General features: G+C 34.0%; 3 protein-coding genes across 5 annotated transcripts; all 3 read left to right on the top strand.

The window, feature by feature from the left end:
* Positions 1–24,525: 24,525 nt before the first annotated feature.
* LOC127558048 (olfactory receptor 150-like) lies at positions 24,526–28,646 on the top strand. 2 transcript variants are annotated; one of them, XM_051991280.1, is made up of 2 exons: positions 24,526–24,535; positions 27,727–28,646. In XM_051991280.1, the coding sequence occupies exons 1-2, from the start codon at positions 24,526–24,528 to the stop codon at positions 28,644–28,646; spliced, it is 930 nt and encodes a 309-aa protein (XP_051847240.1). The 2 variants fall into 2 exon arrangements, with proteins under 2 accessions (XP_051847240.1, XP_051847239.1); XM_051991279.1 differs by lacking the exon at positions 24,526–24,535 and having other exon boundaries at positions 27,717–28,646.
* A 14,403-nt stretch (positions 28,647–43,049) lies between these two features.
* On the top strand, positions 43,050–46,285 carry LOC127558047 (olfactory receptor 150-like). 2 transcript variants are annotated; one of them, XM_051991277.1, is made up of 2 exons: positions 43,050–43,059; positions 45,366–46,285. In XM_051991277.1, exons 1-2 carry the CDS (start codon positions 43,050–43,052, stop codon positions 46,283–46,285), a joined length of 930 nt encoding a protein of 309 aa, XP_051847237.1. The 2 variants fall into 2 exon arrangements, with proteins under 2 accessions (XP_051847237.1, XP_051847238.1); XM_051991278.1 differs by lacking the exon at positions 43,050–43,059 and having other exon boundaries at positions 45,341–46,285.
* Positions 46,286–68,590: 22,305 nt separating this feature from the next.
* LOC127558046 (olfactory receptor 150-like) lies at positions 68,591–69,544 on the top strand. Its single transcript, XM_051991276.1, has one exon. The coding sequence runs from the start codon at positions 68,615–68,617 to the stop codon at positions 69,542–69,544; it is 930 nt and encodes a 309-aa protein (XP_051847236.1). The 5' UTR covers positions 68,591–68,614.
* The last annotated feature ends 2,545 nt before the right edge of the window (positions 69,545–72,089 follow it).

Genomic DNA, 72,089 nt, shown 5'->3' with positions numbered 1-72,089 from the left:
GTTTTTGTTTTTTAGCTAAATAAACTATATCTAAAGGAAGACAAATGGCTTGCTCATAATCACAGAACGACTTAAGAGCAAAACCAAATCGTAAATATGAGTCTCCTGATCCTTATTCCTTTTATCTCTTCTTCAAAACGTTATATAGTCATCTATACAGAAAAATCTAAACAAAGAAATCATAATTACAGCTTTAACTGTGAATGGAAAGGATTCATCTTCTAACATAATACATAAAGAAATTCTTTAATCTTGTAACCATTTTTCTAAGATGGCTACATATAGGCAGGGAAAAGTGTCAGTGGGAAATTTTATTTCAACTGCATTTTTCTGCTTGAGCTATTAAAGGTACATTCTTAAACTTGAAACCATAGGAGCACAAGCCACATTGGGTGTTTTAAAGCTGACCATGCCACACAGGTATGGAATAATGCAGATATTTTCAGAATTTTTTCAGTATATTGATTGGTTTTATTGATTTTTCCCTCTCTTCTTTATTGTCTTTAAAAATATTGTTTGTTATATGGTAAAATTCTATGAAAAAGGAAGCTAGCCCTGGTAACAAACAGTTTGGCTCCAGAAAGGTTGTCTGAGCCCTGAAGTTTAGAAGTTGTAAATGACCTTTGATACATGTTTTCCATATAAATACATCTCACTGACATGTACCTTGTTGCCCCTTCTTTCCATGGATATTGTGTATTTATATGTAACAGTTAACTCAAGGTTCAATTATGAAGAGACCAATATTTTATTCCTTATATGACATCTTAAATGATAAGGACTATGAAAAGATGAAAAGGGGGAGATTCAATCCCAGGAAGCTGAATGTTGATATTCACACAGCCTCTGGAACCACTTCCTGAGTCACTGTCTCTACTATCAAGGGCCAGCTGACTTCCCATTAAAAAGAATAAAGAATAAATGATAAACTCTAGATCATGGTCTCTTCTTTCCCCATTTTTTTCTGGCTGAAAAGAGCAGATAACCTTATTTAATTTTAGAATTGTTTTTTCCCTAATTTTTTTGTCAAAAACTGGAAAATTTTAACTGACTAGATATATTCTTTCATTGTATGTATAGAAGTATATGTAGTCTAATTTGCCAATGTGAAGAGTATTTGAACAAATTATGATATATAAACTACAAGGTCATATACTCTAAAATATTGATATGTTAATATGTGAAATTATGGAAATATTATGAAACATAAAGTTCATATCTCAAAGATTGTTTTCATTTAAATTAAATAAATTACTAATCCTAAGGAAGCTAGATCACAAATTCTAGATTAAAGTTCATTATATATTTGCTTACAGAAAGATAGAGAAAGCAATAAGGATTTCTTTAAGAGTTGTGCATTCTGGGAATATAGCAGGTTATCATATCTGTTTAATATATTTTATTTATATTTATATAATTTGTTCATATGTGTGTAAATATGTCTGTATGTCTATGTATGTGTGTGTGTATATAGTACATTGTAAATAGTATACATATATACATATATGTATGTATACTATTTACAATGTTTATTTTACTATGTTTGGGTCTCATCTTAGAGTCTTGAAACTCTATGTTCTGTCAATCTTACAGTAAAAATGCATCTTTCAATTACTTCTTAATTTCTTTGAGAAACAAAAATTTGTCCTGATTTACAACTTTGCATGTCAGTAGATATTTATTCAAAAATTATTTCTTAATCTTTAAAATATATAGAATTTTTAGTTTATTTCAGTTCCTTTAAACTCCCTTTTGATTCCTACTGTAATCTTGCTATAACACTCTTCTTGAAGTTACCTATTACATAAAACAGTATATATATATATATATACATATATACACATATAAATTAAGAATAGACATATATTTGCGTGTGAAGAAGGAGGTATTATGAAAGTGAACGTATAAAATATACATTATGAATAATAGAGACACAACCAGACAAATAGATAGAATAAACTTTTGATTCTAACTGATTTTACTCTAAACATAATCCAGAAAATTTTTTCAGCTTTCTGGTGCTTTACTTTGCATTAATGACTCTCAGGGGGATCCCTGGAAGGTCTCCAAGACCCTTGCATGGATCCTTGAGGTCAAAACTATTTTAATAATTATAGTAAAATATTTTAGTTTCTAATATGTAATTATAGATGAATACAACTTACATAAATGAAAGTGTTTTGAAGTACTTTTTTTTAATAGTTACAAAAGAATCTAGAACTCAAAAAAGTTTGAAGTTCAGAATTCTAGATATCTATTTCCTAATGCAAGCTTTCAAAGGGAACAAACAGTTACCCTACAGTAGCTGTTCCACACAAAATCTGAAACCATCACTAGAAATGAAATGACTTTTCATTGGTGAAAATTCCATGTTATTATTATAATTATGTGTGCAACACTGTATTGCTGTGAAGGTAAATTTCTTGAAGTCAAGAATTTTTTTTGCCTCTCTGATTATCCATCTTCCTAATACATGTTTTGGCCACTTTTTACTGCTTAGTCACATTCAGATCTATCCTTTCATTTCCTATTCTGGGGTCCTAGACTTCTGTGTGGTGAGAACTTATTATATAGAACCCTTTACAGACCCATCTCAATGCAATCTAACCATCTTCCTGCCATGCAATAATTCTGCGCATAAACATAGACATTTTCATCTCTACCTGTGAAAAAATAATCAGGACTATAATTATTCCTAGATAGAATTGTCAATCAATTGTCCTATAAATTCACCTTATAGGAATCCTTATAATTTTCTAGATCAAATGATCTTGCCCTGACCACCTCTCCTACTTAAATGTCATCTTCTCCTTTAGAATATAAATTTCTCCATATTGCTGACAGCCTTGATTTATGCATTTGTGGCCTCTGCACTTAGCATAGTTGTTGGCACATACTATACACTTAAAAATAATTTATTCAACAAAGTACCTTACACAGTATACATACTTAATATTTTCTAGAATTATATGTGAATTCTGAAAAGTAGAAAGATAAAATTTAATAAGCAGGGACTCAAGTTTCCTTATCTGGCTACTTAATGCTTAACTACATTACCAATATCAGGAATTTTCCCCCTCAGCAAAGTGAGGTCTGGGACTCTCTTTCGGTTGAAGTCAAATATCTCACTTCTATTGGCAAAGCTCATTCACTCTGAGTATTGTCTAATATATTCTTATTGTTATGGCTTCTCTGAAATCTGCTTGCTATCAGCTTGGATAAAGGATTTATTTGCATTTCAGTATAGGTAATGTGTGTGTGGCTAGTATTTGCTGGAAAAGGAATTAGGCCTTGGATACACGGTTTGGGCACCCCTTCTCAAAAAGAGATATTGATCAGGAGTACAGCTTGACATTAAAAATTATTTTCACTAAAATAATATCATTTAGGAGAGCTTTGAGATGTAATTCTATTCTGGTTCACTCTTTGAAAAGAAGAAATTGTCCAGCTTCATGGCTGTTGAGCCAAGTGAAACAATTCAGTAAATTTTCCTAGTCCAGTTGGAAAGTTGGATTAAAGAGTTGGCCAGAAATTGGGAGATGTATTGCTAAGAATCACAGTCATCCACACTTGATCATATCACAATATTGCTATTCCTTTGTACATCGTACATAGTACATTTCACTTTGCTAGAGCTCTTGGACATTTCCAGGTTTTTCTGAGAGCATTTTGCTCATCATTTCTCATAAAATAATATTCCATGATAATCACATACTAATTTATTCAGCCACTCCCCAGTTGATGGACATTTCCTCAATCTCCAATTCTTTGCCCTGAGAAGAGAACTTCTATAAATATTTTTGTAAATATAAGTGCTTTTCCTTTTTTTAATCTCTTTTGGGATTCATGCCTAAAAGTTGTATTTCTAATCCAAAGGGTATACATGACTTTATAGCCCTTTAAATCCCCATATCATTTTGACAAATGATATATTTCAAGGATCTAATCTTATACATGAATATATGACTACTAGCAATTAAATGGTAAATCCAAGAGCTCATTTTTAAGTTATTTAGGATATGGAACTGACAACAAATTCAATTGAAAGCAGTAAGATATTTCACACTTGCATCCTATTGTACCAGCTCAAACATATTTTAGTACTAATCTATTAATAGATTTCGTATTTCAACAAGAAAACTTCCATTATTCAACTGCCTAATTGCTATGAAGGGTAAAAGAGGGACACAACTATAATACTATCATATTAATTTCCAGTTATCCCAGCACAACTATAATACTATCAAGACTTTCTCCTTAAAGACACAGACTAAGTATCACAAGGGAAAAATTCTCTTAGCTCTGTTTTATTCCAGGAACAAATGATATCTGACAGCCAATCATGTAGCAAAGTTCCACTTTATTCAAGGGGTATTTAGAAGAGCAAGACTTAGAATTAACCAGTTGTGAAAAATTTCCTGTTCAGAAAAGACATAACATAATAGGGAAATTGAGTCAAGAGAATCCTATTTTAGCCTATGCCAGAATTGTATTCTCAGATTTCCCCAGGGATAGATGTCCACCTATAGTAGTTCTCAATCTGCACTCCCTTTGGAAAGCTCATGGAATTTCTTTTGAATGGTGCATTACTGGCTACTCAGATAATCACACCTGAAATCAGAACTTAGAACAATATCAAATTACAGTTCCATGAAGTTTAACCACCAAAAGGAAAATTTCATTAATTGTAATTAGTTTTATTAATTGTAATTAACCAAAACTGTAGTTTTGAGGTAGGATATTATTTTTTCATGTCATAACAACAGTTAACAATGAGCAACATTTACCCTTCATTTGTATGGTTTAGAATAACCATATTCTGGAACTTTTACAAATACAGTGAATACCTGCTTGATGATTCAAACCCCAGAAAAATTGTGACTTTAGTAAGTATCCAATCTGTTTTTCCTATTCACCTCTAAGGCAGATTGATTTTTTTTAATCTAAGGACACATTATTAAATTGGTTCAAAGATTAACAGGTACAGATTCATAATTTTTCATGAATGATAGCCAAAGAATCTCAAATGAAACTCATTCTGTAAGCAAACTTGTAAATTTCCTCACTTTGACTGGGAGAGAGGTCCTAAGTTTCTCAAATTTCAGTACTCTAAGAATTTTATTATATCTCTCAGCAGATCTGGTAAGTAGAAAATCCGAAGGAATTGGACAGATAAGAATTAGTTAAGGTGTATATACTGCTCTTGTTCTGACAGTATTTATTATTATTAATTATTATACATTGTTGAGGATCACACATAGTGTGAAACCAGAAAGCCTGTTAAGGGTTAACAGGAAATTACACAAAAAGGCAAATTGCTTCTCACAAGTCTCTGCAGCTATGTTATAGAGTTAAGTCTCTACTGTTATCTTACTTCTAAGTCGAGCCAGCAGACACTGCTGGAATTCCCATGACCCTAACAATCAAAGATAACTGTCTGGAGGTCATAAAACACAATTACAGATGCAGGTGTTGCTTGCAAAGGATGTATGTTTTTTTTTTTTTTTTGTTTTGTTTTGTTTTCTTTTGTTTTTTTACCTTGCTGTGCTTTGAAAACATTTATATTCTATATAAGGATGGAATAAATTAGAAGTTTTCACTGACAAACAGTTGCTTCTTGTCTCCTTGTATTATTCACATCCTCTCACATGACACAATCTATTTTACTGGTTAGAATTAGATCCCCAGCCACTACTAACAAGTGGCCCTAACAAGTAGCTCTCAGCTGAGGCATGAGAAACAAAGAAACCACAGTGCTCAAGAGCCATTTATGATAAAGAATCCCTCAGGGGAGTCCTTTCAGTAACCCTGCATGGGGAAGGAGAACAAACAAAACCTGGTAAAACTTTTTTAAATGGGCCAGATTTACATTAAAGTGCTGAGTCAGGAAACTTATAAAAAATGCTTAGTAAAATTGATAAAGGAACAAGGTCATATAATCATACAACAAATTAAATAGTTCTAGATATGGTGGGGAAAACTTTATGATGGCCGTCAGCAGGTGGCATAATATGTCAAGAATTTGTTGCAAAAGTACTAGCACCTGTAAGGACAAGATATCAAGGTTTAATTGTTACATTATATGAATGATTTATTGGGTGCCCATAAGGATGCTTTTATCTTAGAGCAAGCTTTACAAGAAGTAATAAGACAATTTGAATTGCATGATTCGGAAATAACCCCAGAGAAAGTACAAAAATACTGTCCTTTTCAGTACTTAGGCTTTCATGTAACAATAGATGTTATAAGACCACAAAAGTTGCAGATCAGAAAAGATAAAGAACTTTAAAAGATTTTCCCCTATCTTACCCTTTTCCCTCCCAGTTTCCGTATTCCCTTCCTCTTAGCTTATTCCTTCCCTTTTCACTTTTCCCTTCTCACTTTTCAATGAGGTGGGAGAAGTTTCACCATAGATTGAATATGTCTTAAGATTTTTCACTTAAAGCCAATTCTGAAGGCTGTAAGATACCCACTATATTCATCCCCCTCCATTCTTTCTCTCAGATATAATAGGTTTCCTATGCCTCTTCGTGAGATGTACTACCCCCACTTTACCCTTTTTCTGGTACAATGTCCTTTCCACATCAATTTCTAGAACAAGGTATACATGTATTCTTTATACGTCTATATAGTCAAAATATAGTTCCCAAGATTAATCTTTACCTTTTTAGATTTCTCTTGAGTTCTATATTTGTAGATCAAACTTTTTGTTAAGTTCTGGCTTTTTCATCAGAAATAGATGAAATTCGCTTACTTCATTGAATGTCCATCTTCTTCCCTGGAAAAAGATGCTCATACTCGCTGGGTAAGTTATTTTTGGTTGCATACCAAGTTCCTTAGCCTTTCGGAATATCATATTCCAGGCCCTTCGATCTTTTAATGTGGATGCTGCCAGATCCTGGGTGATCCTTATTGTGGCTCCTTGGTACTTGAATTGGGTTTTTCTAGCCGCTTGCAATATGTTTTCCTTCAACTGAGGGTTCTGGCATTTGGCCACTATATTCCTTGGTGTTTTGATTTTAGGATCCCTTTCAGTGGGTGATCGATGAATCCTTTCAATGTTTATTTTTTCCTCTGTTCCTATGACTTCTGGGCAGTTCTCTTTGATAATTTCCTGGAAAATAGTGTCCAGGCTCTTTTTTTCATCATGTTTTTCTGGAAGTCCAATGATTCTCAGATTGTCTCTCCTGGATCTGTTTTCCAGGTCTGTTGTCTTCCCCAGAAGGTATTTCACATTCTTTTCCATTGTTTGATTTTTTTGGATTTGCTTGACTGATTCTTCTTGTCTCCTTGAGTCATTCAATTCCAATTGTTCAATTCTGATTTTCAGTGAAGTATTTTCTTCACTCACTTTTTTAAAATCTTTTTCTACTTGTCCCATTGAGTTCTTTTGTTCTGTGGAATTTTTTTCCATTTTGCCAATTTTGTTTTCTAGTTCACCAATCCTATTTTTCAAGGATTTTACTTCTTTATCCACTCTGTCTTTAACTGACTTCTCCAGGCTCTTTTGCCAAGCCTCCCTCTCCTTTTCCCAAGCTTCCCTCTCCTTTTGCCAAGCCTCACTCTGCTTTTCCCATTTTTCTTCTAGCTCCCTTGTGAGAGCCTTTTTAATTACTTCTATGAGGTTCATCTGTGCTGAGGAACAGATGATCTCCTCCTTTGGGGATTCACCTGGGGACTGTTTTTAGTCTCCTCAGGATTTAGAGTCTGCTCTCTATCTGTATAGAAGCTGTCAAGGGTTAAAGTCCTCTTCAGTTTCTTGCTCATTCTGTCTAATAATCAAAGACAAACTAGCAAAGAAAAACAGAAAAAACTGGAGTCTTTCTTTGGGGGAGGGGCTGGGTGTGTTAGTGAGCTTCCTCTACAGACTGTGGGGGGCAGCAGTGAGGCACTAGCAGGACTGTGCTGCGCCTGCGCTCTGAGATCCCAGAGCGTGCTGAGTCACTGTGGAGGGGGAAAGGGGGGGCGGCCAGTCCCGAGAGACTCTAGCTGTTTGGGGTTGTATTCTTCAGCCCCGGTGTTTTTAGTTTATCTGCTGGGCTGCTGACTTGCTGCTGGAGCAAAGTATCCAGTCCTGTAGCGAAGCTCTCCCCGCAGAGACGGCTGCGATCACTCCCCACCCCCTCTCCAGTCTGCTCCTGTGCTCTCACTGCTGCTGCCCGCCGCCTGCGCCCGATCTAAAACCGTCCCAGCCCTCCAGTAAAGACAGACCTTTCTTGGCGAATCTCAAGGATGGCTTCTCTTGGTAACTATTTGTGGGTTTTTTTCAGTCAAGCATTAATTCAGAGGCTTGTAATGAAATGGATAGTGAGAGAAAGCGTGGAGCTTACACAGCTATGTGTCTCCTCTCCGCCATCTTAACCAGAAGTCCACTTTAAAAGATTTTCAAAATCTTTTGGGTGGCATACAATGACTTCAACCAAAACTGAGATAGTCTAATTATGATTGGCTCCTTTATATGATATTTTGAGAGGAAATTCAAATTTAAATTCTCCATGTCAGCTTACTCAGTCAGCTATGACTGCAAACAGTTGAACAAAACATTTAAAAGACTCAGTTCATATAGACCTAGAAAAAGGATTAAACATAACATCATTAGATACTCCTGAATATCCTCCTTTGATATTTCATCAAGAAAAAGTTATAGAATGAATGACATTTCTGATGCAATTTAACTCTTCATTAACCCTTGGATCATTATTTTCACTGGATGTCCTGTACTTTCAATGTATATTCCTTTTCCTACAAGATTCCTCAATGACTTATTTCAGACATTGTTAGAATGGCAGTTATTGTTACAATTTCCCTTCTCTTAATTACATGGCTCTCCTTCACCTAATGCCAAATTGTATTTTACATGGCCTTGATAATACCTAGAATAATTACTGACAAGCCGATTTCCCAGGATCTCATTGTTTTTACCAATGCTACTAAACATAATAAAGCAGCTTGTTTTTTAACTTCTTTCAACCAAATATATGTTTATGATACTCCTTTTGAGTCTTCACAACAGAATGAATTATTTGCTATTTTACAATCTTTAAAGATTTGGTCTACGGACATTAATTTACTTTCTAACAGGGCTCATGCTATTTTTGCTCTAAAGCATTTAGAGATAGCTCATATTAAACTTCAACTAACTTCTGTATTTAAGTTATTTATTCATGTGAAGACATAGTTTAGAGCACAATATGGCAAAGTATTTCCTTACCATATATAGTCACGTACTGATCTCTCAGGACTCTTATTCACTACTAATGAGATACTAGACACATATTCTGGTTTTACTTATGCTAACACTTAGCAAATCTGAGGGAGTTCAGGCCATCATAAATTATCTTTATGCTGCTGCATAATTCATGGCCTTTCCAGTAATATTAAAAGTTGACAAAGCTCCTATCTATACTTCAACCCCAATCAAAGCTTTTTGCACAAAGATGCATATTTCACATGTTAAAGGAATCCCTTAGAACTTACAAAGTCAAGGGATTGTGGAACATAGTCATAGAGACATTAAGACACTATTTCAAAAATAAAAAATGAGGAATACAGGATGGGGCTCACCAACATGATAGCTACCTTATGTTGCCTTCACCATTAATTTTCTGATGTTGATGATAATGGCTTAAGTACCGCAGACAAGTTTTATCCCCTCCTGTCAAGGTCATCTCAGGCACCATCCTCATTATGTCACATGACCCAAAATATTAGGGTCATGTGGCAAGACCCCTGCATCAATATATAGTATGGACTATCACGTATACCGACATTGAGATGAGGATATGTTGTTTCCACAGATGATGGAGAAGAAAAATGCATTCCAACCAGACACATCTATATCATCAGAGAGAAAGCAAACATCCCTCAAGTTCTAGCAGCTATTACAGTATCTCCACCCTTCAAATTCATCAGCATTTTTCCTGGCAGTCACCATCCAGAAGAAGACAGAAAAGAAAAGGCTAAAGTTCGGGTGGGACTCTAACAATGCTGTTTACACTCCTAAGCATGCCAACTCCAACAACAGCTGCTGCACAATATTGGACTTACTTTCCTTTACCACCACAGGAATGAACTTGGAAGAACAAACTTACTGATATAACTACAAATAATACCATGCTGTTAGGGGGAATATGAAACCTATGGGAACCTTAGACCCAATAGTTTTTAACTTTACAGGCAAAGCTAATCGTGTTCCTATATGCTTTGGTTAAAATGTAATTGAAACCTGGTGTCTCAAGTTAGCACAACAAGGAAAATAAGCAAAAGAACATGCTAAAGGATTTGGAAAATATTAGGGAATATGGAAAATATATACTGCTTCAATAGTCATTAATAAAAAACAATAGTTTCATTAGGTACCCAAAATATCACGGTGTAAGACCATTTCCACAACATGGATCCGTAACCCATAATGGGAGGAATATTATAATTTATATCCCACTGTCACTGCGGATAGCCCTTTAACAAAAACATTATTTCAATGGGAAGGAGATCATATAAAGCCTGATTTATCACAAACAAAAACACCAGAGGAGGATCTCATACAAACTAGAGATGGAAAAGAGTTGCTCAGCTTATGGAGGACTTTTTCCAGTCTTGAATGGGTGAATCATATAAAATTTGAAGGTGGCATTTTTATAGGAGGAAAAAGATCCTCTATACAAACTTGCATAAATTATCCTCAAGTATTCATTGCTACCAGAAGATAAGCAAGGAGACTTGTCTATACAACACAATAATGTATTGGGAATATTTAACATCCTCTGCATAAATCACTTTTTAACATCCTCTATAGATTGTAGCATACAAGTTATAATTATAGAACAGCCCTCTTTTGCTATTTTCCCTACTTCATTGAATCATTCCTGGTATCAATCAGCAGATCATTCATTACCAATGATATCTGATACCTTAGAGAAAAGGACAAAACAATTTGTTGGACTTCTACTTGTAGGCATAAGCCTACTTGTTACATTAATTACTTATGCTACCATTTACAAAATTGTGTGAAATCTGCTGCCTTTGCTGAAGAATTAGCCAAAAAATGTTTCCATTGCATTTCATGAACAACAGAAAATAAATTTAGGATTAGAAAACAAAATAGATTTATTGGAAAAATTAGTATTGTGTCTGGGAGATTAAATAGAAGTGATTAAACAGCAGTTATCCCTCAGATGTGATTACAGATATACATATGTATGTCACAGCCAGTAGATATGATAATATTACTTCTAACATCACTTGGGATAAAATTAGAATGCACCTTGAAGGTATCTGGCATTCTTCTAATCTCACATTGGATATAAGGGATTTAAATGCATAATTAACAGTATTGAACAAAATTGACTCTGGGAATGTTGAATATATTATGTCACACAACAACTGAATCCTTTTAGCCGTATAACATCTGTTTTGTTACACTTTGGACCAGCTCTTATTATGCTTGTTTTATTAGTACTCTGCTTGACTGGGTTATTGAGAGTGCTCCCTTCAATCTGTTAGCCAAAAAAGCACTGAACTCCACTTAGATACTCTAAAACAAACTTGGAATTTGTTGAGGACCACACATAGTATGAAACCCAGAAAGCCTGGAAAAGGTTAACAGGGAATTGCACAAAAAGGCAGATTGGTTCTCATAAGCCTTTGCAGCTGTTTGTCAGCATACTCAGTTCCCTGAATGACATGAAAAGTGGAGCTGGCTGGAGGCTGAAGAAAGCAGAGGCAGAGGTTGAAGGACAAAATCTTTGGATTTGGCGACATTCGGGAGGGAGCTCTTGGAACCAAGCAGAGAGATAGACCTCTAAGCTAACCGGGCTATATTGGAGATAATAAAAGATCTGAACTTTTATCACCTGGCTGAATTTTGAGAAGAAAAAGCTCACCACATTTTGGCGCCCGAACAGGGACTTGAACCCTGGACCTTGAAAAACTAGCAAGAATCATTGGATTCCCTGAGATGAAAAATTGTTGATGAGACTTTTTGCAGTACTTCAGAGTTTACAGGAATTATTGGATTCCTGGCACATGAACTAATGGACAATGGAATCCTACTGGACTGTTTCTAGGACTTATGGACATGTGTAAATTTTCAGGATGATTCATGTTATTTGTTACATTACTACTAGCCTGTGTTATATTGCTATGTGCTTATGTAAATTATGTATAATGGCTCCCATATTGATGGATTTATGTATACCATGTATATCTGTTACAAAGTTCTGGCCCATATTGATGGATTTATATGTACCCCTTCAGAAACCCACTAATCTGATTTGATTTCCTATTTCCTTTGGTGTTTTCATCTCCCTTCCTGAGATGTCAGGGAAGGCGTGATCACCTTTTTTGGGGGTTCTCACCTCCTTGAGAAATCAGGGAGGTTATGACCACCCTATGTTCCAAAACAAAAGAAAGGGGGAGATGTTGGAATCTTTACAAACTGCTAACTAATTAGAGTTGATCTAATCTTACAAGAAGATGTTTTGGGCAGAACCTGAAACAAGGTACTAAGTGGAACTAATTAGTACAATGCTTGTGTTTGCACCTTTACTCATTGGAGTTCACAAGTATGCCAGCTTCACAAAGTAAACTTTGTAACTTTGGGAATTCACACCTCCCTTGAAGGGGAGTGGCTGGCTGATTCTCACAAGCTTCTGCAGGGGAGTTACAGAGTTAAGTCTCTACTATTATCTTATTTCTAAATCAAGCTAGCAGATACTGCTGGAAATCCCATGACCCTAACAATCAGAGATAACTGTCTTGAGGTCATAAAACATAGTTACAGATGTAGGTGTTGCTTTCAAAGGAATGTATGGTTTTTTAAAAATCTTTCTGTGCTTTGAAAACATTTATATTCTGTATAGGGATGGAATAAATCAGAGGTTTTCACTGACAAACAGTTGCTTCCTCACTCTTGGTATCATTTGCATTCTTTCACATGACATGATCTTTTCTGCAGGTCAGAAATAGATCCCCAGTCACCATTAACAAGTGGCCCCTAACAATGCATCATTAAATATTTAATAACTTTCAAACATTTTTGCCACATTCTTTTAACAGCTCAATTCATAATCTAATAGCATTCAGATTAAAAAAGAAGTTATTCTGTATGGACATGTATTCATATATTATATTTAACATATACTTTAACATAGTTAACATGTATTTGTCTACCTGCCATCTGGAGGAGGGGGTGGAGAGGAAGGAGGGGAAAAATTGGAACAAAAGGTTTTGCAACTGTCAATGCTGAAAAATTACCCATGCATATATCTTGTAAATAAAAAGCTATAATAAAAAAAGAGAAGTTATTGTTCTAACAGCATTTCAGATACATTCGTTTCCCAAATTTCACTAATTAAGAAAAAAAATTAAAAACACAATAATAACACATACAATATCAGACATTTAAGACATGACACAAAATGTGTTGGCAGTCAAGTAATATAAATTCAGTCAAATATATTTCCAAATTTTTTTATATAAAAGTTTTATTGTTTGCAATATTGTTGTTTTTGAAGCTCTTAAAAACGTACAAATTCATGGTCTGTTCTAAGTATGTCTTAATGATTTTGCTACTAGTTTACATAAACAATTAGATTCTGATGGGAAAAAAATTCAAGAGTAATGCAAAATAGCCTTTCATATTAAATTTTACTTATTTTAAAGTTGTTTACTGATTTAAATGTCTCTTATTTTATGTTCAAGAAAGATTTAACAAAAGCAGTTCTTAAGTACCAGATAAATTTAAACTGTAAACTTATTTTATCCTCCTTTCTCCAATCAGAAATCACATTCCTTCTTTGCCATAAAAGAATAAATAAATATATCACCATACAGAGAAAGAATGATAAGGATTCTTCATGTGACTTCCACAGTTTTCTTTTTCCCCTTAAAATGAATTCTATAGAGTGGTATCCCAAACTCACTAAAGCATTCTAGAATTTATACAGAATTCAAATCATAATTTCAGCCACAAATTTAGTTTCTAATTAGTTTGTAATATGATTAATTTCTGAAGACTAAGAATAAAGATTACCTTCCTTATCTATGTCTCTTGTCTGCCTCTCCAATTTAATCAGAATTGGAAAGAGAGAGAGAGAGAGAGAGAGAGAGAGAGAGAGAGAGAGAGAGAGAGAGCTTCAGAATAGTTTTCTTTTTTATTAAGCCATTTTTCCTTTGATTGACAAGATCACAAGAAGAAATTGGATTGATTTACCTAGACATAAATAGCAGATAATAAAAAGCAGAAACATTGATGTACCTCCTATCAAAGTTCTTCCTTCTAATATCCCACTAAGTTTAATTTTAAAAAGTCAATTTTTCTTATTTTTTAAAAGCAATCTCAAAAACTGTTTATTTCAGCAATTGAATATTCCATCTTCGGGCCAACAATTCTTTATACAATTTTATATATCTATTTTTAATCATCCCTTTCTGAATGGTAAATTTCTTGTGTTACTAAACCAAAAAGAATTTCTATAAGGAGGTATCTATTGGCTTACTAGAATTATCCCTCAGGGATATCACCAAGAAACACTGACCTCTAAGAAAGTCCTTCTGAAAAAAACAAAATCCTTCTGGACATGGTTCAGAAGAATGTGGCAATCCAAGTATTAAAGATCTTTGGGAAAGGAAGCCAATTAGTAGAAAGCTTATTAGTGCATTATAGGGTTTATGAGTAGTCACCCAGAGACTTACAGTCTCAATCCCTTCATTGATCATCATACTTGCTACAGTGGAATTTAGAATTAGTTATATTCAAATAACAATTTATTTAGCAATACATGTAGAACAGAAATAAATCTTGATAGCCAAGAACACTGACCAGTGTCTTCCACCCAATTAGTTTACAGTTTGGGGGGACTGAAAAACAGGGGAAATGGCTTGAAAGGGATTGAAACACCTAGTTTCTCTTTGATGAAGAGGACTGAAAGACACTAGGATGAAAGGGAGGGGAGTAGTTTTGTGATATTCCTAAAGTTGCATGATCTTTAGCACAGGGAATAATCTTCTTCAAAAGCTGGTGAATTACTACCCCAAAATTTAGCTTCACAAAATAGTAAATAAAGGCCAAATGGAGTAACTAATGATTTTTTTTAAAATTCATCTGTACTCACATAGATTCCCTAGAAGAGGAAAAGGAATCTGGAGTTAGGGACGATCTATGAGTCCTGTGAAGATAAACTCCATTACTGCAGAATGATTTCCCTTAGAAATTTTCCAGTAAATAAAAATTGTGGAGATGGAATTTAACATTTTATGCAACTCTCCCTCCCCAGAAAAAAATCTCACATTCTTACTCATGCTTATAGTTGCCTTAGGATGTTTTGAGGGCATCATCAATGGGTATTAAAGCACAGGCTAAATAAATACCTGTTAAGAATTTTGTATATTGTATTTTTATTAGAGTCCAGAAGTTAAAATAGATCAAGGCTTCTTAAACTTTTACCACTTGAGATCACTTTTTACCATGGAAATTTTTATGTCACCCTGGATATTATACAAAGCAAACATTTACTAATAATAAATCATAATTTCATGACCCATACATTCATTAACACAAATCCACATGGGATCATGACTCATGGTTTAATAAGCTTTGAAATAGATGACTTCTAAGTACAAATTAAACTCCAAAGTTCCATGATTTTTATCCATATTGTCTACTTCTGAATACTCTATCCCTAGAACTCTAGGAAGTCCTTGTATTTGTTCCAGAGGCTTTGTTGCACTAGATGTTACAATCTACCTGGTTTAGGTATTGTGTCATAAAAGGAATTTGGTAGGACTCCTTCAGTCCCTATTTTTTTCAAATAATTTATATAGCATTAGAGTTAATTGTTCTTTAAATGTTTGGTAGAATTCACATATAAATCCATCTGGTCCTGGGGATTTTTTCTTAGGATGTTGATTAATATCTTGTTCAATTTCTTTTTCTAAAGTGAGACTATTTAAATAATTTATTTCCTCCTCTGTTAATCTGAACAATCTATAGTTTTGTAAGTATTCATCCATTTCATTTAGCTTATCAGATTTAGCCATACTGTTGGGCAAAGTATTTCCAAATTATTGCTCTAATTTCCTTTTCATTCCTCATACTAACAATTTGATCTTTTTTCTTATTTTTAATTAAACTAACTAAAGGTTTATGCATTTTGTTGATTTTTTCATAAAACTAGCTCTTAGTTTTATTTATTAGTTCAATAGTTTTCTTATTTTCAATTTTATTAATCTCTTATTTTCCAAAATTCAAATTTGGTATTTAAATGAGGGTTTTTAATTAGTTATTTTTCTAGGGTTTTTTTTTGTTTTGTTTTGTTTTGTTTTTAAGTTGCATGTTCAATTCACTGATCTTCTCTTTCTCTATATTATGGAAGTAAACATCTAGAGATATATAACTTCTCCAATGAATTGTTTTGACTACATCCGATAAATTTTGCTATGTTGTCTCATTATTATCATTCTCTGGATGAAGCTATAGATTGTTTCTATAATCTGTTGTTTCACCCTATAAAGGGCTGAAACTTTGAATAGGTGCACTTGAATCAGACAACCATGCACTTATGGCTAATTACCTATTTGACAATATCTATTAGCATATGTTTGGAATTACTCTTCTCTCAGTTAATGCTGGCTCAATATTTGGGGTGAAGAGAATTGTAGGCAAGGATTAGAGGGTGGGGTGAGAGAGGCAAGAGAACTGCACTTTTGTGGCAGGATAAGAAGGGAAGTTGGTGGCAAGCCTTCTGGCGGTTTGTCTGTCTTATTTAAAAACTCATTTGGGGATTTCCAGCCAAGAAGGTGGAGAGGACACACACATCTATTTAAGCTCTGTCTTTTCTCTCAGAATAATTTATTTCATGACAAGCCTTAGAATTAGTGCTTGACTGAAAAAAAAACCCATAAATAATTACCAACAGAAGAGATCCTTGAAATTCGCCAAAAAAGGTCTGTTTTTGCTCACAAGTGGGGATGGTTAGATCCAGCCCAGACTGAAGGCAGGTAGTGGCAGCACAGCAGACAGTGAGAGTAAGGCAGGCAGCTCACACTGAGCAGACCAAAGGGGAGTGGGGTGTGATCTCAGCCATTTCTGTGAGGAGAATTTTACCACACTGTGGCTACTTTGCCCTGGCAGCAAACCAGTAAATCAGCAGAGAAGTAATAAACACAGGGGGTAAAGACTATAACCCCAAAAAGTTAGGGTCTCCCGGGAACTGGCCACATCTACCCAGAGTGTCTCAGCATGCTCTCAGAGTCTCAGAGCGTAGACGCAGAACAACGATTGCTGTCCTGCTAGTGTCTCACTGCTGCCCCTGCAGTCTGGAGAGGAAACTCAGTAATACCATCCAACTCCCCCTTCCCCCCCCCCCAAAAAAAAAAGCAGACTGCATTTGTTTTTTTTGTTTGTTTTTTTTTTGTTAGTTTGTTTTCTTTGATTCTTCTTTGACAAAATGAGCAAAAAATTAAAACAGACTCTTAACTATTGATAGCTTCTATATGCATAGAGAGCAGACTTTAAACCCTGAGGAGACTAAAAACAGACTAAAATCCCCAAAGGGAGATATGATCTGGTCCTCAGCACAGATGAATCTCATAGAAGAAATTAAAAAGGCTCTCACAAGAGAGCTAAAAAAAAAAATGGGAAAAGGAAAGGGAAGCTTGGCAAGAGAGTCTGGATAAGTCATCCCACTCATTTAAAGATAGAGTGGATAAAAAAAATCAAATCCTTGAAAAACAAACTTAGTGAATTGAAAAAAGAAAATAGGTCTCTAAAAAATAAAATTGGCGAAATGGAAAAAAAATCCATAGAACAAAACAACTGACTTAAAAACACAACTGGACAATTAGAAAAAGATATTTAAAAAGTAAGTGAAGAAAATAATTCCTGAAAAATCAGAATCAAACAAATGGACATGAATGACTTGAGAAGACACCAAGAATCAGTCAAACAAAAAATGAAACAATGAAAAAAAAAAGTCAAATACCTTCTTGGGAAAACAACAGACTTGGAAAATAGAAGAGAATTATTTGACTTCCTGAAAAAATGATGAAAAAAAAAAAAAAACCTGGACACTATTTTCCAGGAAATTATCAAAGAGAACTGCCCAGATGTTATAGAAACAGAGGGTAAACTAGAAATTGAAAGAATTCATTGAACACCTACTGAAAGGGACCCTAAAATCAATAGTCCAAGAATTATATTGGCCAAATTCCAGAACTATCAGATGTTGGAATCCTTACTAACTGCTAAGTAATTAGAGTTGATCTAATCTTACAAGAAGATGTTTTGGGCAGAACCTGAAACAAGGTACTAAGTAGAACTACCCATAATCCCTCTCTCTGGAAGGAGCATAAATAGGCCAATGGGCCAGTCGGAGAGTTCTTCAGAGAGGAAGACGCTACAAGTCGAGATTTTCACCGGAATGGCATGAAGACTGGAGCTGGCTGGAGGCTGAAGAAAGTAGAGGCAGAGGCTGAAGGACCAGACCTTTGGATTTAAAGACATTTGGAGAGAGCTCTTGGAACCAAGCAGAGAGATAGGCCTCTAAGCTAACCGGGCTATATTGGGATAATAAAAGATCTGAACTTTCATCACCTGGCTGTGTTTTGAGAAGAAAAAGCTCACCACATTTTGGCGCCCTGAACGTGGGACAAACAGACCCCTCAGTGGATTTCAGTGGAAAAGCTCCGATCCGGATTCAAGTGGAAAAGCTCCGATCCGGATTCAAGTGGAAAAGCTCCGATCCTGATTCAAGTGGAAAAGCCTCTGATCCTGATCCAGTGGAAAAAACTTCAACCCAGAAATTAGGGTGAGTGCAACAAAGAAATTTTGTTAGAAGAGTTAAAGTAGAATTTCAGCTAAGATGGGACAGATATTTAGAAAACAGTCTGTTTCTGTTCAAGGAAAATGTTTAGAGAGCATTGTCAAAATTATGGAAAGCCAAGGTTTAATTATAAGTTTACAGCAAATCACTGAACTTTTACAAACTGTAAAGGACATATGTCCTTGTTTCTCTCTTGATAAGGAATTAGATCTAAATGAATGGAAATTGGTTGGAGAGGATCTTTGTCAATTCTATGATAAAAATGGGCCTAGGAAAATGTTTAGACAGCATTGTCAAAATTATGGAAAGCCAAGGTTTAATTATAAGTTTACAGCAAATCACTGAATTTTTACAAACTGTAAAGGACATATGTCCTTGTTTCTCTCTTGATAAGGAATTAGATCTAAATGAATGGAAATTGGTTGGAGAGGATCTTTGTCAATTCTATGATAAAAATGGGCCTAACTCAATAATTAATACATATAATGTAATACAATTGGCTATAAGAAGTTATTTAAGTGATAGAATGATGAAAAGGAAAGTACAGGAGGAAGAATTGCCAACTTTACTAGGTGAAAAGGAGGACGAATCAGATGAGAATGGAGTTAATTACAATTCTGAGTATGATACTTCACAGCAGGAGGAATTAGGTGATTCTACATCTCATGACCCTCCCCCCGCAATTAACCCTTCATGGGTGGAACAAGGGGGAGGGAGAGAGACAGAAACACAGTCAGCTTCTCCTGTAAAGCAGAATTTGACGAGATTAGAAAAAGCATTAATTAAAGCAAAAAATGAAGGAGAAGATATATCTGATTTTATAAATGCATATCCTGTGATTGAAGAGCTCAACTCCTCAGGTCAGAAAGGGAGAAGATACACTCCTTTTAATTTGGAAAAAATTAAAGATTTGAAAAAGGGTTGCACTCTTTATGGGGCTACATCATCTTATGTGAAGATGTTACTGGATAATTTGTCTTATGAAATCCTAACCCCAAATGACTGGAAATCCATAACGAAAACTTGTCTAGAACCGGGACAAAATTTATTGTGGCTTTCGGAGTTTCATGAATTATGTAGGATTCAAGCCCAACGCAATAGGCAAACAGGAGCTATTGTACAAGTTGCTTTTGACCAACTAGCTGGTGAAGGTCAGTATGCAGAGAGTTCAGAACAGATTTATTATCCCATAACAGTGTATGAGCAAATTTCTAAGGCTGCAATAAAAGCTTGGAATTCTCTCCCTGGACAGAAAGATGGAAATAATGTTTTCACAAAAATAGAGCAAGGTCCCAATGAACCTTTTGCAGATTTTGTGGGACGTTTACAAACAGCTGTAATAAGAACCATTGGAGACAATGCAGCAACAGAAATAATGACTAGACATTTGGCTAAGGAAAATGCCAATGATATTTGCAAGAGAATTATATGGGGGCTAGACAAAAATGCTCCTTTAGAAGAAATCATAAGATGCTGTGCCACAGTGGGCACAAATGCTTATTATGCCCAGACTATGATGAACATGGAAAGACAAGGTCCTTCTTGGCAGAGGAATTCTAGAGAAACTCGTCGATGTTTTCAGTGCGGAAAAGTTGGACATTTGAGAGCTCATTGTAGATATGGAGATAGAGTGAGAAGACAGGGTGAGAGAAAACCCAAAACCCCATGTCCAAAATGTAACTGAGGCTTTCACTGGGCCTCTAAATGTATATTGACCCAGAGGAATGAGAGGCAGGGCCCAGCTCTAAAGTATCAATCAAAGAACAGGTGGGGCATGATAGCAGCTGAGGTCACACCCAGAGAGACTTTAGAAATTCAGGATTCTGATGTCATCAACCAACAGAAAAGCAATCAGGATTACAGTTGGGAAGAATACAGGCCTTTTAAGACAACAAGACAATATCCAATGCAAACGACTCCAATGTAATTACCAGATGATGAGGAGAAATCCCAAATTTGGTAAATAGAAGGGAATTAGATTAACTGCTTGGGGAAGAGGATCTGCTTATATTTCCACAGATGGAGAAAGAATCAGATGGCTGACTATGAAACTGTTAAAAAGACTTTTAAAAGCTTCAGGAATCATTGGATTTCCTAACACAAGATGAAACTGTTTTACTTCTTGAAAAACCAGCAAGAATCATTGGGTTCCCTGAGATGAAAAATTGTTGATGAGACTTTTGCAGTACTTCAGGGCTTACAGGAACTATTGGATTCCTGGCACATGAACTAATGGACAATGGAATCCTATTGGACTGTTTCTAGGACTTATGGACATGTGTAAATTTTTAGGTTGATTCATGTTGTTACATTACTACTAGCCTGTGTTATATTGCTATGTACTTATGTAAATTATGTATAATGCCTCCCATATTGATGGATTTATGTATACCATGTATATCTGTTACAAAGTTCTGGCCCATATTGATGGATTTATGTGTACCCCCTCAGAAACCCCCTATGTTTTAAAACAAAAGAAAGGGGGAGATGTTGGAATCCTTACTAACTGCTAAGTAATTAGAGTTGATCTAATCTTACAAGAAGATGTTTTGGGCAGAACCTGAAACAAGGTACTAAGTAGAACTACCCATAATCCCTCTCTCTGGAAGGAGCATAAATAGGCCAATGGGCCAGTCGGAGAGTTCTTCAGAGAGGAAGACGCTACAAGTCGAGATTTTCACCGGAATGGCATGAAGACTGGAGCTGGCTGGAGGCTGAAGAAAGTAGAGGCAGAGGCTGAAGGACCAGACCTTTGGATTTAAAGACATTTGGAGAGAGCTCTTGGAACCAAGCAGAGAGATAGGCCTCTAAGCTAACCGGGCTATATTGGGATAATAAAAGATCTGAACTTTCATCACCTGGCTGTGTTTTGAGAAGAAAAAGCTCACCACAATCAGACAAAGGAAAAAATACTACAAGTTGCTAGAAAAAAAATCAATACAAATATAGAGTATCCACAATAAGGATTATGCAGGATCTAGCAGCATCCACATTAAAGGATTGAAGGGCCTGGAATCTGATATTCTGAAAGGCTAAGGAACTTGATATGCAGCCAAAAATAACTTACCCAGTCAAAATAAGCATTTTTTCCAGGGAAGAAGATGGACATCCAATGAAATAAGTGAATTTCATCTATTTCAATGAAAAAACTGGAACAAAACAAAAAGTTTGATCTACAAATATAGAACTCAAGAGAAACCTAAAAAGGTAAACAGAAATCTTGGGAACTATATTTCTGCTATAAAGATATATAAAGAACACAGATATACTTTGTCCTAGAAACTAGAGGTGGAAAGGAAATTGTACCAGGAAAAGAGTAAAGTGGGGGTACTACATCTCATGAAGAGGCAAAGGAAACCTATTATATCTGAGAGAAAGAATGGAAGGGGTGAACATAATGTGTATCTTACTGCCATCAGAATTGGCTTAAAGAGAAAAGTATTAGACATATTCGATTTATGGTGAAACTTCTCTCACCTCATTGAAAAGTGGGAGGGGAAAAGTGAAAAGGGAAGGAGTAAGCTAAGCAAAAGGGAATACAGAAACTGTGAGTAAAAGGATAAGATAGACGGAGGAACTCTAAGGTGAGGGGAGGGATACTAAAAAGGGAGGGCTGTTGAGGCAAGTGGTGACCCTAAGTTAAATACTGGGGAGGGGGATAAGGGAAAAAGGAAAGAGAAAAGTATAATCTGGGAATAATAAAATGGCAGGAAATACAGATTTAGGAGTTTTAACCATAAATGTAAATGGAGTGAACTCTTCCATAAAGCGGAGATGGATAGCAGACTAGATTAAAAGCCAGAATCTACAATATGCTGTTTAAAAGAAACATTTAAAGCAGGATGATATATGAAGAGTAAAGGTAAAAGGCTGAAGCAGAATCTATTATGTTTCAGATGAAGTAAAAAAAGTAGGGGTACCCATCCTACTCTCATATCAAGCAAAAGCAAAAATTGTTCTAATTAAAAGAAGAAAGGAAACTATATCTTTGAAGGGTACCATAGGTAATGAAGCAATATCAATATTAAACATACATGCGCCAAGTGGCATAGCATCTAAATTCCTAAACAAGAGAGCTACAAGAAGAAATAGACAGAAAAACTATAATAGCGGGAGATCTCAACATTGCACTCTCAGAATTAGATAAATCAAACCACAAAATAAATTAGAAAGAAGTTAAGGAGGTAAATAGAATACTAGAAAAGTTAGGTATGATAGATCTTTGGAGAAAACTGAATGGAGACTGAAAGGAGTACACTTTCTTCTCAGCAGTTCATGGAACCTAAACAAAAATTGACCATATATTAGGACATAAGAACCTCAAAATCAAATGCAGAAAGGCAGGATTAATAAATGCATTCTTTTCAAATCACAATCCAATAAAAAAACTTCATTCAATAAAAAGCCAGGGGAAAATAGACCAAAAAGTAATTAGAAATTAAACAATCTCATCCTAAAGAATGAATGGGTGAAACAGCAAATCATAGACACAATTAATAATTTCACCCAAAAGAATGACAATAATGAGACAACCTACCAAAATTTGTGGTATGCAGCCAAAGCAGTAATAAGGGAAAAATTTATATCTCTTGAGGATTACTTGCATAAAATAGAGAAAGAGAAAATCCATGAATTGGGCTTGCAATTTAAAAAGCTAGAAATAGAGCAAATTAAAAAACTCTAATCAAATACCAAAATTGAAAATTTAAAAATAAAAGGAGAGATTAATAAAATTGAAAGTTAAAAAACTATTGAATTAATAAAACTAAAGGTTGGTTCTTTGAAAAAACAACAAAATAGATAAACCTTCAGTAAATTTGATTAGAAAAAGAAAGAGGAAAATCAAATTGTTTGTCTTAAAAATCTAAAGGGAAAACTATCTACTAATGAAGAGGAGATCAAACCATTAATTAGGAGTTACTTTGCCCAACTTTATGCCAATAAATTTGATAACCTAAGTGAAATGGATAAATACCTACAAAAATAAGGTTGCCCAGATTAACAGAGGAGGCAGTAAATTGCTTAAGTAGTCCCATTTTAGGAAAAGAAATAGAAAAGACTCTTAAACATCTCCCTAAGAAAAAATCCCCAGTACCAGATGGATTTACATGTGAATTCTGCCAAACATTTAAAGAACAATTAACCCAATACTATATAAATTATTTGAAAAAATAGGGAATGAAGGAGTCCTATTGAATTCCTTTTATGACAAGAGACATGGTACTGATACCTAAACCCGGTAGGATGAAAACAAAACAAAACAAAAAAATAATAGACCAATATCTCTAATGAATATTGATGCAAAAATCTTAAATAAAATATTAGCAAAGAGATTACAGAAAATCATGCCCAGGATAATACACCATGAGCAAGTAGAATTTATAGCAAGAATGCAGGGCTGGTTCAATATTAGGAAAACTATTAGCATAATTGACTATATCAATGACCAAATTAACAAAAACCATATAATTCATCAGTAATCACATAATTTCCCCAGAACAGTAGAAAAAGAAATCTGGAATTCTGGAGAATCTGTGAGCCCTGTGAAAATAAACTTTTGGTGCTGTGATTAGAAGAATGTTTTCATAACATAATCTCTATGACATTCTTACAAGAAATTTCGGTTGTAAGAAATTTTCTCTAATGCTTTGGGTCTATATGTCTAACAATCTTTTATCTAGTTAGAGATAACAAGATTACTGAGATGTATACTAGTCCAAGAATATCAGAGCTTTGTCTCAGATACTGATATTCAAGAGGCATATTTTTGGTTGAAAAATTTGCCATTCATGGCACTTGCTCTTTTTCTTACAAAAAAACTGATTTATACCCCAGGGTATACCAAAGTACTTTAACAACCACACTTATCTACTGTGGCACATCTGAGGGAACAAGGTTATCCAAACACACTGTTTAGACAGCAGACCCATGCATTACCTACAGAAGATCAGTAAATATATTTACAGCTAATGAAGTAGTGCTGTTAATCTAACTCCAAGTTATTACAGTTTATACTTTTCCCTTGTACACTATAGAATTCTTCTCTCTTATTAATCAACTGTATTTATCCTAAATTATTCTTTTCATATTTCACCGGTGGTCTAGTGTTTTCTAAAATCAAGCATTCACTGACAACATGAGCATTTTTGGCATGCTTTTCAAAGTTCTAAATGCTTTCTCACACATCCTCTAATATACAGGATCAGGAGAAGTTGATATATTTCTAATTGAGATCTTACTGCTGTCAATTATGGACTTCCAAATCAATTTATTTCTTCTCTAGTAATTTCAGCAACTGATTTTCACACCTCTTCTACCTTTACTTCTCCTTCCCAGGAACAATTAAGATTTTCAATTGTCAAATTTCCTCAACTACCATCACCCATGAGTTCAGGCTTCCTCAACCAAGTCGAGTGTTTATATCTCAAATTTGACACTGAGATTTTCAAATCCCAACTCAAATAAATTTATTCCAAGTACCAGAAATACCAGAATTTCTATACATTATACAGAAATCATATTTTATTGTGTACATTAAAAATAAATAAAAGTGAAAGAATTAAGAGCTAGAGGAAAATATTAATGACTTCTTTCCAGAAAAGAGGAATCCCTTATGAGCTGAATCTCTGTGGAAACCTTTGTCTATGTTTTACTAATGAGGTCCCAGGAATCTTATAAAGGCCTTATAATAGTCATAAAAGCCTTAATATACAACATCAAGAGCTCTTTTGACTCTGTTGAACAGTGTTTCTTTCCCTTTACAAAAGAGGATACTCTGAATAAAGTTGAAACTAGAAATGATTATATTCAAATCAAATAAATTCTCAGAGCATATGAAAAACTGAGTTCTGCGTCCTTACCTTCATCATTACTAAAGGATTGGAAGCCTCTATGACAGGCCAATATTAACCTTCATAGAAAACATTTCTCTGCCAGAGCTCTATGAATAAAGAGGCTCTATGATCCATTGCTATAGGGTGAGTATTTTTTTAATTTGAAATTATTCTTCCTTCTAAATAGAGATGAATGGAAGCTCAGGACTTTGAAAAAAGAAAAGTCATCTCCATATTCTGTTCTATGCATCATTGAACAAAGGCATAGGGTTGAAGAGTGGGTATAAATGCTTTTTAAAATAGTAAGAAATTTTGAAGATATGAAAAATTCCAGCTCAGAATTATAGAATTACAGCATTTTAGAGTTAAAATGGATCTTCTGACTATCTGCTCTGAGGGGAAATCTTTTACTGTCCAGGAATTTGTTAGAGATTCACTCTTCCCTTAATCCTAAATTTATTTCTTTGCAGTTCTCCTTTATTTTTTTTTTGTTCTGTTATTTGAGGATAAACGTTGAGGATAAGAGCCCTTAACATACTTGGAAAAAATTATCATGTCCCCATGATATGCTTTCCCACTGCAGTCTAAAATTTTACAAGTCATTCAAATTATCCTTTTATGGCATGTCTTCAAGATAATTCATGATCTTTTTCTGAAAGTTCTCCAACTTGTCAATGTCCTTCTTAAACTATTGTAAATAGAACTGGTTAAAATACCTCAAATGTAGTTTTACCAAAGTAGAATATGATAGAACTACCACCTCCTTATTATTGTCTGTTATCCTGAGATTAAATCCTTTATTTTACTACCACATTATATTTCTTAGATATATTGAGTCTGCAGTATAGTAAAAATTATAGATCTTTGTCAAAGAAATTGACTTTTAAAACATATCTCTGTATGCATTGAACTTTTGAAACTTATTTCTTGTTACTATTTTGCATCCATATTAATTTTCACCATATAAGATTTTTAACCTGTCATATTATTGAATCATGTTTTAGTCAAACTGTTAAGTTATTCACCTCTCCGAATTTTGTGTCATCTTCTGATTTGGTAAGCATACCATATATGTTTTATCCACAGTTGTTAATAGCACTAGACCTAAAAAGAATTTCTGATGCACTCAACTAGAGACCTCATTTCAAGATAACATTCAATTCTTAATAACTTTTCTTTGTGACTCCCACCAAATGCAATTGTGTCCAATCTACATCACTTCATTATGTTCCTATTATATTTCAATTAAATAATTTGCCAACATTTAAATACATTATTTTACAGCAACTTCCTGGTTGGCCATCATGGTAATATGCTGTTCTAGCAAAAACATTCTCAAGCCCCTTAGAACTCTTCTCATGGTGATTTCCTTCTCAGCTAATAGCTTTTTAATTGTTTGCCTTTAGTAACAACTTGCTTCTCTGAGACCCTTTTTGTTATCATGAAAAAATAGAAAGAGAATATAATTTATGACTTGACAAGCTCCAACAGGAGTTTTTGAAAAGTTCAAAAGTCAGGGCTTGGATGGTATCATCGTTGTCTTTCTCACCACTAAAGCAGTTTTAACAATTGTTTAAAGGCATTACTTAAAACTCAATAGAAAAACTTCTGGAATTAGCATCAAGTGAGAATTAATTTCAGGTTCTATCTCTTATATGCTTACTAGTTGTGAGAAGTTAGAGCCTAAATATTCTCTAAGATTTTTAAACTTTTCATATCTAATTCAAAACTTTTTACATACATTACAGATGTGAACAAAGGACTTTGAAAGTATGAATGGCTGAAAGAATAAAAATAATTATTATTGAGAGAAAGTCATGAAGAGGTCTTTACAACATTTTCTTTTACAGGAATTATGTGACTGTGAAGCTGATGATCAGTAGCTCTATAAGAAAACAGAGACAAAAAGATTAAATTAATAATACTAAAAATGTACTCTTTTTGTCTGTACTCCTTGATGAAATTGGTAACAATTATAATACTCCCTTTGTGGTTGGATTGTTTTTTTTTTTCTTTCCATATTTACAGAATCTTGCTTCCTGGTACTCTACAATCAAAAGGAATGGAGAAAGGAAATTATTCACTAGTGACTGAATTCATCCTTATAGGGCTGACAGATGACCCAGAGCTCCAGTTGCCCCTGTTATTCCTATTCCTGAATATCTATTTGGTCACTGTGATGGGGAACCTGGGCATGATCATATTGATTACACTAAGTTCTCATCTTCACACTCCCATGTACTATTTTCTCTGTAGTTTGTCCTTCATTGATCTCTGTCAGTCAACTGTCATCACTCCCAAAATGATGCTAAACTTTTTATCAGAGAAGAATATCATATCCTATCCTGAATGCATGACTCAATTCTATTTTTTTGCCTTTTTTGGAATTGCTGAATGTCACATGTTGGTTGTCATGGCATATGACCGCTATGTGGCTATATGTCATCCTCTTCATTATAGTCTTATGATGACTTATCAAGTGTGCTCCTGGTTGGTGAGTGGGGTGTATGTTTTAGGCCTTATTGGGGCCACTTCTCACACAGGCTGCTTGCTTAGACTGCTCTTCTGTAAGGAAAATAAGGTTAATCATTATTTCTGTGATCTCCTTCCAGTCTGGAAGCTGTCTTGTTCTAGTACTTATGTCAATGAAATGATTGCTCTGGCCTTCAGTATGTTAAATATTATTTTTCCAGCCATGACTATTATTTGCTCTTATGTTTTCATCATTGCTAGCATTTTAAAAATTCAATCCATTAGAGGAAGATTAAAAGCTTTCAACACCTGTAGCTCCCATATTGCAGCAGTTGGTATTTTCTTTGGTTCCCTTGCATTCATGTATCTGCAGCCATCTTCAGTCAGCTCCATGGACCAAGGAAAAGTGTCCTCTATCTTTTATACTATCATTGTTCCCATGCTAAATCCCCTCATTTACAGTTTGAGAAATAAAGATGTCAAAATTGCTCTAAAGAAATTGATAGAAAGAATAATCTAGGCAATGAAGAAAAAAACAGAATAATGGGTTAATGGATTTAGTGGATGCTGGGACATGAAGCATGAAGGGGACAGTGCAAGAACAAGTGATATCTTTGTACAAACCAGGATATCTGTCCCACACATAGAATTAATTAAAAACCTAACTCAGAGATGCTTTGGTGACTTATCTCAAACCTGCGTAGGCTGGATTTCTCTTCCTACATCTGATCCACTATTACCTCTCTGTTTTGAAATTCAGATCAGTAGAGTAGCTGTGCAACTAATCCATAGATAGACCAGCTCCTATACTGAAAGAAATGGCTCTTCTACTTTAAAAAGATGTATTGAAATGTGGTTTTCCTGGATAGTTTTCTGGGAGCAATGATTGCTACAACCAACAAAAAATCTACAAGTTTTGCATCTATGATATAGAACATATTGGGATCAGAAAAGGATTTAAAGGTTGGCAATTCCCACCTGCTTGTTTTTCAATTCAAAAAAAAAAAAAAAACATATACAAAATATAATAAATTATTTCCTCAAAGTCAAACATGTCAATAGCAAAATCACAACTTAAACCAAAATCTCTTAACTGCTGGTCTTTTATCTTCTCCAAAACATTATGTTTTTATCAAGGCAAAGAAACTGAAAGAAGGAAAACACAATTACAACCTTAAACATTAAAAAAGAAGATATTAAGAATATAAGAATATGTCCTCTCCACCCCATAGCAATGTGATCCTACGTTATATTATTAGCTTCTAAGATGATTTCATAGGTAGGGAGAAATATTTCTGACAAATATTGTTCCAGTCATACAATATTTTTCTTTCTGTTTTGGGAAGAATGGAGACCATCTCAGATTCAAAGACAATAGCAGACATAGGATGATGCACTGTGGACAAATTGTCTCACTGGCAGTTTTAAAGCTGATAGTATAACAGGTCTGGAAAAATTGCAGATATTTTCAAACTTTTTCCTATGTATTCATTGGTTTTACTGATTATCTTCTTACTTTTTTCTTTATTTAAAAAAAAAATTAAATAGCATTTGTTAAATGGGAGAATTCTGGAAAGGAAGGAATATTTACAGAAATTTTGGTGAAATAAAAACAAAGTGTATCAATAAAATTTTATTTTTAAAAATAACTATATAGAGATCAGAATGTACTTGAGGTTGCAGCTGAGAATCATTGTGTGTGACAGTGATGATGAGGGGAAATAAGTAGGTGAGAGAAGAGCAGAACATTTCTTGAGGACTTGAGATGGAAAGAAATTTGTGACAGGAGATAACATACTAGATAGAGGAACATTGAGGTACAGAAGCCTTTGGACAGACAATGTGGGTTTTGTATGCAAATAGTCTGTGGGCGTGCTTTTGCACCCTCATGTTTTTCAATTTCCTTTCCTTTCACCAGCTAGTAGAGGAATAGCAGAGGAATAACTTTCCACTCAGAATAAGTACTAGAGTATGAAATAAAGTCTCCATATTTATCCTTTTTATCTCTATCTAAGTAAGTGAAAAGTTGGTTCCAATGTTTATTCTGTCTTATAAAATAAAATTTCTATTTTCTTTTTTAAAACTCTGGATTTCTTTGGCTATGTCCATTATTTGAATTGCTTTAACTGCTCTTGATTTGTGTGTTGTATGATCCATTAGTAGAGAAGGATTACAACTCCAGAAAAGGAATCATGTATGGGGTGAAGGAAAAAGGTTTGTTTTTATTTTTTTTGGTTGTTTTTTTTTGCTGAGGCAATAGGGGTTAAGTGACTTGCCCAAGGTCACACAACTAGGAAGTGTTAAATGTTAAGTGACTGAGGTCAGATTTGAACTCAGGTCGTCTTGACTTCAGGGCTGGTATTATATCCAAAGTGCCATTTAGCTGCTTAAAAAAAAAAAAAAAAAAAAAAAAAAAAGATTTTTATTTCCTACTCTCAATCAGCCATGTGATTTTGAAATAAAGTTACTAGACCAATAAGAAATACATTTTTTTCAGGGAGCTGAGATATACATAGTCCAGATAGACACAAAGAAGCAGTCAGACAAGGGAAGAAGCGGCTTTGAGTAACAGAACCCTTGGAAGGAAAGAAAGAAGCTGCATGTAGACTAAAGAATAGGTAGTCCTGATAATAAAGAATTGGGTCATAGAAAAGACTTCCAGGTTTTGAAGTTCAAAAAGAATAAATTGCCTTTGGGACATGTATTCCTTACATTTGCCTTTCATTGACATTATCCACTGAACCCTCTATTAATATGAGTGTTAAGTGGATTTGAGTAAGAGTCAACCAAGATTTAACTGGGAAAAAATTTACTCTTGCCATGATACCTTAAATAATAATAGCAAACACTATGTCTACAAGTTGAATGTTAATGGAAAGCATATTTATGAGGATCCTCTAAACTATGATCTTAAGCATAGAGAGCCACAGGATTATCACTAGAAATCAATGATGCAGCAGCCCTTTAAACAGCCAGTCCATTTGTGAAAATAAAAATTGAAGGAATCCTAGATACTAAAATATCTAAAAGTCAGCAAGCATCTCCAAATAATTATTGGAAAAAGAAGGGAATTGAACCCTTGAGATATTATTAGCATATCTTTTAGACAGATCTGGAACCTGATCTGAAACATATTCCATCCAACTCTTCCTTGATTCCTGCCTCTGAGCTACCAAATTCTCTCTTGGCACTTCCCCTCCTTCCCTCAGAAGCCCCAAGGCTGTATTTTCCCTATAAAAGATGTTTCCCCATGAAGGTCTTTGGTAAATCCTTTTTAGGGCTAAGCCTATTGTGAAAAACTTTCTCCTACATCATAGAGCCTTCCTTTTAATGGTGTCTTTCTCCTTATTATCTCTGGTTAGTCTAACTAACCTTCGAATCAATGACATACCCAGGCATCATGGCATATTCTATTGTGCCAAAGTATAGAGATGAGATGAGAAATATTAATTTTTAAATGGAGAATTTATTTAAGTCAACTTTGGCCACATGGAATCAGTATCCAAATTTATGGCTCCAAATAAAAGGATATAGTGATGTAAACTGAGATCTTTTGTTGGGGGAAATGATGGAAACTGTGTCCCCTTTAATTTTTGTGGGGAGAAGGATTGGAAAGGAACCTTTGGGAGGAACCGTATCCCAGAGTCTCAAACCCTTGGAGGGGCACACCTTTCTCAGACAGCATCCTTCCCAAGACAAATAATTTCATTCAATTGAAAATCTCTGCCAGGGGCATAATCACCACACTATTGAATTGGAAATTAGTCCCTCAAATTGCTCCCAGCTGGAGTGGGAGGGGTGTGTGTGGGGGGGGGGGGGCTGGCCCAACCCCAATAAAGCCTCATAAGGCTAATAAAAGATGATTTAGAACCCTGAATCTTTGCTAATTCCTAATCAGGAGCTATTTGCATTTCTAGATTTAGCCCACTGGTGAAGATATTTTCTTCTCAGTGTAAACCCATCTTTATAGTAATCTTAACAGGACCCTGTTCACTAAGAAAGCTGCCTTCTTAGTGCAAATAAATCCCCTTTTGCCACAAACTTCAGGTTTGTTAATTCTTTCACAAGGAATCTGCTCCATCTAAGATAGGGAATCTCTTGCCCTCAATTCTCACACCTCATCAATAGGACCTTTTAAACAGCTGATAGAAAACCAGCAGACAGATTAGCTTGCTTTCTTATCTGACATATTTGCAACTGTTTGTTAAAGGAACACATTAAAGACAAGGCAGGAAGACTGCAGTCTTCAATGAGATTTTCCCTACAATTATTATGCAGGACAGAAGGAAACAAGGGTCTTTTAGGTGCACAAAAAGGAGTTTGGGATTGCTGGGTCATTTAAGGTTCTCGAAATCAGTTTTCCTGGGGGATTGGGGCTATGGCTGTAACAATTCCTTTTTAAATTTTATTTTTATAATTTTTTTTTATTTTTCAAAAAACATGCAAAAATAGTTTTCAACATTTCACTCTTGCAAAACCTTGTGTTTCCTATTTTTATCCCTCCCTCCCCACCTTCTACCTCCCCAAGACAGCAAATAATCCACCATAGTTTAAATATGTGCAATTCTTCTAAACATATTTCTACATTTAGCATTCTGCAGAAGAAAAGTCAGATCAGAGGGAATAGCTGACAGATAAGGTTTCAGACCTATTTAAAAGATAAGCTAATAAATAGCTCAAATGTTGCTTAAAGATATCCAGAGTCTGATGGATAGACAATGGAATAAAGAATCACATTCCTCACAATCACTCTATACAAAAGGGTAATCAGGGAATTGGTTATGCCTGAAAATAGCTAGATGGGCTTCTTCCTGACAGAAGAAGTGAAAAAAAAATGAGAGGGAAAAAATCCAAGCAAACAACAACAAAAACAAAGATGAAAATATTATGTTGGGAAACACATTCAGGACCCTTAGTTCTCTTTCTAGATGCAGATGGCTTTCTTCATCACAAGGTTATGGGAATTGGCCTGAATGGCCTCATTCTTGAAAAGAGCTAAGTCCATCACAATTGATCATCACATAATCTTCTTGTTGCTGTGTATAATGTTCTTTTGTCATTTCAAGTGTTAAGTTACTTCATTTAGCATCTGTTCACATAAGCCTCTCCAAGTCTTTCTGAAATCATCCTGCTGGTCATTTCTTACAAAACAATTATATTCCATAACATTCATATACCATAACTTATTCAGCCATTCCCCAACTGATGAGCATCCACTCTGTTTCCAGTTCCCTGGAAAGAGCTGCCACAAACATTTTTGCACATGTAGGTCCTTTTTTCCTTTTTTATGATTTCTTTAGGATACAGACCCAAGAGAGAATGGTCTGTTCTTTTAATGAATTCTTCCAAACTCCTTTCCTTGATAATGAGAACCTGATTGCTCCTATTCTAATTATTGCTATTTCAACCATTTCTTCTTTGTACAAAACACACATCTCTGTCCTATCCAACCATTGATGCATTTACCATATGCTTCGCATTTGCCACAGTCTCATATTCCTGAAGCAATTTCTGACTCAGAATTCATTGTTCATAGAAGTGGTAAATGCGAAGCATATGGTAAATACAGAATTGTTTGTAGCAATTGGAGGAGATTCAATACTTAAGGAACTGGAGTGGGAAGGTACATTAGTAGCTTTTAGGACTATAACCTGAGCTTTTGGTCTGACAATCTCCATTTTCAGGAGTAAGACAGAAGAGTAGAAACTGACTTTCCCACTCAGAAGGATAGAGGACAAACTCAGTATAGTCTCCACTTCTTTCCCCACCTCCTCTCTGTCTGAGGAGAGCAAAAGATGTCTCCAAAGCTTGTTGCATTTTGAAATTTTTTTTAATTGCTCTGTAAATAATTTAACATTGTCTATTGACTAGATAAATGCAGTCACCCTGCTGTGAAAGGCTATATTACCAACTTGGCAATGTAGAGAATACTTTAACAAATTATGATACATGATTGCAATTATAATAGAGTATTGTAAAGGGCTGGAACTCTGGAGAAATATATTTAAGGCTCAGTGCAATTGATTTAATTCAGCAACAAGGTGTTAACTCAGTGAAATTGATAAGACAATGGGTATCTACTTTAGTATGGTAATTAATAGTTCTCTACTTCAATATGATTGATTTAATCCTAAAACAAGGTCTTAATTCAGTGGAATTAAGATAATGATTCTCTAGTTTACATGTACTTAGTACTCAGTATAGTTCTACAAGTGGACATCTATTCTACAAGATTGACACCTATGATGATCTACTTGTAATAGGATATTTAAACTGAGGACAAAGTCAGTCACAGAGATTCCATCTTTGATCAGCCTCTTGGTGGCTCTCCAACCTCCTGCACTTTGGGAGAGACTGGTTCAGACTGGGAGACTGAAGGAGACAATAAAGACTTTGGACTCTATGCCTGACCATTCCCTTGGTTATTATTCTGCTGAGACCAAGGCTGTTCCCGAGATATCCAGAAAGCTAACCAGGACATTATAGAGTATTATGATACTTTAAGGAAAAAATTAATCTGGGAAAATATCATGACAAAGGAGCATAAATTTGATGCCTCAAGTTTATAGTTTTTTTTTTTTTTTAATTTTGATTTTTTGTTTTGCGGAAGCAATTGGGGTGAAATGACTTGCCCAGGGTCACACAGGTAGGAAGTGTTAAGTCTCTGAGGCCAGATTTGAACTTCAGGGCTGGTGCTCTTTCCACTATGCCACATAGCTACCCCAAATTTATAGTTTTACTAAAAATTAAATATAATATTATTCTTAATAAACTAGATTGTAAACCATAGATTAAATTTTATTAGAGATTATCTTTTGTCTCTTATTCTGGAAGAAAATCAATGACATTACAAGGGTGATGTCTGGATTTGTCCATGAATTGGATTTAAGTGAGGCAGAGCTACCAAATGTCCACTTTCATTATCTTCTCCAGAGTCATTGAAGTCCAGTGGCAAAAATAAGAGCCAAGACAATTGGTGATGGCTCCCTACAGAAGAGTAGAGAAAGTTATTGGTTCTGAGAATATAGAAAACTACTAAATCCATTTTTCCTAGTTATTTGCAACTGTTTGATTCTCATTCTAAAGTCCTTGAAATTCTGTTATGCCTTACCATACTTTACACTTCAAATGCATCTTTGAGTTAATTTCCTATTTCTTTGAAAAAAAAATTTGCAACTTTGCATGTAGAGTTGTAAACTGATCCAACAGTTCTACAGACTAATTTGGAACTATGCCCAAAAGCCAATATATAACATTGCAATAGCACTGTTAGTCATATATCCCAAAGACATTCACAAAAGGAGGAAAAATCTATTTGTACAAAAATATTTATAACATCTCCTTTTATACTAGTTAAAAATTGGAAAGCAAAGGGATGCCCAACAATTTGGGAATGGTTAAACAAGAGTGGTATATTCTTGTGATGAAATATTAATGTGCTATAAGAAGTGTCAAAGAGGATGATTTTAGAAAAAATCTGTAAAGACTTATATGAACTGATGCATAGTGAAGTTAACAGAACCAGGAGAATTTTGTACACAGTAACAGCAATATTGTATCATAAAGAAGTGCAAATGTTTTAATTATTCTATTTAATAACTACTAGCTATTATATTAGCAATATAATAATCCAAAAAAATTCCTAAAGAATTCATGATGAAGCATATTATCAACTTTAAGAGAAAGAACTGATATTTGAAATCAGACTGAAGTATGCTATTTTTAGTTTCTTTCTTTTTTTTAATTCAAGTCTTGTAAAAATGGCTGATATGGAAATATTTTACATAAGGGCACATGTGAAATTTTTATCTGATTGTTTACCATCACAGGGAGAGGGAGAGAGTAGAGAAAAAAAGAGGAATGGAATTTGGAACCAAAACTTTAGATAATTTTTTTTTTTTTAAATAACATTGAAACTTGTGTGCACATAGCAAGTATACATAAGGATAAAATCCCAAATTACTTTCTCCTCTGAGGAAATCATCTAAACTCTTGACTCTTTGTGGAACTCTATTCACAAAACAGTGGCTTTTGAGCTCCCAACCAATTATATTTGGAGCTTATCATATTTTGGAGTCAAAACTATAGCCTCCTTACTTTGTGAGGAAAAGGGCTCAGTCATTACCAAGGGCACATGATTGGACTGCTGTGAACTGGTAAGAAATCTAACATTTGTGAGGCGAGTTCTTGAGGTCTCAAGACATTTTTGAACAGAATGATTGATTGATTTGATGGTCAATAAAAGAAATGGTATAGACTTATTGTACTTAATTTTTTTTTATTGTACTTTAAATTTTTTACTGTTTTTCACTTAAAAAATTAAAAGATATTTGTGCTATGATCAATTTTGTCTCAAAAGGTGATTTATTCTTTGTATTCAGAAAAACACTTTATTTTGCTTTTATCTTTCATACTGTGGTATGGTATGATTTGTTTTTATCTATTTGTTCTATGACTGCCATTTTCTTAAGATAGCTACTAACATCTCTAGCTAGAGCATGAAGAATATAGTTGAGACAATAGTAATTTAGATAATTAACTGAGAAGTCAAAATTTCTGATTCAGGTTTATTTCTCTTTACTACTTTATATGTTTACAAAATTCCAATTTGAGATATCAGCTTTACTTCTAGTATTTGTTGATCACTTTATGATTTGACTTGACATATATCTTTCCTTTCTGTGATTGATTCTTTAATGTGTACATTTTTACTATCCCCCTTTTGCTCTTCACCAAATTCCAGTTGTAACCATTCTGCTTTGTCTTATGTAAAGCCTATGGTACCCTCTCACAAAAAGTACTATTAATTAAATTCCTAAAGCCCCCTATATTATTTGTGAATATAACTGTAAGACATATGTTGCTCCTGGCAAAATAACTCCTTTTCAAATACAAAAAAGCATTTGTTTCAAAATTACAAACAATGGTTTGATCTTCTAGGCATAAATTTCTTATAGATAAGTTTATGTAGTCCCAAGTACTCTCTGAGCCCCTACTGTGTATACATACCTGGATAAAGCTCCAATCTTCCCTTGAACACAGCTATACTTTTCTAAATGTATTTAAAAACATGGTTTTCTTCACTGGGTAATTAACCTTAGTCAGAGAAGATACAGTTTGTTCACTAAGTCTAACTCTAGTGGGATGCAGTGAAATGGGAGAGAAACTGTTCCCTTTACTGAAGCTGTGTTTCCTTTAAGAAAATAAAATTGTGTCCTCTTTTTGATCTGAGAGATCAGAATCTCCCAGACTCTGAGGAGTCTAGAAAGAGGGCCCATCCTCCCAGTATAACAGAAGCAACACTTCTTGAATAGTTGAACTAAAGGGCAAATCAGCTCCCACTGATCTTTTTGAAATTCTAAAGCCTTATTCAATTGAGAAATACTGATCTGATCAGCTCAGGCTGTCCTAGCCCCCCACCAAGAGCTATCCATATACCAGGTTTCCTTTAACTCACTCCTTGCAGAGGCCCAAGCAGTTTTCTAGGACCCTCTGCCCACTGAGAAGGCAGTCTCTTCTCAGTGCCAGACTCCATTTCCCTAACATGATTGAACTCCTCTTTACCTCTCTGTCAGGATTTCTCTGCTAAGAGATTTCTCTGCTAGGAACTTTCTCTCTCTCTCTCTCTGCCAAGACCTTGCCACAAAGGAAGTTAGTCTTCCTAGCAAAGGCTGACTTCTCAGTGGCAATAAACTTCTTTTTGCCAGTCTAACTTTTTGAGTTCACAAATTCTTTTACAAAGGATCTGCACCAATCAGAAGGGGTTCCCACAATTCTCTGCCCTGTGCCAAACTTCATCAGGAGGAACCCACCTTACTCTGTCCAAGGGGAGCCATGATCTGACTTACCCTTGTAAACATGGATACCTCCAGGCAGACAGCTGCCATCAATCTTACCAAGCACCATCTCTGAAATTAGGCATTTATACCTGCCTTTCAATAAGCATCAAGTATAGTGCATCACTCTTGACTAACTATAAATAGTAATGACCAGAAACTCTGATGGCCTTCTCCTCTCAGATTTATATATAGATGTAGGGATCAATATCTATTTGTCAATATAGATATAGATATATAAATGGGTGTGGGGATGGGAATATGGATGTGGGGGTATGCACTTGACTAAGTAAAAGAAGCCATTCTCTGCCTCATTTATAACCTAGTCTTAATCAAAATAGTCATTCAACAAAATAGGATTTCAAGCTTTCATAAGGAGAAGACCAAAACTGAATTAAATATTTGACCTCCAATATCTAGACCCAAGAAAAGCATAAACATATTTTTTAAAAGGGTAAGAAAAACAATGGATTCAATAGAACTAAACTGTTTAGTATGTTTAGATCATACTACCTTGAAAGAACTGAAAACTTAGAGGTCCTTAGAAGTATCCCTGAAAACAACTGCATAAAACCCTTGAAGCTTGGGATAGTGTGTCCTCCATCCTGGAAGCAGAGATATACTATAACAAAAAGTTAAAAGTCAAGTAAAAAGCTGGGGAAATGGGCAAAAAAAAAATTCTGTCCATGCATGGAAACTTACTATGATGACTAAGAAGATCAAACCACACACTTTGAAAAAGATAACAAAGGCAAAGCTCCTATATCTAAATCCTCCAAGAAAAATATGAATTATCTTAGGTCATGGAAGAGCTCAATAGGGATTTCAAAAATCAAATAAGAGAAAGAAAAATAGGGAAGATAAATGAGACTGCAAGAAAAACAAGTCAACAGCTTGGTAAATGAGGCAAAAAATACTGAAGAAAATAACACCTTAAAAACAGACTACACCAAATTGATGAGATTCTGATTGTTTCCCACAACCCACCTAAGCCTAAACTTTCCCCCAATCCTGAACCCTATAGAAATTACTATTCATGGGTCTCACTAGAACAGTGAGCAGACCAGAATTTTCTGTAACCACATCACTGCATTACCATGTTATGGCCATAAAACATAATACAAAAATCAATCAATAAGAAAGGATCACCAAAAGGATGAATAAAGACATTGAACTGCAAACCTCAATAATTCTTTCCTGACATGGTGTCTTCACAGTTCCAATTCTTTGGGTTGCAAGTTATAATATCATTACCATACTTTAATACAGCCCCTAAGTAGGCTTTTCTGTATCTATTCTGGGTAATCTTATATGCAGTTCTAGCAGGATTTAGGACCTCCCCATATTGGTAAACTCCTATCATCTCAGAATTTACATTTCTTATAATGTAATCAGCATCATTTACTCTATAAAAATCCTTGTCTTGCTTTGTTGAGTTGCTTACTATTTTAAGGAGGTAGGCCTGCCCCGTGAATGTGTAAATCTCACTGAAATGCCTTTGCTTGGATTTGAGATTGAGTCTGAATTCTCTCAGAGATAATACATACCTGATATTTCAACAGAATGCTAAAGAAAGTACAAAAAGGCAAAGAGATGAAGAATGCTTTAAAAAGCAAAAATGGCTAAATGGAAAAGGAGGTACTAAAACTCACTAGAGAAAATTCCTTCAAAATTAGAATTGAGCAAATGGAAGCCAAAGATTTTAGGACATATCAAGAAACAATCAGACAAAATTAAAAGAATGAAAAAAGGTATATGACAGTATGAAATATTTCATTGGAAAAACAACTGACTTAGAAAATGAATCTAGAAAAGATAAATTTTATTAAAACACTTTTTTTATTTTCAAAACATATGCCTGGATAATTTTTAACATTTACCCTTGCAAAACCTTGTGTTCCAAATTCTTTCCCTCCTTTACTCCCACCCCCTCTTCTAGACAGCAGGTTATCCAATATATGTTAAATATGTGCAAATCTTCAATACATAGTTCCACAATTATGCTGCCCAAGAAAAATCAGATCAAAAAAGAAAAAATGAGAAAGAATACAAAATGTAAAAAAAAAAAAAAAAAATGAAAATACTATGTTGTGATACACAGTCCCATAGTTCCCACAGTTCTCTGAGTGAAAATAGCTCTCTTCATCACAAGACCATTGGAACTGGTCTGAATCATCTCATTATTGAAAAAAAGCCATGTCCATCAGATTTGGACTTGCTGTTGCCACATACAATGATTTCTTGGTTCTACTCACTTCACTTCATATCAGTTCCTGTCTCTCCAGGCCTCTGTGAAATAATCTTGCTGATCATTTCTTATAGAACAATAATATTTCATAACCTTCCTATACCTATACTTATAGCTTATTCCGTCATTCCCCAACTAATGGGCATCCACTCAGTTTCCAGTTTCTAGCCACTACAAAAAGGGCTGCCACAAACATTTTTATGCATGTGGATCCCTTTCCTAGAGGAAATAATTTTAAAAGTATGGAAATACCTAAAAACCATAATCAAACAAAGAACCTACACATCATTTTTCAAGAAATTATCAAGGAAAACTGCCCTGATGTTTTAGAACGAGAAGACAACAACAGAATCATCAGACTACCTGAAAGCCATAGTCAAAAGGAGAATCTGTCCAAAAAATTATCAAAGAAAACTGCCCTGATGTCTTGGAAATAGAAGACAAAAAAGGAACATTTCAGGAAAGAGATCCCAAAATAATGACTTCAAGGAACATGTAGGCAAATTCCAGAACTTTCAGATCAAGAAGAAAATACCAGTTGTGATAACCATGCTAGCACCAGGGCACCCCAGAATCAGCCAGAGTCAGGATAAGCAAAAATCCTTAGTCTTTATTCTTAATCTTTAGACGCAGGATTGAACAGGATGAAAGCAGAATCTTCACAACCACCTTCTTCCTCATCTACTGCAGAGTGACTCTGGCTACTCTTACTCCACCCCCTAGTCCCTCCTACAATCCTCTGTATACACCAATCATTGAGCCAGCACAGGATAGTAGGAAGGACCATTTTCCAAGCATATGCCCATAGAGTATTGTCCAAATGGTAGTTAGCCTCAAGTGCTAGGCAGTCCTGACCTCAGTGCATCGACTCAAATAATTTCAGCCCTCTACAATCAGTGGTCAAAAAATTTCAAATACCAGGAAGCCACAATCAGGATTACACAGGATATGGTAGCACTATAATACTAGAAGTCATGGACCATGATATTCTGGAAGGCAAGGAAACTAGTCCTACAACCAGGGAATACCTACCCAGTGAAATTTAAGCATAATACTTCAAGGAAAAAATGGTCATTCAACAAAATAGGATTTCAAGCTTTCATAAGGAGAAGACCAGCACTGCATTAAAAATTTGACCTCCAATATCTAAACCCAAAAAAAGCATAAACAGATTTTTTAAAAAGGCAAGAAAAACAATGGATTCAATAGAACTAAGCTGTTTACATACATCCATGGGGAAATGATACTATACTGTTTAGTAATTGTATCATTAATATATAACTAGAAGGAATATACATAACCAGAAGGTACTGGTATAAGGTGAACTAAGAGAATGACATAAAAATATAACTGTTGATAAGTCTGAGCTAGCTCCCTGAAGGCCTCAGGATCAGCCAGAGTCAGAATAAGTAAAAGTCCTTGGGCTTTAGGGGGAGAAACATATTTTTGATCTTTTTGATGGAAAGGAGTGAAAGATCTGGCATGATGGGAAAGGGAGTAGCTTTGTGATATTCCTTAAGTTGTATAACCTTTAGGACAAGAAATCTTATAACCTCCAAAATTTAGTGACTTACAAGCAGTCAAAACTTAGCTTCAAAAAAAATTATAGCTAAAGACTAATCAGAGTACTAATTAATTTTTTAATTCATCAGTAATCACATAATTTCCCCAGAACAGTAGAAAAAGGAATCCGGAACTCTGGAGAATCTGTGAGTCCTATGAAAATAAACTTTTGGTGCTGTGATTAGAATATTGTTTTCATAACATAATCTCTATGACATTCTTACAAGAAATTTCTGTTATAAAAATTTTCTCTAATCCTTTAGGTCTATATATCTAACAATCTTTTCTCTAGTTAGGGATAACAAGATTATTGAGAAGTATAGTAGCCCAAGAATACCAGAGTTTTGTCTCAGATCCTGATATTCAAGAGGCACATTTTTGGTTGCAAAATTTGCCATTCATCCCATTTACTCTTTTGCTTACCAAAAAAAAAAAATTGATTTATACCACAGGGTATACTAAAGTATTTTAACAACCACAATTATCTACTGTGGCACATCTGAAGGAACAAGGTTATCCAAATACATTGCTTACACACCAGATCCATGCATTACCTACAAAAGATCAGTAAATATATTTACAACAAATGAAGTAATGCTGTTAATCTAACTCTGTTATTACAGTTTATATCTTTCCCTTGTACACTATAGAACTCTTTTCTCTTATTAATCAACTCTATTTATCCTAAATTATTCTTTTCATATTTCACCCATGGTCTAGTGTTCTCTAAATCCTAGCATTCACCTGACAACATGAGCATTTTTGGCATGTTTTTCAAAGTTCTAAATGCTTTCTCACATACCCTCTAATATACAGGATGAGGAGAAGTTGATATATTCCTAATTGAGACCTTATTGCTGTCAACTATGGACTTCCAAATCAATTTATTTCTTCTCTAGTAATTTCAGCAACTGATTTTCATACTTCCCTACCCATGAACAATTAAAATTTTCAATTGTCAAATTTCCTCAACTACCATCCCATGAGTTCAGGCTTCCTCAAACAAGTGGAGTATTTATATCTCAAACATGACACCAAGATTTCCAAATCCCAACTCAAATAAATTCATCCCAAGTACCAGAAATACCAGAATTTCTTTACATTATACAGAAATCATATTTTATTGTATACATTAAAAGTAAATAAAAGTGAAAGAATTAAGAGTTAGAGGAAAATAATAATAACTTCTTTCCAGAAAAGGGGAATCCCTTATGAAATGAATCTCTGTGGAAACCTCTGTTTGTGTTTTACTAATGAGGTCCCAGGAACCTTATAAATGCTTTCTAGTAGTCACAAAGGCCTTAATATACAACATCAAGAACTCTTTTGACTCTGATGAACTCCGTTTCTTTCTCTTTTCATAAGAGGATACTTTGGATAAAGTTGAAACTAGAAATAATCATATTCAAATCAAATAAAATCAAATGAAATAAATTCATATGAAAAACTGAGTTCTGGGTCCTAATCTTCATCATTTCTAAAGGATTTGAAGACTCTATGACAGGCTAATATCAACCTTCATAGAAAACATTTCTCTGCCAGAGCTCTGTGAGTAAAGAGGCTATATAATCCATTGCTACAGGGTGAGTATTTTCTTTATTTACAATCATTGTTCCTTCTAAATAGAGATGAATGGAACCTCAGGACTTTGAAAAAAGAAGAGACATCTCCATATTCTATTCTATGCATCATTGAACAATGGCATGGGGTTGAAGACTGGGTATAAATGCTTTTTAAAATAGTAAGAGATTTTGAAGATATGAAAAATTCCAGCTCAGAATTATAGAATTACAGCATTTTAGAGTTAAAATGGATCTTCTAACTAGTCCAAGTTATATCCTACAACTTCCTCCAATCACCCTACAGCAGTGGTAGTCATCCTGCCTCCACTTGAAGATCTGCTCTGAGGGGGAATCTTTTACTTTCAAGGAATTTGTTAGAGGTTTCCTTTTCCCATCAATCTTAATTTATTCCTTTGCAATTCTCTTTTATTGTTTTTTGTTCTATTCTTTGAGGATAAAGTGGACTAGCCCAATCCCTTTTAAATATAAGACCTCTTAACATACTTGGAAACAATTATCATGGCCCCCTGATATGCTTTCCCACTGAAGGCTAAAATTTTACACATCCTTCAAATTATCCTATTACGGCATGTCTTCAAGATAATTCATGACCCTCATTGCCTTTTCTGAAAGTTCTCCAACTTGTCAATGTTCTTAAACTATTGTAAACAGAACTGGTTAAAATACCTCAAATGTAGTTTTATCAAAGTAAAATATGATTAGAACTGTCACCTTCTTATTATTAGATGCTATCTTGAGATTTTTTTTTTACTGCCACATTATATTTCTTAAATATATTGAGTTTGCAGTATAGTAAAAACTATAGATCTGTGTTAAACAAATTGACTTAAGCATATCTCTCTATATATTGAACTTTTGAAATTTATTTCTTGCTACTATTTTGTATCCATATTAAATTTTACCATATTAGATTTTTAAACCGGTAATATTATTGAATCATGTTTTAGTCAAACTGTTAAGTTATTCACCTCTCCAAACTTTGTGTCATGCTCTGATTTGGTAAGCATATCATATATGATTTTATCCACAGTTGTTAATAGCACTAGACCTAAAAAGAATTTCTGATGCACTCAACTAGAGACCTCATTTCAAGATAACATTCAATTCTTAATAACTTTTCTTTCTGAGTCCACTTAATGAAATTGCATCCAATCTACATCACTTTATTTCCCTGTTATGTTTCTATCAATGATTTGCCAACATATAAATATATTATTTTATAGCAAGGTCCCAGTTGGCCATCACAATTATATGCTATTTTAGTCCCTAAATTGAAGTCCCTAAGAACTCTTCTCATGGAGATTTCCTTCTCAGCTAATAGCTTTTTAATTGTCTGCCTTTAGTAACAACTTGCTTCTCTGAGACCCTTTTCATTATCATGAAAAAATAGACAGAGAATATAATTTATGACTTGACAAGCTCCAACAGTAGGTTTTGAAAAGTTCAAAAGTCAGGGCTTGGGGGGTATCATCATTGTCTTTCTCACCACTAAAGCAGTTTTAACAATTATTTAAAGGCATTACTTAAAACTCAGTAGAAAAACTTCTGGAATTAGCATCAAGTGAGAATTAATTTCAGGTTCTAATTCTTACATGCTTACTAGTTGTGAGAAGTTAGAGCCTAAATATTCTCTAAGATATTTAAACTTGAAATACCTAATTCAAAACTTTTTGCATACATTACAGATTGGGAAGAAATGACTTTGACGGTATAAAAGGCTGAAAGAATAAAAATAATTATTATTGAGAGAAGGTCATAAAGAGGTCTTGTAAAGACAGTTTCTTTTACAGGAATTATGTGACTGTGAAGCTGATGATCAGTAGCTCTATAAGAAAACAGAGACAAAAAGATTAAATTAATGTATACTAAAAATGTTTTTGTCTGTACTCCTTGATGAAATTGGTAACAATTATAATACTCCCTTTGTGGTTGGATTGTTTTTTTTTTTCTTTCCATATTTACAGAATCTTGTCTTCCTGTTACTCTACAATCAAGAGGGATGGAGAAAGGAAATTATTCACTAGTGACTGAATTCATCCTTATAGGGCTGACAGATGACCCAGAGCTCCAGTTGCCCCTGTTATTCCTATTCCTGAATATCTATTTGGTCACTGTGGTGGGGAACCTGGGTATGATCATATTGATTACACTAAGTTCTCATCTTCACACTCCTATGTACTATTTTCTCTGTAGTTTGTCCTTCATTGATCTCTGTCAATCAACTGTCATCACTCCCAAAATGATGCTAAATTTTTTATCAAAGAAGAATATTATATCCTATCCTGAATGCATGACTCAATTCTATTTTTTTGCCTTTTATGGAATTTCTGAATGTCACATGTTAGCCGTCATGGCATATGACCGTTATGTGGCTATATGTCATCCTCTTCATTATAGTCTTATGATGTCTTATCGAGTGTGTTCCTGGTTGGTGAGTGGGGTATATGTTTTAGGTCTTGTTGGGGCCACTTCTCACACAGGCTGCTTGCTCAGAGTGCTCTTCTGTAAGGAAAATAAGGTTAATCATTATTTCTGTGATCTCCTTCCACTCTTGAAGCTGTCTTGTTCTAGTACTTATGTCAATGAAGTGATGGCTCTGGCCTTCAGTACATTTAATATTCTTTTCCCAGCTATGACTATTATTTGCTCTTATATTTTCATCATTGCTAGCATTTTAAAAATTCAATCCACTAGAGGAAGATCAAAAGCATTCAACACCTGTAGCTCCCATATTGCAGCAGTTAGTGTTTTCTTTGGTTCCCTTGCATTCATGTATTTGCAGCCATCTTCAGTCAACTCCATGGATCAAGGAAAAGTGTCCTCTATCTTTTACACTATCATTGTTCCCATGCTAAATCCCCTCATTTACAGTTTGAGAAATAGAGATGTTAAAATTGCCCTAAAGCAATTGATAGAAAGAATAATCTAGTCAATAAAAAAAAAAAAAAAACAGAATAATGGGTTAATGAGTTTAGTGGATATTGGGACATGAAGCATGACAGGAAGCGTGCAAAAACAAGAGATATCTTTGTACAAACCAGGATACCTATCCCACACATAGAATTAATTAAAAACCTAACTCATAGGTGCTTTGGTGACATATCTCAAACCTACGTAGGCTGGATTTCTCTTCCTTCATCTGATTCATTTTTACCCCTCTGTCTTACATTTCAGATCAGTAGAATAGCTGTGTAATTAATCTATAGATGGACCAGCTCCTTATACTGAAAGAAACGACTTTTCTAGTTTAAAAACATGTATGGAAATGTGGTTTTCCTGGATATTCTTCTGGGGGCAATGATTGCCAAACTAGCAAAAAATAATGATATAAAACATACTGGGATCAGAAACGGATGTAAAGGTCTGAAATTCCCACCCACTTGTTTTTCAATTCAAAAAAGCATACACAAAATATAATAATTTCCTCAAAGTCAAACATGTCAACAACAAAATCAGAACTTAAACAAAAGTCTCTTAACTGCTGGTCTTTTATCTTCTCCAAAACATCATGTTTTCATCAAGGCAAAGAAACTGAAAGAAGGAAAACACAATTACAATCTTAAACATCAAAAAAGAAGATATTAAGAATTTAAGAATATGTTCTATCCACCTCATAGCAATGTGATCCTATGTTATATTATTAGCTTCTAAGATGATTTCATAGGTAGGGAGAAATATTTCTGACAAATATTGTTCCAGTCACACAATATTTTTCTTTCTGTTTTGGGAAGAATGGAGACCATCTCAGGCTGAAAGCCAATAGCAACTATAGGATCATGCACTGTGGACAAATTGTTGTCTCACTGGCAGTTTTAAAGCTGACAATATAACAGGTCTGGAAAAATTGCAGATATTTTCAAACTTTTTCCTATGTATTCATTGGTTTTACTGATTATTTTCTCACTTTTTCTTTATTTAAAAAAAAAATTAAATAGCATTTGTTAAATGGGAGAATTCTGGAAACGAAGGAATATTTACAGAAATTTTGGTGAAATAAAAACAAAGGATATCAATAAAATTTGATTTTTAAAAATAACAATATGGAGAGCAGGGTGTACATGAGGCTGCAGCTGAGAATCATTGTGTGTGACAGCAATGATGAGGGGGAATAAGTATGTGAGAGAAGAGCAGAACATTCCTTGAAGACTTGAGATGAAAAGAAATTTGTGACAGGAGATAACATATGAGATAGAAGAACCCTGAGGTCCAGAAGCCTTCGGACAGACAATGTGGGTCTTGTATGCAATGTGGGCATGCTTTTGCATCCTCATGTTTTACAATTTCCTTTCCTTTCACCAGCTAGTAGAGGAATAGCAGAGGAATAATTTTCCACTCAGGAGAACAAGTACTAGACTGTGAAATAAAGTCTCCATATTTATCCCCTTTATCTCTAAGTAAGTGAAAAGTTGGGCTTATTCTGTCTTATAAAATAAAATTTCTATTTTCTTTTTTAAAACTCTGGATTTCTTTGGCTATGTCCATTAATTGAATTGCTTTAACTGCTCTTGATTTGTGTGTTGTCAGTATGATCTATTAGTAGAGAAGTATCACAACTCCAGAAAAGGAATCATGTATAGGGTGAAGGAAAAAGGTTTGTTTTTTTTGTTGTTGTTGTTGTTGTTTTTTGCTGAGACAATAGGAGTTAAGTGCCCAGGGTCACACAACTAGGAAGTGTTAAATGTTAAGTGACTGAGGCCAAATCTGAACTCAGGTCCTCCTGACTTCAGGACTGGTATTCTATCCAGAGCACCATGTAGCTACTAAACCAAAAAAAAAAAAAAAAATTATTTCCTACTCTCAATCAGCCATGTGATTTTGAAACAGTTACTAGACCAATAAGAAATATTTTTTTAGGGAGCTGAGATATACATAGTCTAGACAGACACAAAAAGCAGTCAGACAAGGGAAGAAGGGCCTTTGAGTAGCAGAACTCCTGGAAGGAAAGAAAGAAGCTTCATGTGGACTAAAGAATAACTAGTCCTAATAATAAAGAATTGGGTCACAGAGAAGACTTCTGGGTTTTGAAGTTCAAAAGGAATAAATTGCCTTTGGAATATGTTTTCCTTACATTTGCCTTTCATTGACATTATTCTTTGAACCTTCTACTAACATGAGTATTAAGTGGATTTGAGTGAAAGTCAACCAAGATTTAACTGGGAAAAATTTACTCTTGCCATGATACCTTAAATAATAATAGCAAACACTATGTCTACACGTTGAATCTTAATGGAAAGCATAGTTATGGGGACCCTCTAAATTATGATCTTAAACATAGAGAACCATAGGATTATCAGTAGAAGTCAATGTAGCAGCAGCCTTTTAAATAGCTAGTCCATTTGTAAGAATAAAAATTGAAGGAATCCTAGATACTAAAATATCTAAATGTCAGCAAGCATCTTCAAATAATTATTGGAATACAAAGGAAATTGAACCCTTCAGATATTGATTAGCATACCTTTTTTTTTTAGTATAGCTTTTTATTTACAAGATATATGCATGGATAATTTTTTAGCATTGACAATTGCAAAATCTTTTGTTCCAATTTTTCCCCTCCTTCCCTGTACTCCCTCCCCCAGATGGCAGGTATACATATATATATATATATATATATATATATATATATATATATATATATATATATATATCCATACAGTTATTTTGAAAACAAAAATGCAAGCAGTCAAAAACAGAAGGAGTGGAAATGCTATGTTGTGGTTCACACTCATTTCCCAGAGTTCTTTCACTGGGCCTGGTTCTATTCATTATTGAAGGAACTGATTTGGTTCATCTCATTGTTGAAGAGTCACATCCATCAGAATTGATCATCGTATGGCATTGTTATTGAAGTATATAATGATCTCCTGGTCCTGCTCTTTTCACTCAATATCAGTTTATATAAGTCTCTCCAGGCCTTTCTGAAATCATCCTGTTGATCATTTCTTACAGAACAACAATATTCCATAACATTCATATATCACAATTTATTCAGCCATTCTCCAATTGATGGGCATCCACTTAGTTTCCAGTTTATAGCCACTACAAAGAGGGCTGCCACAAACATTTTTGCATATACAGGTCCTTTTTCCTTCTTTAAGATTTCTTTGGGATACAAGCCCAGTAATAACACTGCTGGATCAAACAGTATGTACAGTTTGATAACTTTTTGAGCATAGTTACAAATCTCTCTCCAGAATGGCTGGATGTATTCACAATTCCACCAACAATGTATCAGTGTCAGTTTTCCCACATCCTCTCCAACATTCACCATTATCTTTTCCTGTCATCCTAGCCAATCTGAGAGGGGTGTAGTGGTATCTCAGAGTTGTCTTAATTTGCATTTCTCTGATCAATAGTGATTTAGAGCACCTTTTCATATGACTAGAAATGGTCTCAATGTCTTTGTCTGAAAATTGTCTTTGACCATTTATCAACTGGAGATTTCTTATTTCTTGATTTCTTATAAATTAGAGTCAATTCTCTACATATTTTGGAAATGAGGCTTTTGTCAGAGCCTTTGATTGTAAAAATGTTTTAACAGTTCATGGTTTCCCTTCTAACCTTGTCTGCATTAGTTTTGTTTGTACAAAAAGCTTTTCAATTTAATATAATCGAAATTTTCTATTTTGTGATCAATAATGATCTCTAGTTCTTCTTTGATCACAAATTCCTTCCTCCTTCACATGTCTGAGAGGTAAATTATCCTATATTCTTCTAATTTATTTATAATCTCATTCTTTATGCCTAGATCATGAACCCATTTTGACCTTATTTTGGTGTACAGTGTTAAGTGTGTGGCAATACCTAGTTTCTGCCATACTAATTTCCAATTTTCCCAGGAGTTTTTGTCAAACAGTGAATCTTATCACAAAAGCTGGGGTCTTTGGATTTATCAAACACTAGATTATTAAAGTTATTGTCTATTTTGTCCTTTGAACCTAATCTATTCCACTGATCAAGTAGTCTATTTCTTAGCCAATACCAAATAGTTTTTATAACCGCTGCTTTATAATATAATTTTAAATCTGGTACAGCTAGGCCACCTTCATTTGATATTTTTTTCATTAGTTCCCTTGAAAGTCCTGATCTTTTGTTCTTCCAGATGAATCTTGTTACTTTTTCTAGGTCATTAAAATAGTTTTCAGGGGAGTCTGATTTGTATAGCACTAAATAAATAGATTAGTTTAGGTAGATTGTCATCTTTTTATATTTGCTCTACCTATACAAGATGCTCTTATATAGGAGCACTTAATATTTTTCCAAATGGTTAGATCTGACTTTATTTTTGTGGAAAGCATTTTGTAGTTTTGTTCATATAGTTCCTGACTTTCCCTTGGCAGATAGATTCCCAAATATTTTATACTATCGGCAGTTATTTTAAGTGGAATTTCTCTTTGTATCTCTAACTGTTGGATTTTGTTAGTGATATATAAGAATACTGATGGTTTATGTCGATTTATTTTGTATCCTGCAACTTTGCTAAAGTTGTGAATTATTTCTAATAGCTTTTTAGTAGAATCTCTGGGGTTCTCTAAGTATATCATCTTATCATCTGCAAAGAGTGATAATTTTGTTTCCTTATTACCTACTCTAATTCCTTTAATCTCTTTCCCAACTCTTATTGCTGAAGCTAACATATCTAATACAATATTGAATAGTAATCATGATAGTGGGCAACCTTGTTTCACTCCTGATCTTATTGGGAATGGTTCTAGTTTACATTACATTTGATACTTACTTATGATTTTAAATAAATGCTAATGATTATCTTAAGAAATAGTCCATTTAATCCAATACTTACAAGTGTTTTTAATAAAAATGGATATTGAATTTTATCAAATGCTTTTTTCTGCATTTATTGAGAGGATCATATAGTTTTTGTTAATTTGGTTATTGATATAGTCAATTACGCTAATAGGTTTCCTAATATTGAACCTGCCTTGCATTCCTGGTATAAATCCTACTTGATCATGGTGTATTATCCTGGTGATGATTTTCTGTAATCGTTTTGCTAATATTTTATTTAACATCAATATTCATTAGGGATATTGGACTATAATTTTCTTTCTCTATTTTCAACCTACCTGGTTTAGGTATCAGTATCATGTTCATGTCATAAAAGGAATTTAGTACGAGTCCTTTATTCCCTATTTTTAAAAATAGTTTATATAACATTGGAGTTAACTGTTCTTTAAATGTTTGGTAGAATTCACGTGTAAATCTATCTGGTCCTGGGGATTTTTTCTTAGGGAGTTGATTAATAGCTTGTTCTATTTCTTTTTTTCTAAAATGGGACTATTTAAGCAATTTACTTCCTCCTCTGTTAATCTGGGGAAACCTATATTTTTGAAGGTAGTCATCCATGTCACTTAGGTTATCAAACTTATTGGCATAAAGTTGAGTAAAGTAACTCCTAATTATTGCTCTAATTTCCTCTTCATTGGTGGAAAGTTCTCCCTTTTCATTTTTAAGACTAATAACTTGATTTTCCTCTTTCCTTTTTCTAATCAGATTTACCAAAAGTTTATCTATTTTTTTGGTTTTTTCATAAAACCAACTCTTAGTTTTATTTATTAATGTGATAGTTTTTTTTTTTTACTTTCAATTTTATCAATTTCTCCTTTTAATTTTAGAATTTCAAGTTTTGTATTTGATTGTGGAGGGGGGTTAATTTGGTCTTTTTCTAGCTTTTTAAGTTGCAAGCCCAATTCATTGATCTCCTCTTTCTCTATTTTATTCAAGATATTAAGGTATTCAAGATTAAAGATATAAAATTTCCCCTTATTACCGCTTTGGCTGCATCTCACAAATTTTGGTATGTTGTCTCATTGTCATTCTCTTGGGTGAAATTATTAATTGTGTCTATGATTTGCTGTTTCACACATTCATTATTTAGGATGAGATTAATATTTAGTTTCCAATTAGTTTTTGGCCTATTTACCCCTAGCTTTTTGTTGAATGTAGTTTTTATTTCATCATTATCTGAAAAGAAAGCATTTACTATTTCTGCCTTTCTGCATTTAATTTTGAGGTCTTCATATCCTGATATATGATCAGTTTTTGTATAGGTTCTAGGAACTGCTGAGGAGAAAGTGTACTCCTGTCTCCATTCAGTTTTCTCCAAAGATTTCTCATATCTAACTTTTCTAATATTCTATTTACCTCTTTAACTTCTTTCTTATTTGTTTTGTGGTATGATTTATCTAATTCTGAGAGTACAAGGTTGAGATCTCCCACTATAATAGTTTTGCTTTCTATTTCTTCTTGCAACTCTTTTAACTTCTCCTTTAAGAAGTTAGGCTATACCACTTGGTGCATATATGTTTAGTATTGAAACTGCTCCATTGTCTATGCTACCCTTTAACAAGATATAGTTTCCTTCTTTATCTCTTTTAATTAGACTAATTTTTGCTCTTGCTTGTTTTGAGATAAGGATGGCTACCCCTGCTTTTTTGACTTCACCTGAATCATAATAGATTCTACTCCAGCATTTTACCTTTACTCTGTATGTATCACCTAGCTTTAAATGTGTTTCTTGTAAACAACATATTGTAGAGTTCTGGCTTTTGATCCAGTCTGCTATCCTCCTCCACTTTATGGGAAAGTTTATCCCACTCATATTTATCGTTAAAATTACTAATTCTGTATTTCCTGCCACCTTATTATTCCTAGATTATGCTTTTCTTTTTTTTACTCCACTTACCCCCCTCTCTCTAGTATTAAACTTATGGGCACCACTTGCTTCATGCAGCTCTCTCTCTTTAGAATCCCTCCCATCCCTTTTGAATCCCTTCCTTTTCTTATACCTTTCCCTTATTATCTTTTCCTTTTCCCTTTTCCTCTCCTATTTTTTAATGAGGTAAAAGAAATTTCTCCATAAACCAAATATGTCAATTATTTTCTCTTTGAGCCAAATCTGATGAGAGTAAGATTCACACAATGTTTACTCCCCTCCCTAAATTCCCTCAGATATGATAGGTTTCATTTGCCTCTTCGTGGGATGTAGTTTCCCTCTTTTTATCTCCCCTTTTCCCTTTTACTGACACTATCCCCTTTCTATTTCTACTTTCCTTTTTTATATTATATCAGTAAAATCAAATTATACATGGACTCTTTATGTATGTCCATAACAGAAATACAGTTCTCAAGAGTTCTTTTTACCTTTTTCTGCTTCTCTTGAGTCGTATATTTGGAGGTCAATTTTTTTTGTTTAGATCTGGTTTTTTCATTAGAAACAAATGGAATTCACCCATTTCATTAAATGTCCATCTTCTTCCCTGGAAGAAAATGCTCAGCTTATCTGGGTAGTTTATTCTTGGTTGTATTCCAAGTTCTTTTGCCTTTTGGAATATCAGATCCCAGGCTACTCAATTCTTTAATGTAGAAGCAACTAGATGCTGTGTGACCCTTATTGTGGCTTGTTGGTATTTTAATTGTTTTTTTCTGGATGCTTGTAATATTTTTCTTTTCTTAGTCTGATAGTTCTGAAATTTAGCCACAACTTTCTTTGGAGTTTTATTTTAAAGTCTTTTTCAGAAGGTGTTCAATGAATTCTTTCAATGCCTATTTTATCTTCTGATTCTATTACATCTGGGCATTTCTCTTTGATGGTTTCCTGTAAAAGAGTGTGTAGGCTCTTTTTTTCATGAAAATTTTCAGGAAGTCCAATAATCCTCAGATTATCTCTCCTAGATCTATTTCCAGATCTGTTGTTTTTCCAAGTAGATATTTAACTTTTTTCTATTTTTTTTGATTTTGCTTGACTGATTCTTGATGTCTCAATGAATCATTCATTTCTATTTGTTCAGTTCTGATTTTTAATGAGTTATTTTCTTCATTAATTTTTTTACTCCTTTTTGTATATGTCCAATTGAGTTTTTAAGTGAGTTATTTTGCTCTATGGAATTTTTTTCCATTTCACTATTTTTTTTTTTTTACTGAGTATTCTCTTTTTCCATTTCACAAATCTTACTTTCCTGGGAGTTCTTTATTTTTTCCAATTCACAAATTCTGTTTCCCTGTGAGTTCTTTACCTTTTCCAATTCACATTTCAGGAAGTTGTTTTCTTTTTCCACTTCATCAAAATTTTCTTTAAGTGAATTATATGCCTTTTCCACACTCTCTTGCAGAGCTCTTTCCTTTCCCCATTTTTCTTCTAACTCTCTTTTAAGATCTTTTATAATTTCTTCTAGAAGAGCCTTGTGTGATGGAGATCAGGTTCTTTTTCTCTGGAGACTGTCTGCTATTAGTCTCCTTGATGTTGAAAACCTGCTCTCTTTCTGTGTAGAAGCTATCGGTGGTTTGCATACACTTGGCTTTTTTATTCTTTTTTTTTAAAGCCCTTAGGGTCTGATTTCAGGGCAATGAGATTACCAGCTTCCTCTATAGAGCAGGGATAGATATATGGACAGTAGCTGTCCTGTAAAGAGGCTTCTAAAAGCTGCTGAGCCAACTCACCTCATACCAGAAATGTTTCTGCCCTGGGAAGCACAGCCACTCTGCGGAAGTTCTATTGCCCTGGGCAGAGCCCTTTGCTGTGCAGATCTGTGGCTGCCCTAGTCAAAAGCCCTGCATTACATAATGGAGCTGCACAGCTATGCTATGGTCTGTGTTGAGTCACTTCCAGTGTTGGGTGGGTGTAGCAAGAGTCTGTTAAATTCTGGTGTTTTTTTGGAGTACACACTACCTGTGGCCTTTTTGTAACTTCTGTGCTGATCTACTGCTTTGCAACAAAAGCAGAGCAGCCAACCTGTGGTAGAGTCCTCTCTGCAAAATCTCCATCCACAGAGACTGCCCTTACCCCATCTACTTAGTGTGCTAGCCTCCATGCTCTGCCTCCCTGCCTGCACTGGCCTGCTCCCACTGATCAGGATGAAGCTTTTCTGCTGATCTTCCATATTATCTTTGGCTGGTAATTTGTTGTACTCTCAATATTCATGTACTTCCCAATATTACCAGTCAAGCACTATTTCTGAGGCTGAATTTGGTAAGTAGTAATGAGGCTAGACAAGGAGCTTAGAATGTCGCATGTGTCTTCTCTGCCTTCTTGGACCCCAATTACTCTGCCTCTTTCTTAAATAAAGCAGCATCAAACAAAAGTCAAAATAGTGAAGATCCTCTTTTTTGTTGGAAGAACAAAATTAAGATAGTTTCAGTTTCAAAAAGCTTTGAGGTTACCACATCCCTAAGGCATATAGGATCACTAGGAAAAAGTCTCAAGGAATCAGATCAATATTACAGACTGTGTAAAGAATCAAATTGGGATTAGAAAGGCCAATCAAAACACCTATTCATAGCTGTTTTATCAAAGGCAACTCCATCATCAAATGGTCATAATAAAAATCAGATTAATTTTATAGACTGCAGCTACAATTAGCTCTATAATCAGATGTAAGATCTAGAGCTGACTTAGATCAAATCATGAACTTCTTACCACAAAATCCAGACTTGAATTCAAAAAAGTAGATAAAACCATCAGACCATGTAGGTATGACTTAATATAACATCCTTTATGAATATGAAATGGAAGTGCTGAATAGATTTAAGGGATTAAATCTAATATATAAAGTGCCTAAAGAATTTATGGACAAAGGTTCACCATATTGTATAGAGGCAGTAGCAACAGCAACAACAACAAAAATTCAAAAGAAAAAGAAGACCAAGAAAAAAAAATGACTATCTAATGATGCTTTACTAATAACTGAGGAAAGAAGGAAAAAAAGACATAAAAATATTTATTTAATTGAATGCAGAATTCCAGAGACTAGCAAGAGGAGATAAGAAGGTATTCTTAAATGAGAAATGAAAAAAATATATACAATAAAATGGAAAAGACAGGATCTCTTCAAGAAATTTAGTTTTCAAAAAAAGTTATCAAGGGAAATGAGCATGATAAAAAAACAAAAATGGTAGGCATTTAAGTGAAGGATAAGGAAATTAAGAAGAGATGATCTAAGGGAGGAGATGGAGAAGGAGGAGAAAATCTGAAACACAAGGCTACACAAGGGTCAATGATGTCAAAGTATCCGTGCATATGTTTTGAAAATAAAATATTTTAAAAAGAAGAAGAAGAAAAGATGGCAAGAATACAAAAAAGAACTATACATGCAAAATCTTAACATCACTGATAATCATGATGATGTGATCACTGATCTAGAGCAGATATCCTGGAGAATAAAGTCAAGTAAGCCTTAGGAGACATTGCTAACAATGAGGTTATTGGAGGTGATAGAATTCTAGCTGAGCTATATAAAATCCTAAAAGATGATACTATTAAGGTGCTTCACTCAATAAGCCAACAAATTTGGAAATGCTAAGAGTAGCCATTGAATTGGAAGTTAGCTTTATGTCCCAATTCTAAAAATGGGCAATGCCAAAGAATAGTCAAAATGCCAAACAATTATGCATATTTCTCATGCCAGCAAAGTTATTCTTAAGAAACTTCAAGCTAGGCTTCAGCAATGTGTGAATCAAAAATTGCTGGAAGAGCATATTGGTTTTTAAAGAAGAAGAGTCCAAAATGCCAACATATGCTGGATTATAGAGAAAGCAAGGAAGTTATAAACTTCAAGGGAAGTTTAAGAAGAGGTAGGCAAGATTTGTGAAAGCCAGGTACTTAACTTACTGGAAAAAAGTTCTTTATTGCTTACCCAAAGTCTTTGACTATGTAGATCCCAACAAAATGTGACAAATCCTCAATGATATAGGACCAGATCATCTTACTTATCTCTTGAAGAACATATATGTGGACCACAAAGCAACCATTAGAAGCAAACGTGAAACAATGGAATGATTTAAGACCAGAAAAAGAGTATGGCAGTGCTGTATATGGTCATGTTATTTATTTAACTTATATGCAGAGTATATCATGAAAATTGCAAGGCTGGATGAATCAAAATCTATAATTAAGGTTACCGGGAGAAATATCAACATCAGATGACACAACTCTGATAGTAGAAAATGAAAAAAAAATTAAAAGCCTTTTGATGAAGATGAAGGAAGAGAGTATAAAAGCAGATGAAGCTTAACAAAAGAAAAGAAAAGATCTTAGAAACGGTCCCATTTTTCCTGGCAAATGGAGAAGAAATAAAAGCCATATCAGATTTTATATTTTTGGGCTCAAAGATGACTGCAGATGGTGACTAGCCATGAAATTAAAAGATGTCTTCCCCTTAGAAGGAAAGTTAAAGCAAATCTGGGCAGCATACTAAAAGAAGAGATATCACCTTAGTGACAAAAACCTGTATAGTCATAGCTGTAGTTTTTCCTGTATCAAGGTAGTTATGAGGGTTGGACTATCAGAAAAGCTGAGTAGCACAGAATCAATGTTTGAAAGTGTGTTGCTAGAGAAGATTTTTGAAAATTCCTTGGAGAGCAAGGAAGCCAAGTCAGTCAATATTTAAATTAATTCAAGTTATCCACTGGAAAGTTAAATAATAAAGCTGAAGCTTAAGTACTTTGGCCACATAATGAAAATATTAAAAGATCCTGATTTCAAAGATTGAAAGACAAAAGGAAAGAGGGATGGGAAGGAAGGGATTAATAGATAGCAAACTTTTGGTCTATCCTTATCACTCAGCAAGTATCATATAGATTTTTCATGCTTTCAACTATGTACCTCCATTTTACATTCTCTCTTTTCCAATAAGTTAAGTACCTGGTTTTCACAAATTTTGTCTATCTCTTCTTAAACTTCCCCTGAACACACAGGCCTTCCAGTTACCCTACTCCCTCAACTACTATGACTTCTGACTATAAGCTACTTCAACCATGAGAAAGATTATTCATTACTTAAACACTGCCTAAAGATTTGCAACCTGCAACTCAAATAAATTGGTTCCAGAAGCCAAAATTTCTAGATAATCCATTAGAATTATATCCTGAAAGATCATTATGCATTTGAAAAGAAAATGAAAAAGGAAAGAATTGAGAGAAAGAGGAAAATATGAATAGCTTCTTCCCAGAAGAATGGATCCCTTATGAGATGAATACCAATGGGAATCTCTGTCTCTGTATTATTAATGAGATCCCAGGAATCTTATAAACAGATCAGCATGAGTTCAGATAACACTTATGAACAGAAGATTTTTCCCCGTATAACTGAAGAAGACACTCTGAATAAAGTCACAATTAGAAATAATCATGTTCAGATCAAATAAATTACTAGAGCATTTCAGAAACATCTCTATGACCTAATCCCTATCTTCATTAAAAGGAATATAAAACTTTATGACAGAACCATAATAACCTTCATAGAAGACCTGTCAGAACATTGTGAGCGGACAGGCTTTAAAATCCAATGAAAAAGGGTAAGTATTTGATTAATTTGATATTTTTCTTCCTTCTAAATAGATACTCGTGGAACCTCAGGACATTTCAAAAGAAAAGGTGTTTTCATATTCCATTCTATCCATTGCTGACAGTAGTATGGGATTGAAGACTGGAAACAGGTAAATAGAAATCCATTGAAAGTATGAGTGATTATAACTAAGAATCATAGATCTGTAGAACTTTAGAGTTGGTAGGGAATTTTAATTTAATCCAAACATACCTCATAATGCCCCTCTAATACCCACTAGAGCAATAGTGGTCATCCAGCCACTGCTTGAAGAAATGCATTGAGAGGAAGTCCAGGTAGTCCTGATTACTTTAGGTTCTGTCTAAGTGTTGTGGATTTCATCCTTACATGAAGCTTGAATTTATATCTTTGCAACTTTCATGCTTTGTTCTTGTACATAAACTGAACAAGTCAAATTTCTTTTTTAAGGTGGCCCTTGCACACACTTAAGAGACAATTCTCATTTTCTATTGATCCTTCCTCTCTCCAGGCTAAAATTTTATAAGCTATTCAAATTATTCTTACATGGCATTTTACACTTAAGATCATTAGTGACCCTCATTGCCCTTCTCTGAATGTCAATGGCCTTCCTCAACTACAGCAAACAACTAGGTAAGACAATGCAAATATAGTTTGAACATAGTATAATATGGTGATGTGTACACATCACTTCCACATTCCTAGAATCCATGCTTCCCTTAAAGATTACATTTAATTTTTTGACTGTTGCATTATGTTGTAAGTTATGCTCGATTTGCAGTCTACTAAAAATCCCAGAAACTCTTTATTTTTATGGTTCTGAAACTGGTTCTTTAAAGTCCTGTGAGGCATTCTACATTGATCTTTATTAATTTCTTCATATAAAATTCAGCCTATCATCATAACTGTAACATTTTAGATCATCTTTTGTTCAAACTGCTGGTTGGTGATCTCTCTAAGCTTTGTATACAAATTTGACATGCATATCATCTATGTTAAAGATATTGATCAAGATGAGCCACAAATTTTGATATTGAGTTCAAATCCTGATCAACAAATACTTTGTCAAATTTTATATATATTTCATCTACAATTTTTTTTCTTTTAAACTAGTTATAAGAAAATGGACAGAAAATGATGATTAAAATCATTGTAATTTTACTTGTTTCTGAACTCTCATTTGAGATTTATAAAGATAAGGACTTCTTTTTTCCCTTTGTATCTGCACATTCTTACCTCTTCTTAATCTAGACTCTAAAAGAATGGCTAAAACAAAGTATTCACTAGTGATTCAGTTTATCCCTTGTAGGGTTAACAGACCAGCCAGAGCTTCAGGTGACTCTCCCTTCTATTTCTGGGCATCTATGTAGCCAATGTGGTGGGGAACCTAGGAACCATCATACTGATTATACTCAGTTTTATTCTTTTTTACCCCAAAAAACTATTTCCTATTCACTTGTACTTCATTGATCTCTATCAATCAACTGTCAACAATCCCAAAATGTTGGTGAACTTTGTTTCAGAAAGGAGCACTATCTCCTATCCTGAGGGCATAATTCAATTCTATTTTTGTCATTTTGGGAATTTCTGAATATTAAATGTTAGCTATCAGTTGTATAATTGTATTGTTGCTATATGTAATCCTTTTTTATGTATTATAGCCTAATGGATGTGTTCATGTATGGTGGATGGAATCTATGCATTCGACCTTATAGTGAACACAGCTCACAAGGGCTTCCTACTTAGAATGTTCTTCTGAAAAGAAAATGCTATAAATTATTAATTATGTGTTTTCCTTCTACTCTTGAAGATCCTGTTGTTCTAGTATCTGTGTCAATGATATGGTGACTCTGACCTTCAATACATTTAATATCTTTTGCCCAACCTTGATCATTTTTTTGCTCATATTTTGATCAATACTAGTATTTTTAAAATTCAGTCCAATAAAGACAGATCAAAAGCCTTCAAGACCTGCAATTTCTATATTGTTACAATTAATGTCTGTGTTAGCTAATTTGATAAATTCACGTACCTGCAACCATTTTCAATTAGCTCTATTAATCAGGGAAAGTGTCCTCTGTCTTTTAACAATAGCATTGTGCTTATGCTAAACCCCCTCATCTACATTTTGACATGAGTGTATCAAAATTGCCTTGATGCAAGTGATAGAAAGAAGAATATTCTAGTGAAAGAAGAAATCTCTAAATAATGGTTTAATGAGTTTAGTGGATTCTGAGCAAGAAAAGGGTTGCGGAGGGGGGTGGGATAGAGACAGATAGAGACAGAGAAAGACACACACACACACACACACACATACACACACACACACACACAGAAACAGAGACAAAGAGAGAGACAAGGATAGAGACAGAGAGAAACATTTTGCTTTGTTCCAAACAGATGCTCTGCTACAAATGTGATTACTGAGAAGCCCACTTTAAAGCTGCCTTAAACTAGGTTTAAATAGTTTAAACTAGGTTTCTCTTCCTACTTTTGTCCTACTATGTAATACCTCTCTAACATTCAAAACTAGTAGAGTGCCTATGAAATTCAATCATGTATTAACCTGCTTCTGATATTCAAAGAAATGGATTTTCTGATTGAAAAATCTGTATGGCAATGAATTTTTATTGATTTCCTTATTTGGGGCACTTACTATTATTTTTTCCCTTTTATTTTCTCTAAAACTTAAATACAAAATAAGAAATGAAAGAAAATGTCCATTTGCACAGCAGAACATAAAAGAATCAATAATAGAAGGCAATAAATTTCCATTTCAAGAAAGCCTTTTCTAAATAAGTCATACACATTGTGTTAAGATCTATCTATCTTTTCTTTGCTTCTTTACAGGTTTTCTTTTGTTATCTGCTATGTGTTTTTTACTTTATTTTTTCCTTTTCTTCCTCTACCATAGAAGGCTACAATTAACTGTGAAGATATATACATATATATATATATATATATATGTACACAATATATACATACATACATATACATATATATACACACAATGTGATTAAATGGCTGAGAAATAATGTAGTTTCCATATTTTCTCTTTTGATTAGATATATTTTAGCTTTTATTTTGTCTGAAATAATAATTACTATCCCCTGTCTTTTATTACAAATAAATTCTACTCCTGATATTTATTTTGTTATGTTCATCTCTCATTTTTATAGCATTTCCTGTAAACATCATATTGCTGAGTTCACATTTTTAATTTATTACATTTCCATTTTATAGGTGAATTCATCCAATTCACATTGTAAGTATACTTACCTTTTTCCTATTTTCCCTCATTATCCTTCTCATCTTGTTTTTATCCCTTCTCACTGCTCTACTTTATTCTACCTGCTGTCTTGTTTTAGAATCACCATATCAATTGAGCTCAGTCCATACCTTTCTTGCAATTTACCCAAATAAAAATAGTGGTCATAAAAGAACTGACAATATTTCCAAATACAAAAAGTAAATGATTTGATTTTTATTGAGTCCCTTATAATTCATCCTTAATATTTATAGTTCTCCTGGATTTTATGTCAAAATTTCCCTTGAATTCTGCTGAATTTGTCACAAATACCTAAAAGTCTTTTAGTTCATTAAATAGCCACTTTTTTCATTCAAGATTATACTTAACTTTGTTGAGTAAGTTCCCCTTGTTCTTAACCCCAACTCTTTTGCTCTACAGAATATAGTATTATAAGGCCTATTGTCCTTTAATATAGTAGCTGCTAGGTCTTGAGTAATCTTATTGTAGTTCTACAGTGTTTCCAATAGTTTCTCCTTAGCATGGGAGCTTTGAATTTTTGAAATGATATTCTTTTAAATTTTCCTCCTAGAATCTCTTTCAGATGATAATTGGTAGGGCTTTTTTTTTTCTATTTTTGCTTTGCCTTCTTGTTCTAGAAATTTCCTTGATAATTTCTTGTAATATCATATCAATATTTTTAAAAAATAATTTCCAAGCAGTCTGACTACATTTATAGTATTTCTCCTCAATTTGTTTTCTAGATCAGTTATTTTTCTGATGAAATATTTCACATTTTCTATTTTTTCATTCTTTTGATTTTATTTATTTCTTTATATCTTAGGATGTCATTTGCTTCCTTTTGTCCACATATAATTTTCAAGCAATTATTATCTTCCTTAAGTTTTTAGTTCTCTATTTCAAGTTAATAAACTTTCTTTTTATAATTTTCTTTATTCTCTTGGATTGTTCTTATTCTTTTTAATTTTTCTTCAATCTCTCTTACTTGATTTTAAAGATCTTTTAAAATATTTCTAAGAAATATTTTTGTGCTTTGGTCCATTTAACAGCTCTCATTGAAAAAGAAATGGCTTTTTTAGCTCCATTAACTTTTCTATCCCCATAGTAGTTGTCTATAGTTGTGTTCTTTGCATTTTGCTTGCTTGTTTTTATTTATTTTTTTGTTTTATTTTCTTTTTAACATCTATTACTATGATTAAATACCAGTTCTGAGGTCTAGAAAATTATGCTCCAAGCCTAAGGTCCTTATTTTTTTTTAATTTTCTGAGGTTGGTTTGTGGTTCAATCTTGGGTTCTTTTCTCCACTCCTAAGCCATAGCTAGAACCCTCATTCATACTGTCTCACCTATGATCTTATTCTATGAGGTCCTTCTTGTGACTGTAAACTAGAATTCTCTTTCTTGGAACTGTTATCTGGGATTCTGCTCTCCTGCCGAGTCCCACAGCCACTAGGTTCCCCACCTCTCCATTAATGTACTCACTAGGTGTGTGGTAGCTCAGCAGAGACTGCCCAGCTCAGGACTTCTCTGGTCAGCCAGTTGTACTTGGCATCCCTTGATATAAATGGTCCTTCAATCTTCTTTTACCCTGCTTTAGACCCCACACTGTCCTTGAGATTAAATTTCTAAAGCTGGGGCAGCCTCCCAACTCCAGCTGCCCCAGGGCTTGTTTTTTGTTGGCCCTGAGTTCTTTGCACTTGACTCTGCCTCTGGAAAGTCGTCTTAGGTTGTCTTAAGAGAGCAATTGCTTTATTCTGACTTTTTCTAACTTACTCTGCCATTTTCCCAGAATCCTGTCCTTGGGCAATAGCTATTACAAGTGGTAATTTATTTAATTTGCAAATTTCAGAAGATAAATGATATGAGATTTTTTTTTTGAATAAGAAAATTTGCAATTTAACAAATCTAACCCATTTTTGCTATATCCCAAAAGGCTTTGTCCCAAAAAGACAAATGATTTGCCCAGAATCACAAAGCATATGAATAGAAAAATTAGGTCTTCAACTTAATTCCCTTGAATTTACATGACAGTTCACCCATATTTAACTTGGAGGAGAGCAATATTCTTACTATGTTATATTGAATAATAATAGCAATCACTTTATCTACAAGTTGAATGTTAAAGGAAATCACATTGATTGGAAACTAGTGATCTACCATGTTAGGAGTACAGACCCACAGACTTACTCATGGTATCAAGGTAGTAACAGCCCTTCTAAGCACCAAATCCATTTGTGTAAGTACAAACTGAAGAGAAGATGATTGTCAAAATATTGGGATAACTATAAATATTTAAAAATAAATATTGTAAGACAAGGGGAATTGAACCAATATCTGATTTAAAAAAAAAAAAAACTGTGGATTCCCAAGAAAGCAGACAACTATATTATATAATATTCTCAGCTAACTCGTTAGAGAAATCAAATATTAAAAGAAATTAAAAGGGACTAAATGACAAAATTTATGGCCTACATAAAAGAAATCATTTGGAAAGATTTGAAATCCACAATAGTGAGTCTTTCTCAAAAAGAAAGGGAATTGATTGGCAATATAAATATCAGTGAAGTGAAGGACAATCTGGGGGAATGAAAATATAATTAAGTAAAGGACAATCTTTTAGATAAGAAGAAAAATATTAAACTAAATTTCTAAAAAAAAAGAAAAAAAAACCTGCACTAGCCAAATGCATTAATCTCAAGTACAGGATATATAGGGACAACTGAAATTGTGTAAACTTTCTAGAATTAAATGACAAGTCAAAAGAAAGGTGATACCATAATGCAAGAAAAAACACAAGAATTCTGCTCAGAATTTATGAATATAGAAAATAAGCCACTAAGTAAAAAAGTTTATGTTTTTAGGAAAACAATCTATACTATAAACTGAAAAAAATTAGTAATTAAATTCAACAATTCCAATAACAAATTCTTGAGAATACCAGGAGAAACATTTTCTGTTTTAATATTATGCCTGTAGATTAATTTGCTTGAGCTCTAGGTTTTTTAAAACTTTTCTTCTTGCTGAGATTTTTGGTGGCTTAAGTTGTTTTTCTTCTCCCTGAAATCATTTATTCATTCACATTCTGTCTCTCTTTTTGATGGAAAACTTTTGAATCTAGGTATCAAACTTTCTCAGCATACTTGCAGATTGTGAAATTTCTTTTTAGCCAACTTGAATCCCTGAACCAAGTGACTTTTGGGGAGAATAAAACTAATTCAAGCCAAATACCAAACCCTTTTCTTCAAGCCTAGTGAGTTTCTACATTGATGTTGGCGTACTATCCCTTCTGTTCCGTAGTTCTTTGGCAGAATATCATTGCTCCAGGCAAAATATTCCCACATTTTAATGCCACTATCACTGCTTTGAAATAGTGGGATAAGGAAAAGATAGGGTGAGCTGGCAGAAATGGCAACCATAGCTAGGGAATTGTTCGTCATATATTAGATCACAAGTTAGAGAGTCCAGTTGCCCCTTCTGTGAGAGCATGGAGGTGGATGAAAATGTCAGGAATCAGTGTTCTCCATTATTAATTCATCAGAATGGTTCCTTGCTAGACTTCTAATTTAGGCTTGCAGATTCAACTATATTTGCTCTCTTTTTTTGCACATGATGCTTTTCTTTTAGAGCTTTTAAGAATTATTGAGCACTGATGCTAGCTTGTTCAGGTAGCATCCTATGACTGTTTATCATATTGTAAGCTTGAAGATAATAGGATTTTAAAAAAATTCTTTGTTATAAAGGCTAACTCTCTGGAAGTGGAAGAGAGAAAAATATGGGGAACACCTAGATGATATAAAAACAAATACTGCTAAATCTTTTTCTTTAATTTTTCCCATTAATTCCCTTGATACTCTTTATCTTTTGTTCTTCCAAATTGTTTTTGTTATTATTTTTAGCTCAATAAAATAAGTTTTTTTGGTAATTTGATTGGAATAGCATGGAATAAATAGATTAATTTAGGTAGAATAGTTTACAAATACATACAAACAAGCTATATGTAGAAAAAATAAATGTAATTAACACAAGAAAAACACTAAAATTAAGGGACAGGACCATGGGGAATTAGATGCTTCATCTAGAATTAAGAAGAGTTGGAAAAGATTTCTTGTAGAAGGTGGAATTTTAGTTGGGACTTACATAAAGCCAGGGATGCCAAAAGGCAGATATGAGGAGGGAGAGTATTTAAGGCATGGAAGACAGCGAGAGAAAATGCCCAGAGCTGAGAGATCTGATTCTTATCCAAACAGAAATAATGCCAGTGTCATTGAATCCAAGAATGTGATTTGGAGAAGGTGTAAGATTTTAAAAAGAAAATGAGAGTTGAGGATTATCATAAATTAAAATTTAAAATTTTTAGTTTATACATGTACATTCATTTTTTACATATTTCCCTTTGGAAGAGAAAAATCAGAACAAAAAGAAAAAACCAAAAGAAAGAGAAAAATAGAAGGAAAAAAGGTGTAAACAATATGCTTGGATCTGAATTCAATCTCCATAGTTCTCTCTCTGGATGTTGGATGGCATTTTTCTTTTCTTTTTTTTTAATAATTTTTTATTGATAGAACGCATGCCAGGGTAATTTTTTACAGCATTATCCCTTGCATTCATTTCTGTTCCGATTTTTCCCCTCCCTCCCTCCACCCCTTCCCCCAGATGGCAAGACTCCTTTACATGTTGAATGGGTTGCAGTATATCCTAGATACAATATATGTGTGCAGAATCAAACAGTTTTCTTGTTGCACAGGGAGAATTGAATTCAGAAGGTATAAATAACCCGGGAGGAAAAACATAAATGCAAGCAGTTTGTATTCATTTCCAGTGTTCTTTCTCTGGGTGTAGCTGCTTCTGTCCATCTTTGATCGATTAAGGCTCTCTTTATCAAAGAGGTCCACTTCTGGATGGCATTTTTCATCAAAAGTTTATTGAAATCGCCTTGGATCATTAAATTGTTGAGAAGAGCTAAATCTAAGATAGTTGATCATCATAGAATCTTGCTGTTGTTCTGTACAAGGTCTTTCTGGTTCTGCTCACCACAAAGGGTTTTAAATGCCAAAAAAGAAGGATTTTTTTTTTAATTTAATTCTGGAGACAGGAGAGAACAACTCAAATTTACTGAGTAAGATTAGGGAGAAAAGTGATATGATTGGACAGGGATTTTTGGAAAATCATTTTGGCAGCTGAATTAGCATGGGGAGAAATTTAATCACTTAGCATTGCATCTGACACAAAACAGGTGCTAATCACTGCTTATGATTGATTAATTATTTGGTAAAAGTCATTGCTACTAATACATTCTTGCAAAGTATTATAAAACTGGATTTTATGTTTATGAGGAGAAAGATACTAAGCTCCCACTATCTTAAACATTTATGCAAATCCATATATAGTTTTATATATACTTATTATTATTTTGTTTTTTATAGAAATGCAGTTTTATCTAATTTATACTATTGTATCATCCTGTTTACCTGTTTCTTCATCAGAATCTGTGCTTCTTTCCTATTAAATGTTTGAGAATACTTTGAGATCACTTCAACCTGAAGATCTGTAATCATTTACAGGATAAAACTTTGGTGGATTTTTTTGGGGGGAAAGAGGAATTAGGGAAGTTAAGGGAACACATTTATATAATATAGAGATCCAGTTTTGGAGTCAGAAAGACCTATGTGGGTAATAATTTAAATGACTATTACTCCTGCTGCTATTTAAGACTAGGAATTTCAGGTAAATTGATTAATAAAAATGAGGAATTTCCAATGGAAATTCCATACATCAAAAAATCACAAAAAAATATACACCCACATATACATATGTACTTACACACATGCATACATACATACATACATATATAAAGTTGCATGACACAACATAAGTGTATGTATGAGTACAAATATACCCATATTCATATATAAGCATATGGTACTATATTAATTGTCCTAATAACTATAAACTTGAAGTTACAGGACCCTAGTTTTAAATGCAGGTAATGCATTGGCAGAGATTAGATGTAGTGTTAGGAAGCCTGAATTTTAAATTAGTACTAGATATTTACTAAATGTGACCTTAACCAAGTCATTTAATCTGTTGCTGCTTCAATTTCTTCACCTGAAAATAATACCACCTATGTCAAAGACTTGTTACGAAGATTAAATGAAACAAGATAACATAAGTTAAATGCTATATAAAAGCTACTCATTATAACTACTACCATTAATTAGTAGTAGTAGTATCAGCTTTTCCACCTACTGTGTGAACCAAATCAAGTCATTTAATCTCTCTCTAACTCAGTTTGCTCATGAGAAAATAGGGATAGTAACTGCATTGACTTCAAATGATTTTTATAAAGATGAGATAAGACATGATAACATTTGAAATATTTTAATATTAAAAATTCTATAGAAATACTAGCCACTGTTATGAGTGTTGGTGTTATATATCCATGAATTTTGATATTAATTTCAAATATTGAACGAGAAACACTTTGCCAAAATGTAGGTACATTGTATCTACAGATTTCCCTATAAGTGAGTTGTGGGGAAATAAAAACAAAAATTAGTTAAAATAAAAGTTATAATTTTACTGTTCTGTCTGAGATCTCACCTGAGACTTGTAATAAGGACTTGCATTTTTGCTTTTATCAACAGGTTATTGCCTTCTTTTACTCTACTCTCCAAAAAAATGGCTACATCAAATTACTCGCTAGTGACTGACTTTATCCTCATAGGACTCACAGACTGGCCAGAACTCCAGCTGCCCCTCTTCCTCCTATTCCTGAGTATCTATGTAGTCACATTGGTTGGCAACCTGGGTATGATCATATTGATTAGACTCAGTTCCCATCTCCATACTCCCATGTACTATTTCCTCTGCAGTTTGTCCTTCATTGATCTCTGTCAATCAACTATTATCACTCCCAAAATGCTAGTGAACTTTGTGTCAGAGAAAAACACTATTTCCTACCCTGAGTGCATGACTCAATTCTATTTTTTTGTCATTTTTGTAATTTCTGAATGCCAAATGTTGGCTGTGATGGCTTATGACCGCTATGTAGCTATATGTCATCCCCTTCGTTATAATATTATGATATCCTATCAGGTGTGCTCTTGTTTGGTAAGTGGCGTTTTTGCATTTGGCCTGGTAGGGGCCACAGCTCACACAGGCTGCTTACTTAGAGTTCTCTTCTGTCGGGAAAATGTCATCAATCATTATTTCTGTGATCTTCTTCCACTCTTGAAGCTCTCTTGTTCAAGTACCTATATCAATGAAATGGTGAATCTGGCATTCAGTACATTTAATGTCCTTTGCCCAACCTTGATCATTATTTGCTCTTATGTTTTGATCATTGCTAGCCTTTTAAAAATTCAATCCACTGAAGGCAGATCAAAAGCCTTTAAGACTTGTAGCTCCCATATTTCAGCAGTTGGAGTTTTCTTTGGTTCTGGTGCATTCATGTATCTGCAGCCATCTTCAGTCAACTCTATGGATCAAGGGAAAGTGTCTTCTGTGTTTTACACTATCATTGTGCCCATGCTAAATCCCCTCATCTATAGTCTAAGAAATAAGGATGTTAAAATTGCCTTGAATAAAGTGATAGAAAGGACATTTTAGCGAAAGGAGAAATATTAGAATAATGGGTTAATAGGTTTAGCGTGTACTGAGAAGGGGAGAGAAAGAGAGACAGATAGACAGGCAGACAGAGAAAAACCTTGCTTTGTACCAATCAGATACTCTATAACTAAACCTGTAATGACAAAGAAGTCGAACTGAGAGCTGCTTTAAAAACATTTCTCAACCCAGTTAAGGCTGGGTCTCTATTCCTACTTTTGTCTTACTATTTAACACCTTTCTAACTTGTATTCCAAATAAATAGAGTAGCCTATGGAAGTTGATATTTATTAACCTGCTTCTGCTATTTAAAGAGATAACTTTTCTAGTTTCAAAACCTATGTGGAAATTATTTCTTCTTCATGACCTTTTTTGGGCCCCTCACTAATACAAATAGTAGTTAAATTCACATATTTTAACAAAATAAATAATAAGGAGAATTTTGAGTGAGAAATGTTACAGTTGTATAACTTGAACACACTCGTTTCTCAGTTCAAGAAAACTGTACACTCAAAAAGATAAATTACCTGCCCAAAATCACAGAAAAAAATTGATCGCAAAATCAGATCTTGAACAAAAATCTTTTGGATTTATGTGGCAGTTTATCCAAGATTTAAGTCAGAGAAAAGCAGCATTTTGCTCTTGATGAGATGTGCTAAATAATAATAACAAACACTACAATATACAGATTGAATGTTGTTAGAAGCTTGTGAACTACAATTTTAAGAATACAGACCCATATATTTTTGTGGGAACTTTAGTCCTAAAGGCATGAAATCCATTTGTGTGAGTACCCACATGTAGAGGGCCAGAACTCTGAAAAGATATACTTGGATCTAGGTCAGCAAGGTACTTGTAGTTAAACATATACTTAGTACTTAGTATGGTGATGTGATTGTGCACTCAGTGTGCTATAGTGATGTAATCATAATGAGGTATTTAAGGGAGTCTCAGACAGAAGAGACTCTCTCTCAGCCACAGACACAGAGAAGAATTCAGGCTCCAGACTTCAGGTGCCAGACTCCATCTTTGACCAGCCTGGTGGTGGCTCTCCTGCCTTATTCACTTCTCCACTAAGACCAAGGACTCAGGCTGATCCCAAGGTCCTCCTGAGAGCTAGTCCAGACATTACACCCACTGAAGGGATAAAGCTGCCAATATAGTGAAATAGCTGAAACATTTTAAAACTAAATATTGTAAGGTGATGTGAATTGAACCTATAATTGATAAAATTAAAAAAAAAATAGAAGCTGGTAGGTGGTGTACCAGCCCTCAAGTCAGGAGGACCTGAGTTAAAATCTGGCCTCAGACAGTTAACACTTCCTAGCTGTGTGACCCTGGGCAAGTCACTTAAACCCAATTTCCTCAGAAAAAAAAAATAGATAGATAGATAGATGATAGATAGATAAAAACTATATGGATTCCCAAGAAAGCATAAAGCTGTATTACAGAATATTTCCAACTACTTTGTAAAAGAGACCAAAGCATTTAAAGAAATTGAAAAAAACTAACTGACAAAATGTATGGCCTGTATAGAAGAAATAAATTATCTAGAAAGACTTGAATCCACAAAAATGAGTCTTCTCACAAAAAGAAGGAATTGATTAGGATTACAAATACATGTGAAGTGAAAGACAATATAGGAGAATGAAAATATACTTAATTTAAAAAAATAATCTTGAAAACAAAAAGAAGTGAAGTAAAAAAGAACACATAATCTCTATACAAGCAAAGAATATTGATCTTGAGGAAAGAATGGACAAGAACAATTGAAATTCCATAAGCCTTCTAGAACAATATGACAAATTAAAAGCCTGAACACCATATAATGCAAGAAATAATACAAGAATTCTGTTCAAAATTTATGAATATCAAAAATATGACAACTATAAATTGTTACAAGTCACTTCCAGAGGGGAGAAAAAAAAAACTTAGGCTAAAAACTTCATGAAATACAATAACTAAATTCAACCATTCTAATAATAACAAATTGCTTCAGAATACCAATGGAAACACATTCTGTTTTAAGATGGTTCCTGTTGATTTATCTGTTTCTAATCTAGATTTGTTATTGTTTTTTTCCTGAAATCTTTGTTTAGTTAGTTTTTCTCATTCAACAAATGTGTATTTAGTTTCTACTATGTGGAAGGCACTGTATTAGCTATTAACTAAAAAAGACCAGAAAAAGCAGTATCTACCCTCAAATGTTTTATATTCTACTGTAATACAAAGGAATTAAAATCATACAACCTGTCAATAATAATTACCTCATCAACCAGATAAATAAATTAGGTTTCTTGTTCTCCTTCCACTTTTTCCTTTGATATTGTCATTTGCTATTTGCCCCAGGTTTTTTGGCAATTTTTAACATTTTTGAAAATTGTGAGTTCCAGATTCCCTCCCTTCTTTCATACCAACTATCTTCTCTGTCCACCCTACCCCCATCTCACTGAAAAGACAAGCAGTTTGATATAGCTTATACATGTGTAGTAATACAAAACATTTCCTTAATATTCATGTTGTGAAAGAGAAAACATCAAGAAAAGTA

This window comes from Antechinus flavipes, chromosome 3 (assembly GCF_016432865.1).
Source record: "Antechinus flavipes isolate AdamAnt ecotype Samford, QLD, Australia chromosome 3, AdamAnt_v2, whole genome shotgun sequence".
NCBI lineage: Eukaryota > Metazoa > Chordata > Mammalia > Dasyuromorphia > Dasyuridae > Antechinus > Antechinus flavipes.
This window is presented reverse-complemented; position numbering and strand designations above follow the sequence as displayed.

Excerpts from the sequence above, each read along its gene's own strand:
- LOC127558046 (XM_051991276.1), top strand. The coding sequence starts at position 68,615 with ATGGCTACATCAAATTACTCGCTAGTGACTGACTTTATCCTCATAGGA.